This window comes from Netta rufina, assembly GCF_964035555.1.
Source record: "Netta rufina genome assembly, chromosome: 2".
In the NCBI taxonomy this organism is placed as follows: domain Eukaryota; kingdom Metazoa; phylum Chordata; class Aves; order Anseriformes; family Anatidae; genus Netta; species Netta rufina.
In genome coordinates this window covers 108,781,915-108,854,003 of record NC_140124.1, presented here as the reverse complement: position 1 = coordinate 108,854,003, position 72,089 = coordinate 108,781,915, and positions in this window count along the sequence as shown.

Below are 72,089 nucleotides of genomic sequence, written 5' to 3'. Positions count from 1 at the left end.
GAGAGCAACAGGTTTGGGAAGATCTAGATATGTTTGACATGCACAATGCCTCCAGGCTTTACTTAGAATTGATGTAAGCCACAGCAAATTAGATAGCCTCCAGGCTTACTTACATTCTGAATTTAGTCCTATAACATTTTTTTTTCCTCCAAAGCAGCAATCAAGTCATCCATCAGGCTGTCAGCAAATTGTCTGCGTGCCATATATTAATCTCACTTTTCATATCCCATATTCTTCTGTTTCAGTGGGAATTCAGTCACAAAGGAAGGTTTCTCAGTTGCAATGTTCTGTGAATAACATAGCCCGAGAAAGAGTTAATTATTAAGAAAAACATGGTATCTGAGTTGGGGCTCTGTGGGTTCACAGTTCTAAATGAGTGCAGTAGAGGGGACCATAGCTGGAATTTCTTACTGAAGAAAACAGCAGGCAGAATATGACTTGCTTCTTACTAGGTGATCAGCAGCAGGTTTTAAGTTAACAGCAATACCAAACAGTTTATTTAGCTGTCAGTTACAAAGGCAGAATTCATAGTGGAGACAAACAGGCAGCCTACAGCGACATCTTTAAGGGAAGTATGCTTTCATATAACCGTGAAAGCACAGTCTTGTCTCCACCAGCAAGCAACAGGAACAAGTCTTGTGGAATATTTTATTCAAGACCTCTGCTTTTGTTCTAAGTTTCCTGCAGAGAACAGGGGCTTCTGTTGCCACCAAAGACTGTGGATTATACACAAAAGTAAAGTAGGTTTGAAAAAGGAACCAGAATTTGCGCTAAGCCACCTTCCCTTATGTTTGTTTTCACACAACAATTCATCAATACAAAATAAACCTTTAATGATACTGTGCATCAGTACAGGCCAACGTCATAGAAATCTTTTTCCGTTTGTTTTCGTTGAAAAATAAGGTGAATGAAAATGTGTTTTGAAGCACCACCTTTTTATCTCCTGGAAATGGTCAGTGAGAATATAACAAGTTGTGGCAAAAGAGATAAGTTTCCTAGCTGATGTAGGGACAGATGAATGTTTCTGTTCTCTGTCTATATGGTAGGTCATGTAGCACATTGGGAGAGAAAGCTGAGAGGTGATAAGATTTTTTATTTGCTACATCTTTTACCAGATAGTCCTTCTCTGTAGATGTAGGAGTCCCTGGTGGGTTTAATAAGAATATGCACAAGTTCCCTGTGGCTGAATTTATGTGTGTGATGACACTTGCAGACACAATTATCTGAGGCACTTTTTTTTTTATTATTATTATTGTTATTATTTCATCCTAGGAAACATAGCACTGAGAGCAAAGAGAAAACTGTCTCAAACAGTACAAGAGGATTGTTTAGCTTGTGGTGGAAACTAAACCCACCCAATGGTACTGAAATAAGGTGAGATATGCTTTCATATTTCTGCACATGAAGCAAGGGGTCTGACAGGTGGTTCACTCAAGACACATCATGCCTCTGGACAGAGATGATCTCTCTTGATCCTGAAGCAGGCTCTGGTGGCTGTGTGAGCACTGATCTGTAGGAGGGAACTGCAGCTGCCCACCAGCTCAAGCTCTGCTGGTGGTCCACACTGGGGAGCTGGGTACAGCTCCTATCTCCCCTGCCCACTTTACTTCCACCATGTGCAAATATGGACATGGAAGGACGGGTACAGTGTATCCTGATACACAACTGGGTTTGAGCACAGAACTAGGATGAGGTGAGGGTTTGCACTGAAGCTTGGAATCTTCCAGGTTTGACATAGAAAAGTATATATATTTTAAGGATATTTGGGTATAAAATATATTTTAACAAGGTTGCCTAATTCTACACTTTACCATTATTATTATTATTGCTATTATTGTTATTATTATTATGGTAACAACTTTTAAAATAAAGAAAAATAAATTAATCTGAGGTTAGAGGAAATATATCAATAAAAGTATTTTTGTCTTATGTGTGAAAACATCACAATCCTAACTTTCAGCCTTCTCTCAGTTTTACAGTTTCAATTCACTTATGGAATTTTACATTGAACCTGGTTTTGTCCAGTCACCCTTTTTCTTGGCACAGTTTATGAAATCTGGCTTTGAAATCCACAGTCCAAATAGGGATGGGCTATGCGCACTCCAGGCACTGGCCACATCATTCACAAGTGAATGGTATATGTAGAGTGACTTCCCCAGTCAAACTTACACTTATAGGTTTGAACTATATATGCCCATTTCCTCGGTAAATATTGGGGAAGTGCAACTGAGTGGAGGTGAAGCAATGATAATTGTTATATATATCATAATGCATCTGCCATCCAAGATTTGAACTCCTGTCACAAGGGACAATTCCAGTAACATACATTTCATCCAGCATAGACATGAGTGACTCTACATGAGACTGAAACTTTAAAAAAAAATCTGAAGAAAATAGAAAACAAAAAGAGGACACAATAACTTCACAAGTTAGCTGGCTCAGTGCAGGTGTCGATGCACATACCTTTTAAACCTTATTACCTGTTATCAGCTCTTCAGCCATGGAATTACTTGAGACAGTGATTCTTAATTCAAATTGGACACATATCCAGTTATTTGCTCCTACCTTTATTACCTCCAGAGCTCTGCCACTTGCTGCTTTGCCATAGCAGCCCTGACAAACCGTATGACACTGCAATGCACATTGGAGTGTTCCAGGGACATAGATCACTACAACCAGAATAAACAAAACCTTGCAACCCCACAGCAGCTTCTCTCTCATTGAAATGGCCTCTCTGTCCAGCTCCTTCTCTTAACACATTTTTGTAGGCTGATGAGAGCAATGACTTTCATTTATTGACAGTGAATTTGTTCATTTGCCCAGACCATGTAATTTTAGCCTCTTGCGCTGTTGCAGACCTTGTTGAATGTGTCCAGGAGGATGCAAGCCTTCTCTGTAGGCAGCTTTTGGGACAGAAAGAACCACACAGCTCTACTTGTGGCAGCTCTGAAAACTCATTGGTGACCTGAGGATGTTCCAGAGAGTGAACATAGGAGCTGCTTGAGCATCCTGCCCAGCTCACCCGTTGCCAAAAATGAATGAGGAGCAGAAGCCCTCATAATTGGAACATCTTCCTCTAATCTCTCTGGGAGTTAAATATTTTTAGGGCTCAAACTTCTTTCCTTGTAACCTACAAAAACATTTATTTTCAGAGCATAAACATTCCATAAACAAATCTGAATCAGTTGGATGACAGACGTCTCCTACCCAAATGGAGAGGCCAGTTTACATTTGTCAGTAGATTCCCTGAAGGCAATTTCTGGAGGAAAAAAAAAAAAAAAAAAGAGAGAGAGAGAGGTTGAGAGAGAGAGAGAGAGAGAGAGAGAAACAGCTTCTCACTCAGTCTTTAAATGAAGGAGCGTCAGAGATAAGGAAAGCAACAGTACTGCTGCTTAAGAAACCAAGGGATTTATCTCTACTTTTATCTGCTTATCAAGAAAATAAATGAACCTAATAAGCATCATCACTAGCTCTATCAACACTCTCAAGCACTATCAAGATTCGCTGAAGGCAAGCAAAAGCGCGGAAACCCCTTTGACCCCCACTAAGCTAACTCATTTGTGGAGGAGTATTAAAACAACAAGCAGCCCCGGGAGAGTCCAACCCCGGTCTGCTCGTCCTTGCCTCCACGGCTCCTCTCCTCCCGTCACCACAAGGTGGGGCAGCGAGTCCCCCGCCTCGCCTCGCCTGGGCTGCTGGAAACCGGCTTTAAAACAGCGAAGGAACAAACTGCTTCTGCCTTTCTGCAAACGCCAGAAGCTGAAGTGCACACAGTTTCTTTTAGCCTGGCAATAGGAAGAGGAGAAATCAGCGCGAACCTCTCTGGAAGGGTGTGTTGGTGGAGCCGGTTCCTCACTGGTGTTCAGCATCAATGTTCCCTGCACCGGAGCCTTGCACGTTATCTTAGAGAGAGTTGTGATCACTCTTATGATACCTGCTTTTTCATAAATAAATAAATAAAAACCGCAGCCTATCCCCCTGATGTAATTGAAGCTGACCTATGTTGCAGAGGTCGGCAGACAACACAATTTTTCAAATACCACAGTGTGAAAGTAAACCTTAAATTAACACTCCCTGACTGGAATCACCAACACAAGGACCACAGAGTAGGAAAAGAGGGAGGAAAAATGAAAAGTATAATATGAAAGTCTTCTTTATAAAGCGAGCAAACTCTTGCCCACATCATTTTGCAGTTTGTTTACTTGTGGCTTCATTAAAATTGCATGCAGATCCAATGACTAGATTTTGTTAATGGCCCTCAGAGGGACAATCACTGCTGAAGCCTGAACACTGTGATCCATTTTCCCTAATTATTACTTTGTAACCATTTCTAATTTGACAGCTCCTGCTGAACAAGGGTTCATTTATTTTGTTTCATTGTTTTGTGTAAGGAAACATCAGATAAGCATAACAGCAGAGCATTAATAAGGACACCCACTAATTTGAAACATACATTAATTGCATGTTAAGAGCACGTAATGGCCTTCACTGGGGCTTCTGGAAAATTTTTTCATTGTACAATCCCTTTAAAGGGTACAAATCACAGTGTTGTGTTGCACAATTAAAAGGAAAAAGAAAAATATCTAATTCCTTGTGGCCTACAAGTCAAAAATGGAGGGGTGGGGGGCAGGCAAAGAGCTTCTTTTTCCTCAACTCTATTTCATAATTGTCAAAAGATTAAATAAGTGCATATATATTCTCACTATGAACTCATTTCTAAGTCAGCATGGTTACTACTTATTTGCCAGTGGTCTTTGGAGGATTTAACTGTTTTCCTCAGAAGAGAGACATCTGGGGTGGTCAGGTGTTTCTAAAATTTCAATATAATTCATCACTTTTTGAGGGATTTAACATAATGTTAAGTATTCCTAAAGTGGCGATGTGAGAATGTAGGACTACAAGGGTCAGCAGGTCCTGTCTCCTGCTAGCTCAATCCCATCAATCTTTTTTTACTGGGAACTCATGAAGTTCTATCTTAAACGTATTAAGGTTTTTAATTTTTTATCCTTTTCATTCCCATAACCTTTATGTTAGAAGACCATTCTAGAACTCTATTTTGTTGATTTGCCTCAAAATTTTTGTTATAAAGAAATTTCTTTATCTCACTCTCCATTACCCCCTTCCTTATTCATTTCATGATATGTCCCTCTCTGCAGCCAAAAAATATTTGACATGTTTCCATGCCCCTTTCTCTGTTTCTACAATGGGCATTATCTTTCTTTCAAGGTGTTTACCCCATTTTATGGAAATAAGTTCCATTTAAGTCTTCAGTTTTCCAAGCTAAACAAGGCAAGCTGTTTTGGTCTCCTTTAGTAAGACAGGCTTTTTCTTTTTCTGCATCTGTTCCAGTTTGACTTTGTCTTTTTTGAGTGTGAATAATTGGAATTATAAATTCTTCTCCAAACGGAATTGTTTGGAAATGTTTTGTCCAGTGGCCTTAGCTATCTTCCCTGGATATACTATAACTGATACGTCCTTGGATTTTTTTTTATTTTTTTTTCCTCTGTTGCAACACATTGGTAGATCATAGCTCTTCTAATAACATACTGGTTTGCCCAGACATTTTTATCATTTTTAGCTCTCAGCTGATGATGAGTCAGCTTGGAGCAGTCATTTTTGCTATCTTTCTGCTAAGGCATGATTTGCGCTTTTGCATGTGCTTTTGAATTTAAACTATTTCTAACTTTCCAAGCCTTATGATCATTCAATTATTCCCATAAAATATTCTGATCTTCTTCATATATTGGCAGTACCTCAAAACGCATGTCAACAGGAAGTTTGATCACCTGACAGTACTTCACTGTAGCCAGTTCCTTACTCATTTTGTGATTTAATTGTCTACTGTCTTCTCCTGCATGGTCTGCTTTGAATACCTCACTGAAGTTCACACAGATTAGGTTGTATTGTTCCTGCTTACTCTAAATCTTTAATTACTTTGTTTTATACAGGTAACAAATTGACCTTGTTTAGTCTGCTGCAGCTTATTCTACTTCTCCTTTCCTTTCTATGTCTTTATTTTTTCCTTCACAGTTTGATCCAGAGCCCTATGTAACACAAAGGTCAGACTAATGGGCTTGTGGTTGTATAAAGCACTCTATATTTTTAAATATAGCTACTGTATTTATTATCCTCTAGTTGCACAGTTATACCCATTCCCATCAATTCAATGCCCAGTGTATCACCTGCTCTGTAACATTTATGCCAGCAGAATGCTGCCAAAGCAGGTCCAAAGTTGTCCTTGGCTTGCAAGAACCATTTCCTGCACACAGTGGGAATGATATCAAGAAGGAGGAGGAGGTCATCAGGCTCTCCTTCCTGGTGCCACTGTACATGCGTTGTCCCATTATGTTTGATGATTTCTTGATGACACTTATTTCAGCCTTCAGCATGGATGGATGCACAGCGGGTCCATCTCAGTAGCATTCTACTAACAGCTTCCTACTTAGATTTAATAAATCATACTGAATGGTGCTTTCCTGAGTACCTTCATCTTTAAAGATGACCTGTTTTCAGGTAATACACACAAAACAGGTAGCTGATAACTGAGATAAGAAGAAAATTTTAGACCTAATTTTCTGTATTCCATTTAGATTTCTATTCTGTTCTTCACTTTACCACCTTCCTTGGTTATTATTATAAGTACAAAATTGCCACAGGGTAGGAATATATTTGTAGATTTACGGAGAAGTAAAGCAAGTTAAGCCATAAATATTCTCATCTCATTCTTGCCATTTGCTAGTTACTGTCTCTCCTGTAAATAAGAAGTTCAATACTTGCATTTGTTTCGTTTTTTATATATATTTATAGAGCAACTCTTGCCCTTCTTATGTCCTTCTAAGTGGTGACTCACTCTGATTTCCTGATTTATGTTGTTCTATCTTACAGACACTTTTCAAATTCACAAGAAAAAACTTTCTGCTAATGCAATTTATTAGCAGGTTTTGTGCCTAGAATATGTTTTTAGCTAACTTGAACACCATCTCAACCCTATTTATTTATGTATTTTTTTTATTAATGTCTTGGGGGAAAACACTTATGGAGCGTTCCAGTTGAAAAGAGTGCTGAATTTGTAGACCACCCATCCTGATCCACTAAAGCAGGTACTTTGAGGTGCAAATCATGTCTACATGTTTGAGTAACCCACTAATGAAAATGAGTCACCCATGAATGCATGAGCTCCACACACAAACAAACTCAGGCTCCAAGGCTGGCCTCTCTCTTTTCTTTATTCTTTTTTATGTCTCAACATAAAACAAAAACAAACAAACAAACAAACAAAAAAACAAACAACAAACATATGGCAACAACTTCCATACATTAATGTCTGTAAAAGCAAAGCTTTTTAGCCCACTAGTCAAAAGCTGCCTGAAAATCTATTCACAGCTTTCTGTCTTATGGTTGAAATCTCAATGTTGAAATTATCTCTGTTCCAAAAATGCTAGTGTTTATAAGCTTATGACTTTTTTTTTTTTTTTTTTTTTTTAATAAGCTTATGACTTTTCAAAGAGATAATTCGTAGTGTTTGTTTGTTTTGGTTGTTTATTAAAATCTTTCCAGAGACAGATCTCTTGCAATAGTAGAGAGTTTTACTAAGCTTAGTCTCTAACTCTTATACATAGACATGCATTACTTTCTCCATTAACTATTATGGTTCTTAAACTGCTATACCTTTCAATTTATGATGATTTCTATAAAAGTCTTCACTTTCTATTAATAATCTGCAGTTTATTTAAATGGTTATGGCCTCTAAAAAAGTCTTGTGAGAAGCACAATGGTGGGATGAAAATAAACATATTAGATGAGCAGGTTGACATCAATATCATAAGAACTCCACATTCATATTCCTGAAGTAAATGAGAAGGCAAAAATCCCAATCCATAGAAATTCATAGCAAAACAAAAGCAAAAACAGAAAACAAACAAACAAATAAACAAAAAATGAAAAACCTGAAGTGTGTTTACACATTCTAGAAACTCACAGCTTCCTTTTTCATTCTGGAAAGGGAAGAAAGAATTTTTAAAATTATATTTGTAATAACGATTTTCATCTGTTTAAGAGAGTAATAGGCCATTGTGCTAATGAGCTGGGCATAAATAAATCCCATAAAATAAACACTTTGAATGCATCTGGTATTTGAACATTTCCAGTGTGAATTTGCTCTTAGAAAATGAGACTTTCTAAGAAGTTCCTAGTGCAAGTGTAAATTATACCAAAAGAATATAGGGAAGAGTTGCCTGCTAGTGAATACCTTGAGTTCCTTCTTATGGTGCCTCCTATGTGCCAGAAACCCCTTAAGCAGCCTTTTGAGCACAATTGTTTAGTTGGGTCTCTTATTTTGCCCCAGACAATAAGTTCTGTTCTGTTCTTTGATGGTTAACAAGAAAGTTCAATTTATTTATTTTTTTTTTCAAGAAGGGTATATATTTCTATTTTTTATTTTGTACTAAAAAAAGATTCCTTCAAAAGAAAGATTCCTTCAATCAAATCTCTCTCTCTCTCTTTTTATTTTTTTTTTTTTTTTGAGAAATCAAAAGGACTTCAGGGGATTTACAAAACCAGATGCTATGATACTTTATATCATATTATAGACTCTTTTACTAAAAAGAAAAAAAAAAAGTAAATGAAAAAAAAAGTGTAGAAACATTGTGTTGGAAGGAATGGAAGATGATTCTTTATTCTGTGTGTTGGTTTGCCAACCATGACTGCAGTTTTTCTGATCTGTGTGCAGCCTCTTTCTATAAATTCTTTGGATAAGGAGAATTTGCAGCCTGTATAGTTTTCACATCCCAGTAGCTCACTGGAGATCCCCGCATGACTGGAAAGTTTTCTGCTTGTTCTTTGCCTCTTATTAAACAATTTTCTCTTCTTCTGTGTGCTCAGGGCACAGAACAATTAAGCACTCTCTTTTATAAGACAATCTTTTATTTCCTGGCAAGCTGTTATCATTGTGATGGTTTCACACTGGTGGGCAGCTGAACTCCTCCACAACAGCTCTCTCACTTCCCCTCCTCAAAGGAAAAGGGGAAGAAAACACGATGAAAAGGGGCTTAAGAGTTGAGATAAGGACAGAGCAATCATTCACCAATTGCCATCATGGGCAAAAGAGAGTCAGTGTAGGGAGATGTATATAACTTATTGCCTACCACTAGTGGACTATAACAGAGAGAAACTAAAAGCAAACTAAAACCACCTTTTCCACCACCCACCCTATTCTACCTCCTTTCCGCAAGCAGCGCAGGGTTATGAGGAATGGGGGCTGTGGTCAGTCCCTAACACTTCGTCTCCGCTGCTCCATCACAGTCACTCTCTGCCCCTGCTCCCCGTGGGGTCCCTCCCATGGGATGCCGTCCTTCACAAACTGAGCCTGTGGGGGCTGCCCACAGGCAGCAGTTCTTCAAGAACTGCTCCCACATGGCTCCATAGCATGGGGTCCATCCCCCAGGAGCAAACTGCTCCAGCACGGGTCCCCCACGGGTGGGCGGCAGCTCCCCCCAGACTCCCTGCTCCTGCGGGGGCTCCTCTCCACAGGTTGCAGCTCCGGCCCGGGGCCTGCTCCTGCGGTGGCTCTCCATGGGCCACAGCCTCCTCCAGGCCACATCCACCTGCTCCACCGGTGGCTCCTCCACGGGATGCAGCGTGGAGATCTTCTCCATGTGGGACCCATGGGCTGCAGGAGGACAGCCTGCTCCACCAGGGGCCTCTCCACAGGCCTCAGGGGAACTGCTGCTGCCTGCCTGGAACACCTCCTGCTCTCCTTCTGCCCTGCCCTTGGGGTCTGAAGGGCTGCTTCTCTCTCCTCTCTCCCAGCTGCTGTTGCTCAGCAGTTTTTTATTTGTTTGTTGTTTTGGTTTTGTTTTCCCTTTCTTCAGTCTGCTCTCCCTGAGGCCCAACAGTAGCTCACTGGCTCAGCTCTGGCCAGCAGCAGGTCCCTTTTGGAGCTGGCTGGAGCTGGCTCTGATCTGACATGGGGCAGCTCACAGAGGCCACCACTGCAGATGCCCTGCTACCAAAACCTTACCATGTAAACCCAGTGCAATCATGCTCTCTTCTTCATGCCTCTTTTCTTATCCTTTCTCATTTGTTTTCACTACCTGGGCTAAACCAATGCATTTCTTGTAATTTAAGGCATTTACACACTTTCCCATTCAATTATGAAGCACTGTCTGCACTCAGAGTACTTTTTGTAATTGCTATGCATTTTGCACTGTGGTGATTTTGTCTTGACTATAAATCTTTGCTGTGCTTAGCAGTGTATTACCTGAAACAAATGAAAAATCCCCTTGCTAAAGTGGAGTTTTATCACATCACCCTGTAGTCCAGTTGCTGTGTTAGGGCAAGGAGATTAGCTTGATTGCTTGATTTGACAAAATCTTTATGAGGTGAATCAGGGAAAAAAAAACAGTATTTTCTAGGTCTTTCTAAACTAATAGTTGTACTTTTTTTTTTTTTTTTTTTTTTTTTTTTTTAATGGCTTATTAGATTACTCTCTATCTCATTACTTAGACTAACTGTTTTGAAAGTCCCTAGCTCTTCCTTTCGTACACACACACATATATTTTTATTGAAAAAAATCCCCATAAACATCTCATTTATTTTTGCTTTTTGAGAAATTAAACATACTTTGAAATATCACATTAAAAAAAAAAAAAAAAAGTTAAAATTTTTCCCACAAATATCTGACACAGAAGTAAGAAGAATCTTTGGGATTCTAATCTTCACCCCTTAGCATTTTAAATAGCTTAATAATCTAATTATTAAATACATTTGGATTCATACTGGCTTCTGGTTCTAATACACATATTACATTCACCAACTGTTCTGAATCTTTTTTGAGATTTCTTATAGCTGAAAATTGTTTAAATACATTTTGAATTGAATTCTCAAGTTTTTCAGTTGTTTCAAATATGCATTTTGATTTAAAGTATTTTAGCTTTTACAATTTTGCCCATTTATTCTGACTACTACATTGAAATTTATTGACATCATCTAATCAGTGTTTGGAATAGAGAGTTTATAATTATCTGTAAACAATTACAAAAGAAAAAAAAATGGAAAATTACAAATTTTCATTTAAAAAACAAGCAGAGATGTAGACATTTGAAGTGGAGCTGGTAAGTAAAGATCTCCTCTGCCAAAAAAAAAGTGAAAATGAGATGCTTGGATGTCCTGGCTTGCACAACCTATTTTCTTCAGTAATGAGCATTCCATCTAAATGTGGCTAGCAAACCTTACTTGAGTGCTTTCTACTCTTTAGCTTAGACATAGAAAGGAAAAATTGAATTCCAGTGAATGGTTTATTTTAATATACAACCACATAATCTTTCCCATAGAAATCTCTTTCTTGTTCAGTGACATTCTGGTTATTTTCTCCAGAATGACTCAGACTGATTTAATGAATGAGATTCTTACTGGTAAGCCACCTACTCCATTTATCCAAAGAGATGGAGAGCGTAGTGAATGACAGCTAGGAAGAGAAGTGCAACCTTGTACCTAACACTATTGAATAGCATAGCACTCCAATGAAAACTGAGTTGTGTCCTTTTCCATAAAGTCACATTTTTTACAATAATTTCATCCTTTCTAGATGCCTCATTTGGGATGCCTGGGGTCTGAGAAGTGGAGATGTAGAAGAAGATTGGAAAAGAGACTGGAAGAGATGGAAACCTACTCAAAACCTCTACCCTCATATCCAATGTAACTTTAGGCACACCAGGTTTTCTCTCTCCGTTTTTATTTTAATTCTTATTTGGAATCAACGCAGGGTTGTCACCATAAAATTTCCTGTAAAGACAAAATTACCTTTGGAATTTCTTAACAGTCCTGGGACAGTCTTATTTGCACATAGTGTTTTCTTCAGGGAGTCAAATATATCTTCAATATTTGTTTGCTTTTGAATATATTTTAAATAGATGTTTGTACACAATGCTTTAATTAAATAAATTGCTGTCACTTCACAGTTATAAATTTTATCAGGTGTGATTTTAGACCAAAGAATAAATAACTTTTGATGATCCTATATAAAATACATATATATATGATTTCCATCAACGGGTCTTTCCTTGAGAAATCTTCACAGACTGAATTGAAGCTGTAAACCATCAGTTCAGCTAGATGGCTTTTATACTTCTTCGAGGCCTGTAGCTGAAGGAGTAGGTCATAACATTATGAAAACGTAAAGAAGAGCTTCACTTGATACAACAAAATAGGTACTGGATTCTTTTCCAACAATTTTAAAGAAAAATGTCTTCTGATAGAACGAGTAATTCTATTAAAAATCCCCACGCTATTTAAGATCAGTATGCTCTTGGTGTCTGGGGGCAAAATAATGTTTCTTATTTTTTTAATTTTTATTTATTTTTTTTATTTTTTTCTAAAATCCAGAATACTTTCAGAAACTTTAAAAATTTCTCATGGGAAATTATCCCTCCTCAGTGGAGGGATAATTCTAGTCTGCTCTCTTTAAAGGATGTATGGAGGGGAAAAGTAAATTTAAAGATATCAAAGTTTCTGCCCAAATGACTGAAAGAACCTTGGTGTTCAACATCATAGCAGGCAGCTGCCTGCCTATGTCTTGAAGGAATCAGACAAAATTATCAACTGTGCTATGGTTTCAGTCCTTGCCACCTAACTGTTGCACCTTCAGTTTTACTCTAATATGGAGTCTTCTGCCTTTTTCATCTGTGTTCCTTGGAAGAGGATAATTAATACATTTGCTTAAAGGAAGAAACCCATGCTAGGGAAAATGCTCCCCCAACCTCATTTTGGGGAAAAAAAAAAACAGTGGGAAACCAGGAAATTAGTATAAATGTACCAACTTATTTACTTATGTCTGTCAAAGAGGCACTGAGAGTAGAAAATATTCACAAGATAAGAGGAATTACCATTCATGGCGACCATCACCAATGTTTTAGACATAAGATAGACTGATAACAGAAATTCATATTCCCAGGCTATCTGCCTCTAGCCCTGAAGTTCACTCATGAAAAGCAGTAAGCTTTGTGTATGGAGCAGCTGATTCCTGGGGGCACACAGCTCCTCCTCAGTGACAGTAGCTTTCTGAAATACACGTGTTGATTACTTTATATTTAGTGAGAATGACATGTACTTGGAAGAGAAAAATCTTAATTCTGAAATACTAAGTGACAGTTTCCTTTCTTTTTAAGGGAGAAAAATCTACTTTCATGATGAAATATTTTTCTTTATGAGTGCAAAAATTGATTCTGTCTTCTTTGAATACAACGAAAAAAATAAAAACTAGATATATCTGTGATTTACTGCATAACTTTTCATATTATATTGCACTCTGTCATGTCACATTTTAATAGTGTGAAATAGAGTTTAATATGAACATTTTCTTATTTTTTCAACCCAATTCAGATGTACTGTCAAAGAGAACAGAAAGACTCAGAAAATGAAATGAATGAATGCATAAAAAGCAAGAGTATGTTCCATGAGCTACTGTAAACACAGAAAGACCCTTTCAGAGCAGCATGCCTTTTCACTCCTATAGAAAGTTATCACACTAAAGCACTGATGGATGATAATTCAGATTTAGACCAGTACATAATCAGTGTTTTCTTTTCCTCTCCCTGGAGCTCAGATGGCACATGAATGGGTGGGCTAATGTTTGTGAAGGTTTGTAAAATACTCAGAAAAGAACCCATAACCTTCAGATCCCAGCTGGGATTTAAACACAAAAGAGAGGAGCAAGGTCATGAGAGCTGGTGCTATTTACAGTATTATCACTTGATATCCAACAGAGAGAAAAACACAGCTGAACATAAAATTGTACTTACCCGTGTCTCATTCTTCATGCAGTGAGCTTTGCTTACTAAGAGAATAGGAAGACTGCAGGACACATGAATTGTCAAAAGATAATTTGTGTTTTCTTTGAAAGTTTCTGAACTCTTCACTTTTTGTGTGCAACCCACCTAGTTAATTTTAAGTGATATTGCTTATTTCCTTGCAAAATAAAAGTGAATTTGGACCTTGAATACTGCTGTCAGTTCTATACCCTCCACTACATTTTCAGTTGTCTTCTCTCTATTCCTCTTGTATCTTTCCCACCTATTTTAGTCTGCCTCCTCATTCTTCCAATTTCACCATCACCAAATATTGACTGTAAACAATTGTTCAAGTGCTTAATGTTCGTACAACTTATTTTAGTTTTGTTTGTTTGTTTTTGTGTTTTGTTAGAGAATGAACAGACTCATAAGACTTTATCTAGACCAGCAAGCAATCAGTGAATATTTCCTTTAATTTCTAAAAAAAAAAGTAATAATTTTAATTTCAAGAGTGTTTGTTTCACAGTCCACCATTTTTTCTGTCTGTTGAAGGTGAACAACAGGATCTCTTCCAACAAACAAACATAAAGGATCTTTTATTTTTTTGCAAGTGTTTTTTTTTGTTTGTTTGTTTGTTTTGTTTTCCTCTTCTTGTGCCTCTGTAATTATCTTCAAATTGTCCATAGGTTTTATTTCTCTTAACATCTGAACTCAGAAAAGTCCAGAAATACACGCAATTTGAGGAAGGTAACAAGAGTAGTATTGATTTTCATACTCACTGAGGAAGATTGCAACACATGCAAGTGGATTGTTGGAGCAGAGGAAAAGGACATATTTGTTAAAAAATATATTTGTTTAAAATTTCAATAGATTGAGTTTAGCTGGTTCTTATTTTGACTAGAAGAATCCTTGTCAAAGAGACATTTTTGAAACTAATAGGAACTGAGCCTTTTTCTTTTCTCTTGGCAGACATGAAGTCAAATACCCAAAACAAACTTTGAGTAATTGCAATGGTTTGCCTTATACACAATTTTCTTTGTACACAGAGAACAAAACTCAGAACTAATAAACTCATATCAGAATTTTTAACAGACTTAATCAAATGCAGTTTTGGACAAAATGCACTTTCTCATAGTTGTATTGACTTTTTACCATCCATATTGAACTTTGGCCTTTCCATTGACTTGCTTTATGGGACGTATTAATTATGCTAACAAGCTGCTCTTCCCATAATGTTGAAATGAAGTCAACATTTGTGAAACAGGAGGAAATGTGTCAATGTTTTTGTCACCATCATTTTTTAATTTTAATTTGATTTTTTTTTTTATTTTTTGTAAATGCCAGGAAAAAGGATTACATCTAGGTGGCTGCTCTCTGTTTATTTAATTTAAGATGACACAGACACCTTCTGCATAGCATCATCCTTCCATCATCCTAATCCAACATAAGGAAAGTAGAAAGGATCAGTGAAAAAAAGGAGAGCATTGTTAATCCATTACATAAATCCATGGGTACTTAATTTTCAAAAGCTGTGTAAAGTCCTGTTCTCCCACCTCAGAAAACATTGGGGATATCTGGGAGAAGTCTTGAAGTTGAACAGGAAGGATGGTAAAAGTTATGGGATGGCACTCAGGAAGAGTCAATAAAAAAGACTTTCCAGTCTGGAAAAAAAGACAAGTGAGAAGAAATGTTGTGCATATTTGAAAAAACCTGTAGCACAGAGGATGAGATGAGGAATAAAACTGTTCACTGGTTCTTTCAGTAAAGGAACCTGAGACAATCACATTTAGATTCATAGAAAGGCTTGGGTTGAAAGCAACCTTAAAGACCATCTAGTTCCAACCCCCTTGCTGGGGGTTGATTGCATGGGCTGATTGCACAGAGCCCCATCCAACCTGACACTGAACACTTCCAGAGATGGGGCATCTACAATTTTTCTGGGCAAGTGGTACATTCAGGACAAACAGAAGGATGTGATTTGTGGCACAGATCATAGAGAAGCTTGGGACTCTGCATTGCGATACAATTGTAAATTGTGTGCAGCTTCAAAAATTGAGCAAATAAACTGGTGGAAGAAAAGCCCTTTTGGGCTAATCCATAGAAATAACCACCTCTGGCTGACTTGTTGGAGTTCAACACTTGTTCAGTGACTTGTTGAAGTCACTGAAGGCTTGGAGAGCAAGCTGCCAACAAACTCCATTGCATTTTCTTCCTATGTATGCCATTCCTTCAACAATTTTAATTTTAATTCAGAGTGATAGCAATAATTCCATGTATTTCCACTGAAGTATTATTTTGTATTTCCACTGAAGTATTTAGAGCAATAACTAACCTGTTCCCCTCAGCATACTCCTGTATTTTTCAAGGGTTATGCAGGAGATGATGGCTGGGACTAATATGTCCATATTTCAAAGCGAGAATCCACATTTGGCGTCACACAATATTTGCTTTATAACAAGTTAGTTGACCTCAGTTACTATAAACAAGATGATATTAAGTAACAAGAAGATATTAGAAAATTCAAAGTAAGCCTCATATATTGTTTTGACTGTCTTTTAACCTTTATTTCTCAGCCAATTTTTCTCAAGACCAGGAAAGAAATATATTTTATTTTTATTTTTAATTAAGTCATTGAAAAAAATACAAATGCTTCTGAAAGACCTCTAGATTATTATTTTTTTTAAGTTGTTTTGTTTGTTTGTTTGTTTGTTTTTAATTCTGTGGACTCCGGAGCAGTAAAATAAAATTTTAAGATTTTTCACCCTCTTGATCCCTTCTTACAAAAATAGAATTGTTTGTGAAAATAACAGTAAGTCTAAAGAAGAATTTATGGGTACCTGAAAAGAAGAATTTACAGTAAAATTTCATTAACAGGATAAAATCTGGGGATATAGTCCAGAAATAGTCTGTAATTGCTGCTAGGGAAGTTGACTTATGGATATTCTCTGCTAAGGGCTCTGGTTATTTCTATCTCAATTTCTGTTTTCAGTCCCAAATGGGCAGATCTGAAACAAATGTGTCAATTAAAGTCTTAGACAAAAATTCAGCTTTGTCCTTATGCAAACATCTGCACTAGCTTTGTAAGAAGAAAGAAAATACAAGCGATGTTGGACCTCTCCTTGCCTTTGGAGAAGACAGAGGTTTCTAAATGTGCTATGGCTGAGACCTTAGCTGTGGTCTGTTGCTTCAGAACTTGTACTGAGCTGTTCAATGAAAGAAGTCTTCCAGCTTCCCAGTCTCCTTATGAATATGAGATTAGGTTTTAAATTGTCTTAGTTACAGTATGAAAAATGTAGCATGCCTCAGCATGCATAGTATGAAAACCATGGTATGTTTTAGCATGTTTCACTGGATCTAAGTTTTGAATCAATTTTACACAAATTGAAAACTTTATTTTCCTTCTAGTCACACTAGTTTTAATAGCTCAGTCAAACATATGTGTTGTCTACTCTTTGAAATGGGCAGCTGGATCATCTAGGGGTGTCAATTGCTTAATATTTAAGAAATTATAAACAGTGATTAATTGGGTCTGGACACACTATAGTATCAAACATTAAATTTAATGTGGTCTTCATTTTTTATTGTCTAGTTGCAATAGTAAAAAATATACTCATCATACTTCAAAAAAATAGAAGGGAGTTTGGGGAACATCTCTTTGATACATTACTGCTCACTTTTGTACAGGAAAAAAAAGAATAAAAGCAAAAAAGTGCTCCCTACTATGCATAATTCTGTATACATATTTGTGTGTATGTGTATTTACATATATGGAAAAACTCCCATGTTATCATGAGACTGAAATGGTCTGAATGTGAAGAAATGACCATAACCATAATGAATAAAGAGAGAAGGAATTTTAGAAGAAAAGTCTGTCCACCCATCATTACAAGCAAACATCTGGGGTAGCTAAGGAACCTTACTGCTGATTTGTGCAGCAAGGACTGGTGCCTAGGTCTGAGAGGAGAGCTTCCTGTAGCCCTAATGGGTCACTTACCCATCACTCATCCTTCACCTCCACTGCAAGCACTCATTTAGGATTAGCCGTCCACGTGAATATCTGTGTTGGTCTACAACTACACTTGTAAAGATTTAATACCAGCCCTGAGGATTGCTATCAATGTTTAGTGCAACTGCTATTGGCTGTCATAGATGACCTTTAGACTTAATAGCTTTATTATTAGTAGTAGAAGTAGTAGTAGTGTATTCCCAAAGTAGTAGTAGTAACAGTACTGTGCTTTTTTCTTTATTTTATCATGTACTGTGGTGGTTTTTTTTGGTCGATAATTTTCTTGTAACATCTAGAGGTTGCTTGCTAACAAATTGTAGATTCTTCATGCATTGTGGCAGAACAGTCCCTTAGGTCAGTGCTCAGGTATGGAAGAATAGGAAATAAGGTCAACCAGCTGCCAGGAGCAGAGGCCAACACTGCTATTTCCGCAGTACAGGAGGCGGCCTAGAGGCTGGGAGCTATTCCAGGAGGAGGAATTTATTTCTGCTCCTACATGCCATGGGTTCATGTGGCTCAGAGATCAAGTGCTGCCTGCTCTCTCCCCACGTGCAGAGCTTGGGTTTATTACTGTATTCTTATGCACCTCAGATGCCCTTTTTTCTTATGGCACATGGTAGGCTCCTATTACTGAGGGATGCACACACTTGCAGGCCCACCTCTCCTTACAGTGCTTTACAGCTTTCCTAACTTCCACTGAACAAAATATCTGTTCAGCTGTAAAAGTAGTGTGGATCCTTACATTAAGTATTATTTTTAAATGGAAATACCATGGTATTTATATACTTATTGTCAGCAAAATAATAACTGCAGGCATACACATTTGCTTTCAGCTCTAAAAGATATATGTGAGATGTGATAATTTTTGTTGATAGACAAGTGAGAAGAAACTTTTTTTTTTTTCTCTTCAGATTATCTTATCTTCCTAAATCCCATGGTCATGTGAGTTATTGTTAACATAGGTCATGGCAGCAACTGTCTTTATGTTAGCTTTTAAAAAAATACTGTTACCTTGGTAACTGCCATATCACCTCCTTGAAATAACATGCACAATATAGAATATGATCTTTTGCACTGTGAAGTATTCTAGGGAAAATGTTCAGTGTTAAGCACTTTTTTTTTTTTTTTTCAAATTTTAATGAGGTTTGAATGATGTTTTTAATATTTTTTTTACCTGCTTTCCCCATTTAAAATACTTTTATGGAGAAAACAAATGAGTGCACCAATGCATACTTCCATCCCTAATGACCCCTTCAGTTAGTGACAGAACTTACTGTATATGTCATTTTCCATAATACAGGTATTACAAAAGTTATATCAATTATTTGCTTCAATCATTGCATTCCACTTACTCCATTTCACTTAAATAGCTCAGAGAATAGAGTGGTTGAGGTAAGGCAAACAGAAAGGTTCAGAAACATATTCATCTGAATTATTTTATTCAAAAATGCATGGAATTTAAGACCAGAAGCAACCATTGTGATTATTTGTTTTGGAGTCTTATGTAGTACAAAGAACAGAATCTCACTGAGCAATCTCTCAGAAAGATGTGAATGGGTTGCTGAATTTTTAGGAACATATCCTTGCTAACCATCTTTGTACAGCAAATGCAAGCAAACATCCAGACTGGGATCAGCTTTTACTGTTGCCAGGTTGAATCCTATGTTTTATATGTTCTACCTTATCCTGGACTTTCTCAGGACTGACCTTTGGAACAACTGGTTGAGTTGTGGTTATATGTTTCAGCTTCATTATGTTTCGTCCTTTGCACATCAGCTTTCTGGCTTCTGAGTTTCAGAAAGAGGTTGGTAATGACTCAGACAAGAGAAGAAAAAAAAAAGGCAAAAGTTTGCATTCCAGTTTTTAAAATGCACTAAGTAAAAGTGAAATGTCAGGCAAAGCATTTTTTTCCGTCGTTTATGACCATCCCATTGCTGTTCCTGGAGTTCCCAGTAGTGCAACACCTTTCTCCTCCAGCATGCACTCCCTGTTCTTTGCCCAATTCTGTTTGCTCTTATACCTCATTGATTTCCTATCAGTTATTTAGCTGCCAGATACAGCTTTCAAAATCTCTGCAGACTGTACAAGCCATCTAGGAATTGACTTACTAAGCATATGTTGGTGAATTTTAAACTTTGTAAGATTCTTCAAGACACTAAAGAAATATTTCTTTAGTAGTATGTCTTTTTCTCTCAATTTAGACAGACAGCTACAATAATATTTGCTGAGCCTTCATAAAATAATGAGTAGTTTAAGTAGATTGTGGTCAGATTTCAAAGGAGAGATTGCTGGCATATCAAATAAAAAAAAAGTATTTCAGTGAAAACTTCTATCCTGATTTTTCTTTGAAAAGTGAAAATATACATTTTATTTTTTTTCCTTTGGAATTTCTTTTGGAATGTGTTTTTCCTATCTGTGAGAATTTTCTTTCTTTCCTCTCATGTCTACTGATGAATTTGGAAAAGAAATGGGATTTGGACTGACAAATTTGCATCGTTAGTATTATTTGCATGCTTCACGCAAGCAAATTGGTCTTGAATCTTTTCTCTCTGACAGGTAACATAAGTCTGCTGAATTCAGTGAAGCTGCACAGTTGGCGATCCAAGGTAAATGAGAAGAAATCCAGCTGTTTCTATGAAATCTGAGAACACTGTGGGGTTTTTGTGCATTTAAAAACATTGCTGCTATGGATTTTAATAGTTTTTATTTATTAGACCAGAGAATTAAAGAAAAGTGCCTGTTTGTTGGTCTGAGACTGGGTTTTTTAAACCTAACTAAACCAATTAAGGTTGATCTTAATGCCAGCAAGAAATAGACATCTTTCAGAAACATTTTACTTCATTGATAGTTCTGTTGTTTAAAATAAATAAATAAATAAATAAATCACTATATAAAAGATGCCAAAGATGGCTAATTCTTCAGCTAATCAGTTAATTCTTGCTTGGACAATGTGACTTTTCCATTTTTTTTCAAACGATAAAACAAGAATAAGAAAATGTGTTGTGCTATGTGTGGGAGGAGACAAACAAATAACCAGTAAATTAAAATATTAAAAGAAGCCAAATCACATTGCTTCTCCTCTCCCCACTGTTAGAGAAGGTATTGCATGCCTGACATTACAAACTCTCTCAGCTTCCCAGAAGGTAGGACTAGCTTTGTATTAATAAGTTAATAATACATTCGGAGATTGTCCATGTTTCTACGTTTTTTTTCTCGGGAGTCTCTTTTTGGGAGTAGAACCCTACAATGACCCAACTGAAATTCTCCTATTCCCCTATTTTCAAACTCCATAATAAAGAACAGATCTCAAAAAGACTGCTATAATCCTGAAAGAAGAGTATACTCGTATAGATTTTATTCTCCCAGCCCTCCGAATATAGAAATTTAAAATATGATAAATATATATATCAAGAATATAATATATACACTTAACCTCCACCCCCTTTCATTTTGAAGAAATAGTTTTTATTAATAAAAATGTTTCTTATTCTTCTGGGGGGAACGTGTTCTGAAACGGCACTTGCATTTTCAAAATGATGATATATTTTAAATAAACACCCTTTTTTTTTTTTTTTCACTTTCATCTATGATCCGTGTTGACTGTCCCTTCAGTCTGCCCAAACAGCAGCTGAATGCCACTTCACAGAAGCACAGAATCATCTAGGTTGGAAGAGACTTCCAAGATCACTGAGTCCAACTTCTAACCTAACACTAACAAGTCCTCCACTAAACCATACCGCTAAGTTCTACATCTAAACGTCTTTTAAAGACCTCCAGGGATGGTGACTCCACCACTTCCCTGGGCAGCCCGTTCCAACGCCTAACAACCTTTTCCTAATAAGTTTTTCCTAATATCCAACCTAAACCTCCCCTGGCACAACTTAAGCCCATTCCCCCTTGTCCCGTCACCAGGCACGTGGGAGAACAGACCAATCCCCACCTCACTACAGCCTCCTTTAAATTATCTATGGAGTGTGAGAAGGTTGCCCCTGAGCCTCCTCTTTTTCAGACTGAACAATCCCAGCTCCCTCAGCTGCTCCTCATAAGACTTGTTCTTCAGACCTCTCACAAGCTTAGTTGCCCTTCTCTGGACTCGCTCGAGCACCTCAGTGTTCTTCTTGTAGTGAGGGGCCCAAAACTGAACACAGGACTCGAGGTGCGGCCTCACCAGAGCCAAGTACAGGGGGACGATCACTTCCCTAGCCCTGCTGGCCACACTGCTTCTTATGCAAGCCAGGATGCTGTTGGCCTTCTTGGCCACCTGAGCACACTGCTGGCTCATATTCAGCCGACTATCAACCATCACTCCCAGGTCCTTCTCTGCCTGGCAGCTTTCCAACCACTCATCTCCCAGCCTGTAGCTCTGCTTGGGGTTGTTGCGCCCCAGGTGCAGGACCCAGCAATTGGCCTTGTTGAACCTCATACAGTTGGCCTCAGCCCATTGGTGCAGCCTATCCAGATCCTCCTGCAGAGCCTTCCTACACTCAAGCAGATCAACACACGCACCTAACTTGGTGTCGTCTGCAAGCTCACAGCATGTTTATGCTTATGATAGGTACAAAGCTAAACAAACCAGCATGATGCAGGTGAGCTGGATACTTAAAGTGAACCAACACTTGGATTTGAAATTTGTCATCTAACTGCTTCTATCTTAGATTTAGCTAATTTTGCAATCTGATGTGCCATTTTCTGTAGTGCAGCAAATGTTACTAACAGCTGTCAAATTTCTTCAGGTGTAAATACTGTAATAAAGGGTAAACATTTTAAATAAAATAAATAAATAAATAAATAAATATGTGCATTCATGGAAGGCACACAAGAAAAGAGATACAGTAGCATAAAGCATTACATATAGCTCAAACTGTCAAACCATATTTCCTAACAACCTTATTATTTCATAATAACCTTAACAGCTGCAGTCTTTTTTAATCTACTATTTAAAGCAGACTTTATTATAAGTCAAAAAAGATTATTTTTCTCATTAACATTAAAAATCAGTAAAGTAAGACATTTAGATATTTCCTGCTCATTTCTTGTATAAGCATCAGAAAGAACAATTTTCACTCAAATCCAGGAAGAGATTAAGGAGCCTAAAATGTCTGTCCTTGCTTCTTTGCCACAGCCACTACTTTTTTCTTTTTTTATTTTTTTGCATGTATTATGTCCATTTGGTTTTGGATCCTGGTTGCCCTGATTAAACCTAATTATTTTTCCTTTTTTGAGCTTTCCTAGTTATGCCAACCCAGAATTCCCAAGGAAGGAGGTGGTGCAAAGCTTTGCTCAAGTGGCAACTGTTGAAACTAAACCATCTGAAAAAGGCAGGGAATCTGGATTTGGGTGACACTTGAAAGGGAGAAAAGGGAATTGAAATGGCAGAGAAAGGTAAGAAGTCCTTAGACAGATTTTAGGAGATTCCAGATCCCTACCAAAAAAAAGAAAAATAATAATAAAAATGGTGGAGACAGATGCTGCTGGCAGTGATAACACAAAGACTGCAGTGTCAGGATGTTGCTGCTCTTAGGGAGCTTTTGTGAGGTTCCCATGCTGGGGTTGACTCTTGCTTCTGAGAGCGTGATTTTCCAAGTTTTTGGTAGCTGAATAATATGAATTTCTGTGTCTTGGAGAATAATCTTGAAAACACAGCCCAGGAAGATGAGGTCCAGTGTCCTGTGGAAAGGTACGGTGCTGCAGCCCTCTCTCCTCACTCCCTTGGCTCTCCAGGGAGTGTGTCCTATGGCTCAGCTGTTACGCTGCTCAGGAAGATTTACAAACTATGATCCCTGGCATGGGAATATTGAAAGTGTGTGTGTGTGTGTGTGTGTGCATGCAGGCGTGTATGGATGGGCTTGGAATACTTGTTTTAGTTGAACACAGTACTCGAGGTGCGGTCTCACCAGAGCTGAGTACAGGGGGACGATCACCTCCCTAGCCCTGCTGGTCACACTGTTCCTGATACAAGCCAGGATGCCATTGGCCTTCTTGGCCACCTGAGCACACTGCTGGCTCATATTCAGCCGACTATCAACCATCACTCCCAGGTCCTTCTCTGCCTGGCAGCTCTCCAACCACTCATCTCCCAGCCTGTAGCTCTGCTTGGGGTTATTGCGCCCCAGGTGCAGGACCCGGCACTTGGCCTTGTTGAACTTCATGCAGTTGACCTCAGCCCATTGGTGCAGCCTATCCAGATCCTCCTGCAGAGCTTTCCTACCCTCAAGCAGATCGACACACGCACCTAACTTGGTGTCATCTGCAAACTTACTGAGGGTGCACTCAATGCCCTCGTCCAGACCATCGATGAAGATATTAAAGTTCCAGAGGTTCAAAGAGAAAACCTTATTAATGATTAAGCTCATGGGATCCAGATCTTTTATAATGTCTTCATTTATGAAGGTGGCTCTGATTCAAGCATGGATTAAAAAAAAAAAAAAAAGTGTTGCATTGTTGTATGTAGGAAATGATATATAGGAAATGTTAGCATGGGCTTCCTGAAACAGTCTTGCTTCCTTCATTCAGCACTCCACACAGACTAATTTTCATTTCTCCTTAGGAAGCAAGTGATTTGAACAATAGTCAGATACTTGAAAGAAGCATAAGAAAAAGCATAACACATCATTATTAGATCCTCCAGTATAGTAGCCAAGCATTTCAAATGTAGATGATGTTTTGTTAAACAGAGGTGGATATTTTGGAAATGCAGAATACCTAGGGTGTATAGAAAGCCATTATCAAAACAAATTTATATCAACAAGATAGATGTCAGACAAAATCAAAGGTGGCTCTGTTTGAGATGAAGGTTCTTCTACCAGAGTGTTACACAACAAGTGGAGCTAAATGACACTGAAATCAAAAAAAATGGCTGAAACTTGTTTCCTTTTAAAACAACCGCAGAACTTCTCTTGAATGCACTGGTAAAAGATCAGTTACAAAAGAAAATAAGCTGATTTGTCCAGCCAGGGGAGACTATATAGACTTGGATACTGCATTCAGAGCAACACCAACCTTAGATGACTAATAAAGAAAATATTTGGTGCAGGGAATAATAGAAATAGGAGTCTGGATAAGGCCTGAAACCAGAAACCCCATAGTGGATAGAAATATCATATAAAGAATGGTGATAGATAAGAGTGTGGGTTTGCTTGTGTTTTTTGTTTTGTTTTGTTTTGTTTGTTTATTTTTTGGTTTTGTTTTTCAGAAACACTTTTTCTGTGAAAGGCTCTGAAATGAAAAAGAGAAAGAAAAGATCATTCAATGCAAAACTGGAGGATCAAGACAAAAGGAGGAAAATTAACTTTAAATTGAGACTTCAGGGCCTGGAAGGCTTTTCTATCTCTCTTTAAACTAATCTTACAGAAAAACACTGTATACAGTGTTACAGCTATTATATTCCCACCACCAGTCTGAAAACCACACTAACAGCAAGCCATCAAATATCCTTATCGCAAAAGAAATAATAAACACTTCCTCCTTATTGCACTGCTGTTCCAAAGGGCTATGAAGACAGACACTATTAGATAAAATTACATTTACTGCTATTCCTCAATCTGTACTAGTCCAAAGCCACATGTAGTATCTCCTGCCATGAAGTAGAGGGACAAGAGAAATGCAGTATGAGTCCTTATGAAACGCCATTGAGAAAATTACTAGAAAAGTTCATTCTTTCCAAAATTTTGTATGCCTTCTTTGTCTTAGCAAGGATTTTTTTTTTATTTTTTTTTTCTTCTCTGAGACCATATTGCCAGCCAGCATTGGTTTCTAAGGCCAAATCTTTTCCTAAGTTATTACAGGAACTCTGTTATAGTCTCAGGAATGTTTTTTCTCTTAGAAAGAGAGTGAATCTACTGAAACCTTAGAAAGCTCCATTACAATCAGATAAATAACTGGGAATGTCAAATGATGTAACCAAGTATAACACAGGACATTACTGACAGAAGCATCTCTGATGCTTCTGAACATGTCCTTTGGGACATATACTTGGAAACAGAATGTTTTTCTCTCACCTAAGTGGAAGTATAACAGCTCTTCTGTTTCCAGAAGGGTGGAACAAGCTACAATTAGGAATCACTTAATAAATACTAACACTGATCTTAGCATTTAGAGTATTTTTGAAGGAAAAAGCCTCTGAAGGCCAGATTCTGTCCTGTCTTCTCACATTCAATAATACCTTATTTACCAACATTTCAAAACAGAGCTATTAGTTCATTATTAAAAAAAATAAAACTAGCTTTACTTGTCCCTGACTATATGTATATAAAAAATATGAAAGATGTATATATATATATATAAAAACAGAGATGAAGTATTATCATAATGATAATTTTTCTCATTTATATTTTATTTATTTATTTATTTATTTATTTATTTATTTTTGTTCTTTTGTTTTGTTTAGGGAGCTGTAAGATTTTCATGATCAGCTATTAATACAATTCTTAAGAGTTAAGTAAACATTATATTTCACTTTTACATAGCGAATTAAGACATGGAGAGTGAAAATAACTATTCAAAATCCTAACAGGCAGCTACTGGCAGCGCTGGAATAAATATTTTAATAATCCTACCTCCTCAAGTATCCCTAAAATATCATGTTTCTATACAGCCATCATTCAGTTGAACTGTCATTTTCTGGATGGCTATAATATATATGTAGAAAGAAAGTAAATAAGTAAATAAGTGATTTGTCTTTTTTAGTCTGGGAGAGTGCAAAGTTAGTCTACAACAGACAGCTAAAGGTGTGATGCTATTATACTTAGTGCATAATTTGGGAAGAACCTGTAGACTTAGTTTCTGTCTGAGTGTTAGTGTCTGGTTTATGCTGTTAATGTGATATAACTAACTCCTGATGAAATCCTGTGGCAGGCATTTGAAATTCCCAAGATCATTTCCCATCTACCTAGAGGAATCCCATTTTGGAGTCATGAATATAGCTTGTCTCTGAAGAGGAGCCTTGGTGTGGTTGCTTAGAAACCAGACAAAGGGATTCAAGGGAGAAAGAAGGTGTAATGGTAATGAATGAAAATATAATCTGTGGCAACATCTGACTCATATGGGTAACTGGAAGAGGCTTGGTGACTGTATAGTTGATAAAATTATATTTTCATTTCTGTCAATTCATTCTTGTCAGAGGAGTCTTAACTCCCTTAATTGTCATTTAGCTGTAAATTACGTCTTTATTCACAAAATCTGGTCAGAGTATGTATATATTATCCAAGGGGACCAGAAATTAAGAAATTCTTTCTGAAAAAAACTGCTTTAACAAGCTAATGAAAATTAAAGCTTTATTTGTAACTTTGTTTATAGAACAGCACTTGGGCAGCATGTGTCTTGGGATCTCTGATGACAGTCAGGTACGGTAGATTAACACTGATGATGATCTCAAAATCACATAAATAAGCTTCTGTCATAAGTGCTGCACTGAGCTACCCATGGCTGGAGGATGCTTATGATTCAGCTCTCCATTACCTCCTCAGTCAATTCACATGTGGCAGCTGGGTGGCAAATGTCGGCATATGGTGAGACAATAGCATAATCTGAAGGTACCTCAGACCTTTAGAACCGCATAAAAATAGGCTGGTGGCACAATGCAGTGTTGATGTAGGGCAGATGTAACCTGCAAAAAAAGGTGGGTGCTGGTGGGCTGCTGAGCTGGCCATCTGCCTGCAGCCTCTGGCTATGATGCCAGCATGTCCACCCACCTCTAAACATAGTACGCTGTGCATCGCACTTGTGTTGGAGATGTGCTTCTGATGGTGAACTTCTGCAAGGCCAAAATGTGAAATAAAGTGTGTAGCTACAACTCCCACTGTTTTGAGAACAAAGGTTTTTTTTTCCTGTTGTGTGACACTGACCATATACTCATGTTATATTGGTAATAAAGACCAGGTTTTTTACATGGTGGTAAATAATCTAATAAATTCATTATTATGGATGATTACATTATATATTCATTTATACATATTATTTATTCCTTTTTAAGGTTGTTAAATGCATTCAGAAGGAAAGAAATGTGCATGCAACCTCAATCCAGAGATGATGACAGAGCTTATAACAGCTAGTTTAAAGCAATGATTGCTTCATCATGTTGTCACAGATTATGTGGGAAAAGTTATATTTTCATGAGTTAAAAAATAAGGAAAGTTGCTAATAATAAAACAAATATCCCTACTCACACAGGAGTGTATGATGTCCCAGTCACACTGAGACTTGAACCTCAAGACACAAGCATCCAAATAGCAAAATAAGTTCAGAAAATTGTGACGGTTTCAGTAGGATGCCAGTCATGAGGGCTCAGAAAGCCTCAGGTTAGATTTGAAAACCTGTTCAGGGCAGAGTGGACATGAGTGTTAAATTAAAATAATAGCAAATAGAGGTATTGTGTTGCCTTCTTAACTCAGTCTTTCTCTTTTCCAGAAGTTGTTTCTTACGCAAACATCATTGTCTTAGCAAGTCTACAGAAGCAGCCAAGAAAACAGAATCAATTTGGTGAGCTGTTCTCTGCTGGTAATTCTCTTTGTCTCATGTGCTATTCCTTCCAACGCTTCAGGTTTGAATGTGATGTTCACACTAATTTGCTTGCTATTTTGTCACTGAGGTGCAACCATTGGGTTAACTTCTAATTTGTCATCTGAAATTTTGACAAAGATGTCTAGCATTAATGCCTGACCATTTGATATGAGGGGAAAGAAGAAAGGAACAGTTCTTCGTTGCACAATTGTCAAATATGAAGGGCTTGTGGGCAGGGTCAAGCGGGGAAAAGGGAGAAAATATGGTGTGGAGAGGAAAAAAAGGGGACTGGGTTGAGGACATAGGTTTTTGGTCGTGCTGCTGTGAGGGACTGGTGTGGATGTAAGGGCTGTTGCTGAGGGAGGGGTGGCAGGAAAGCAGCAGAGCTACACTAGGCAGGGAAGGGCTGATCTTCCCAGGCCAGGGCAGCTGAACTTTTCCCTGGAGGTAAGCAGACCAGGCAGTCTTTGAAAACTATTTAATAGTTAAATCCTCTGTCAATTCTTCTGTTACTTTATCTGATGGTACCTACCATGAGACAGATAACCTTATAGCTATTTTCACAGTCCAGCTCATTTTTTTTTAAGAATATGGGGCAATGTTAACTTTTTTTTCCCAATCTACTTTAATGTCTGCTGAGCCCTAGGACCTGTTAAAATCATATTCTAGTGATCCAGAGTATCCAGCTCTGATAACTTTTATAGAAACAAACTGTATTGACATGATAATTTCAAAATGTCTAAATTATATTTAACATCTTCCCTAGCTGCTGTTGGAAGGGAGACCACTCTATAATCTGTATCATCTGGATTTTTCATGAAATACTCAAAAAAAAAAAAAATTATAAGAGAATTTGAGTTTACCACGCTATTATGGACAGCAGTTAATTTCCATTTAGTCCTGGGAAAATTTCCTTGAAAAGACTCCTTGACTATGTATAACATACATGTCTCTTGCTTTTTCAAAATGAGTTTATATATTCACTCAAATGTATTTATCTACACAAATCTAAGCTTATCCATATAATATTTTTTATTCACTCAAATACATTTCACACACAGAAAATGGTAGAGAAAGCTGCATATTAATATCTTTTCTAACTCTTGGTCTCCATTTGCAAGTTTTGGCCCATTCTCATCAGCCAGGTTTGCTTTTTTTTTTTCCAGGCTTGCAGACAAAGCCATTGTCTTTTGTATTTTCTATCTTCAACTCCCTTCTGAGTTCCTTTCTGTTTTCATCTGCTGACAGTCACTTCATCTCACCTCCTTTTCTGAGGCTCCCATATTCAATGATATGTAGCATTGCCTTTGATCATAGGGTCTCCTGTCAGCTTGAATAAAGATAGGCAAAAAAGAACCATGAATTTATGCTCCCTCCCTGTGTTCTCTTATGGAGTCTTGACTCTATTTCCTTTCTCTTAACTTCATCCTCTCATTTAATTCTGAGAACCAAACAAAGATAATATCAAACACATAAAGTGAGGAACACAGAAAGTCATAAAATAATAGCATCTTTCATTCAAAATTCCGGGTAATTGTAGAAAAGATCTCTGCATTACTGAAAAGTACCTTTAAGTATATAAGTGTTCTTGAATGCCATTGTTGCTAATCATACAGATAAACCTATTCATCTACACAAGGACACTTAATGACGCCCAAGCAGATGTTTCGTGTCTTAGTATAAAATACAACAATTTCAGTTACTAATGCATAAATATGGAGACAAATCCATAAACATGAATTCTGAGATTTGCTGAGATTAGGATTTTCCATAGGGTTGAAGGGTGCATGTACAATTCCATTGATTTAACGGAGGCACTAAGCAGCTGTTAAAGCCTTGAATTTCATCCTCTAACAAGGCCCAGGTCCTAAGAAATAAAATCACCAGGTAAAAGATACACTTTTTTTTTTTTTTTTTTCATTCTGCTGTGTGATTTAATTTCTTAGATCAATTTATTTTGTAAGAAGTAAGCATTAATACATGGATTTTCTCTGAGAACTTTGAAATCTCTATCCTCCCAGGAGATAAAAGTTTATAGCATTATTTGTCACATTATGTGTTTACTACAAACAGTTTAAGATTAAAGGCATATTTATTGTAAGAACTGAAGCAATGAATTAGATGTTGCATGTTTCATCTATACTTGTCACAATTCTATAAAGCTTGTTAGCAGTCTAGGATATACAATGATTTAAGGCTGGGTTCACATTCAGCTTTCCTCAGGCTGAGGATCTACAGTTATCTTGCCACTGTATTTCAAAAGAGCAGAATCTTGACTGCTTACAAAAAAAAATATCCACTTAATGACTTAATAAGTATGTCTGTAAGAAGCAGTATTGGTTATTAAAGAAAAAGTATTTTCTTTCATGTTGTCCTGCTCAGGTGTCTTCCTTATAAAACAAGCATCATGTTCATTACCTGAACAAATAACTGAGTCACAAGATATGAATTTGGTCCTTTAATTGTATACTGATTATACACAAAGTTTATGTAATTGCAAGTAAAATATTCTGGCCTATTTTGGTGAGTAGTTCCACTACCTATGCACTGTAGGGAAAATAGAAGCTAAAGGTTATTATTTTTTTGCACTTGCAAGTTGGTTTACTTATTATGTTCTCAAAATTTTATAGCACAGATGGGAACATGCAAATCATTCTTCTGCTGTAAATTAAAACTATACATTTCTATGACTGTAGATTCATAACACGGCCACTGGTAGCTGGCGTTATCATTTTAGCAATTATGATCCATAAAAATAAATTATCCCAACACTGAGCAACAAAACTCCAAACATGCAAATCATCATGGGATATGAACAATTCCTGCAGTGATTGTCTTTGAATAGTTGCACAAATTTTAAAATAACTTTTCTAGCAGAACAAAACACTGACATCTAGTAAGGTTTACATTGGGCATGTGAATTTCATGACTCATCAATATATGAATATATAAATAATGATTAAAAGGAGAAAAAAAACACAAACCAAACCAAACCAAAACAACAACAACAAAAAAAACTTTACCATGCATTCATGGAGAGCAGGTTTTAATTTTCCACCAGACCAACTGTCCTGAAACCTTTGTGTAAGTGGTGAAGTGATGTGAGATCATGAAGGAAGGAAGAAGCAAAAGGCATGGCTAGGAAATTCACTCAGGGTATGTTATTAGAACCTGGGAATTATGCTAGTTGTACAAAGGGCAGTCTAGCATGGTGCCATTTGTACCAGACACGTACAACTGAGATTGATAGCAGTCTGTCAGGCTCCAGCTTCCACAGTTCACCTCTGACCCTAGTTTTAAGAAATATGAATAACCACAGAAAGAAAGAAAGGGAAAGAACCATGTCTGGGGTGGAAAAGAAGGATGTGGAGTTGATAGCAGGAATAGCAATAGGAAACTGTAGCTAAAATTATCTATGTACGGTCTTTTTGATTCCAAAGCGGACAGCAATCCCACTGCCTTTGTGTGTGACTTGGTGAAAAACAGTGGCTTGCCTGGGCTGAACATGAAATTACTTATGTGAGAACAATGCTAGGAGTGTGAGAGGAAGAAAAAACACTGAAAAAGGACCTGTGGCCTTTGTACTAATGTCTGTGCTGTAATTTACAAATATGTTTGAACCTCAAGCAATCACCATTGACTTGTACTCAGGTTTCCACCTGTATTCATATATCTTGTAATTTGACACAATATATACTGGTGTCATATGTGATGGGAAGATGAAAGGATGATTTATTAAGCACAAGATAACTCTGATGTAATCAGTTGTTATAGAGTGGTGCTATCTGCCATTTTTTAATAGGAGATAATGATAAGGCTTTTTCTTCAATGGATGTTCTTTCAATTAATTTTACATGAAGAAAGCTTCAGGCTCTTTCTTTCTCACACATCTTATATCCTCTATGAAAACACTGTGGGGGAAAGAGGAGAATGTTATATAAGTTCTGGTGCCATTTTTTAATATTGCAAAAGCTATTCCAGTTCCCCTTTAACACTCACAATTAAGACAACAATGATGATAACATTGGTGGAAAACATAAGAGCACAGACAAGGGTTGCAGTGGAGAGGTTAGCTTTCAGTTATAGTCGCCAATCAGTTCCTTTATGTTTTTACATAACTTTCTCTCTGAGGGACTCTTCATCTGCCCCAGTGCTTGTGTTTTTGCATGGTAAAAAAGAAAACCCAAACATAAATATGAAAGAGATGGAATTTCTTTCTGTTTGTAAAGTTGCCATAAAGTTGCTTTTTTTTGCCCTTAAAGTATGTTGTCTGTATTTGCTCCATATCATTGAGATAAGGTATTAATAAGACTATCTGAAAAAAGGAAAAGAAAAAGGAAAAGGAAAAGGAAACACTTTAAATGTAATTATAGTCAGATGTCAAGACATATCAATAGGTTTAGATATTCACAACATGCTTAAGCAATGAAATGCACTTTCTTAGTATTAAATACTGAAAAATGAAAAAAAAATATGGAGAAACACTTGAAATACTTAAAATTGAAATACACTTTTAATTTGAACATATTTCTCAGTTTTCTTAAACAATGTTTAGGATGAAATATCTAGTGCAAAGTCTCATTAAACTGTTTTAATGTTGGAATAATAAAGCCAAACCCTGCCTCAGGTTTCTGAAGAGGTATGAAATGTAAATGTGGTATTTTTATCCCCCATGATGTGACTGTGTGAAATGCACTGGGAAGAGTATGCTCCTTCAATGACTACTGAAAGTGTTTGTGCACATAGTCTCATTTCTCATGGTCTTATCTGCCAACACACTTGTATATGTGAGGAAGAGAAAGATGGGATACTTTCACCCTGGAGGACTTCTGGACTCCTGGGAATGGTATGTGTACTGGCCACTAACCCACTCTTTGATGGAGCAGAACCTGAGCAGAATCAACCTACCCTTCCCTGGGCAAACTTCTAAGTTTGCCCAAGAAAAGGATGAGAGAAGCGAGCCTGTCCAAGAACCACACTAGCTAACCAGGTCTGATAGCATGTTCTAGATAAGGTAGCAACATCCTTCAGCCCTCTGCAAGCTCCTCATACAGCTCTGTTGGCACAGGGCATCTTCCCCTTCAGGGAACTGACGTTGCTGCTGTGGTGAGTATCACTAATGATGCAGCTCATAGGTTGCACTGGTTGAGTTGGTTGCTATGAAGGATTATGGTTTACACAAGCTAGGTCTTCCTTAAGTGAAGGCACCAGAACACACACACACAAAAAAAAAAAAAAAAAAAAAAAAAGAATAGAATACAGTGGGAAAGAAAACAAGAAGCAGAGAAATCTTGTGTACTCTTGGAAAACACAGGGAAAATGCATTCTTTAATCTTCTTCATAATCTTAGATTTACTTTTAATGTTAGTGCAGAAGACCAGGATGATTTTTCAAGTTAAATCTCTTTGGTCTGTTTGGTTCTGAATCAGCATTATATTGAGTTATACCACTGAAAGCCTGGTTACTGTATCTGTACATACAGTATGACTGCAGAAAATACTACAGAAATATATGTTCAACTGGAGAGGAATTAGTCAAGGTACTAAAACACTGAAAACCATACTAAACCATACTAAAACCATACTAAAACACTGAAAACAGGATTGAACTGTGAATGACTGCATTAGCTGTCTAAATACTGAGCTATAGATAGCCTATTTCCAGGAAGGACTCTCCAATCTTAAGTTTCATTATTTTTTTTTTATTTATTTATTTTTTACTTTTTTTTTTTTTTAAAGGAAAACTCAGGCAATTTTTGCTGGGCAATTAGCCTGGAGACTGAGGGAAAGGAAGAATGATGGGAATTAGTCTAATGGTTACTGTAGGGCTAGGTGGGTGAGAGTCAGCTTCCTTTAATTTGTAAATATGAGGAATTAAGGTTACTTCTAGGTTGCAGTGGGTAAAAGGAATAATTGGGTAGGGCTGCAGGGAAAAGTAGAAGAGTATGGTATTTTGTCTGTGTTGCACTTTTTATTCTGATTATATTTGTAAAACATATTTGCAGGTGATCTCTCCCTGTTCAGAATGTGATGAAAATAGCAGTCACCGTAACTCTCAAAGTGGAGGTCTTGGTCTCAAAGGAACTTTTATGTGTTATGGGAATATACTTAATTTTCAAATCTGTTTTATCTATAACATACTTTTTAATATCTTAAACTGACAGTTAATTTATTTATTTGTTTATTTATTTATTTTTAATTAAGGGTGCAATTAAGTGTATTAGGACATGGGGTGAATCTTTTATCAAGTCTACATACAAACTTCAAAAGTAGATGACTGAGTATACTTAAAGTAAACATAAAGATATAAGCAGAACATGTAGTTACAGTGTAAAATAAAAACATGATGTTTGGATTCAAACATCTGGAGTACATGGACAAACTTTAATTTGAACCACTTTGGGGATGTGTTTCAACTAACACACACACACACACACACAAAAAAAAAAAAAAAAAAAAAAAAAAACAACACCCCAACCTGTTCACTACTGAGTTTAGAGAAAATATATTTGATTCATCCTACTCTGCTAACAATTCAGTTCCTGTCAAATATGAAATATGAATATTGGCCTTGGGTCAAATATGACTAACTCATATTTACAATATTATATAACTGTAGATATATTTAATATTCTGAATGTATTCAGCTGCTTGAGTAAGAATTGCAACAAGTCAGGATCAGTAGAAGGAAAATTCCTGAACTGTCCTTGACTGTGATAGCAAATATCAGCAAGCTTTACTTTCTGCTACTTATGATTGTACACTACAGAAGCACGTAAATTACTTTGTTGAAGGTCTAATCCTCTTGGATCTTGTATTAAGTAATTTAATACAGAGCAATTATTTTAAATTTTTAATTGGGAAGGGATAGATTTCTATTATTGTCCTAATTAAAACCTTTTAATTTGAAAAATAAAATTCTTGTTCTCACACATATTAATCTTGAAATAGCAAACTGTGGCCTGATCATAAAATGTCTGTTTTAATTGTAGATTATCTGGCAATGAAGAAGCTAAATTGGAATCAGTTTTTAAATAAGTGCATAATGTTTCTTTGACCAATTTTCAACAGAGGTATAATATAGACTAGATTCTGATTTTGTTTTCAAGAGCTCAAAATGTCTTCAGAATGGGACATTCTGAAATAAAATGTCAAAAAAAAAAAAAAAGCAAACATAAAAAAACTCTTTTATGTCACTGATTCTGTGATTCACATAAATATGGAGGTGCTTTTATGAGTGTGAGAAGGGCCAGAATCTTGGATGGCCTATATCAATTTAACTCTGTGTGAAACAATGCAATCAGCCTGTTTAACAATAGCAAAAATGTCAGGCAATGCTAGTTCAGACTAGGAGCTTACATTTCCTTCCCCAAGAAACAAGAAGGCCAATTATTCCTTAAACAAGTGCTTAACTCTTAACTTAAAACTCTGGAATAGTTTCATACACTGTAAAAACTATAAATATAGGTAGGGTAGATGGGAAACACTACAGACAGTTTTCTCTAAGGACCATCTTTAGAGAAAGTGAGGAAGTAGGAAAAAAATGCACACACACAAAAAAAATGATTTTATTCTAATTTAATAAAAAGTATTAGCACACAAGGAACAGAAAATCATTTGGGGTTTTATTTTCATGAAATATGTTCACCTGGAGATAGCAGATTATTGAAACCATTTTTTTTCCTAAGGACACATTACTTATGCTACTTTATTCCAAAAAGTCAGATTTTGAGTATAGCAATAGGGAGTACTTGGATGTTTAAAGAGATGTTTTGTTTGCTTGTTTCTTTCTTTCTTTCTTTAAACCAGCTCTTGGTTTTGAAGCTCATGTTCAAGTGAGGCTAAAATTTAAGATTTTAACTTCTAAAATTCTCTACTATCTGTCAGAGATAGTACTGGAACTCTAAAGGATGGGAACTCCAAAGGATTGGCTTTAGAATTAGCACTGAAATAAAGATATATTTTATTTATGCTACTGTAATAAAATTAAAAAAAAAAAAATACAGTTTGAAATACATCAATGAGACAAAAAAGAATGGGTGAAATGAGAAATCATTCCTCATTGGATGTCAAATATTCAATTCCAGTCTCCTTAACTCATATATTTAGTATCCTGTGAAAGCCTTAAATAGTAATTAATAACATACAGTTATTTCTGGATTTGACAAGAGGTTTGAAAGGTTGAACCTTAAATGTTGAGGACTCTGCTGCTTAACATTCATCTTATTAGAGCTGCAAGATGCTAATTAGACATGATAGTCTCTCCCAGGCTCTTCATATACATGGAAAGGATACATGAGACAAGGGATATTGGAAGATTTCTATGTTCAGTTTTTGCTGTTTAAAGTTGACCTTGGAAAGTTAGGCAATCATTTCTGAGGGTGTTTAGGAAGTAAATTCTCCTTTTTTATTCTTTTTTGGGGTTATAATTTTTGTCCTGCTTCATGTGCATTGTTGTATTGTTACATCATTTTTGTTACATCCTTATTCTGAAGTGAAGCTGGAAAATTTCCCTGAGATATTACTTTTTAAAGTGGAATGGATTCTTATTATTTCTTGTTATTGATAAAAGTGGGCTTTTTCTTTGACTTTCTCTTTTTGATAATAAAAGACAAGATCCTGAAGATGTCTTCTATCCCTGTACAATATTTAAATGACTCTAAAATTATTAAAACTATGACTGCCATTTTTTTTTGTTGGTTTAAATTGGCTGTTTTCACTTCTCTGGGGTTCTCATTATTTGGATGTTGCATTATCCTTTATTTTCTTAATTTGCCATTTGTGGCAGGCTGAGCATTTGAGTCTAATTTGGAGGATTCAGAAGTTCTCTTTGCAGAGGATTTTTCCAGACCTGCACAGCATCACACTAGCACAGCCCATCTGTGTAGAACAATGATCCCATGATAAAACTGAACCATTTCTAAACTAAAAGTGTATTTCTCAGGAATGATGAATTCATAGCTTTCCTTTTCCTTCCCTAATGTTTCCTGCCTACTTATTGCAGAAATAAAAGGATATGAGATATCTGAGTGAACAGAACACAAAGAGTAAGCACTTCCCAGTTGCAAGAAAATATAAGGGAATATCCTCAGGAAAACCCTGTTGAAGTGCCTCTGGATTTTTACTCATATGACCAAAATCAGAGTTGAGTCCTATGCAGAAGTCCTATTCAATGCATGCTCCTCACCTGCCAACCCACAGCCCTTTGTGTATTTGAAAGTCTCAAGATACAGATGAATTCCTTATAACAATTGGAGAACAGTTCAGATGGTTTCATAAGCATGAGCAGTCCACAGGTGTGATGAGGGGAAACCAGTTCTTTCACATCTAATTTCCTAAAGAAAGAGATGCCTTCATACCTGTGTTACATCTGCTACATAGATCTCATACATCTGTTGTATTAGACTTGGAAGCAAGTACTGTTTGACATACAGGACGATTAAAGCCATTTTATTCTAAAATCAGTATCATCTATCATTGTGCTGTTGACATTCTGATGAGGTAGCTTAATAAAATTAAGCTTCCCACTTGAAGGTAAAGGTGGGATGAAGAACCCACTATCTTGCTGTTTGAGTACAGGTAGCCCTGCTATAACGTATTTGGCCCAACAGGCATGCAATTTGTGAAAAAAGCTGAGATGAAGGTGAAAAGGAGAAGGAGGTGAGATGAGAACGTGAGCAAAAACCATGTTCACTTGGTGATATTACCTCAGTAAACCACATCCAGTGAGAATTCATATTGTATGGTATTAAGATAGCTATAGAAAATTTATCTGCAATAAAGCCCTTTTAGATACTAACATAACTATACTGTGCTTTCCATGTCCTTCTGCAAGTAAACTGACCTTGTAGGAGGCAATTCCAGTTCTGGTTGCCTTCTTGCATTCATGAGCATGAGCGTATCTACTGATTTAGGACCTATCCTTTGCAGCAGTGAACGCTCAAATTGGGTTGATTCACAAGTAGAAGGGTTGATGACTTTAGGTACATAGACACTGAAGCTGGCTTTGTGTGTCCCATATCAGAAGAGCTATGTTTGAAGAACATAAGCACTGTTTGAGGCAGTAAGCACTGAAAAACAGGGTTTACTATACGCAGCACTGTTCTGCTTGGAGGCAGGTGTTCTGCTTCAAGTTTTGACATATTATGTCCCTGTAGCACTGTAACATAATGTAATTCTAAAATTATATTAGCTTCCTGATGGAGGAAAATGAAGCATAAAGATCATGTAATTTTCCCAAGGCAAGCCAGTGCCAGAGCTAGGAACAGAATAATAATAGGCAACAGTATTGTTGGAATTGTAGGGATATCACAATTTGAATTGCCCACTGTATTGCAGGATGACAAAATGATTAGACTCCAACACTGTGCATTGCAATACACAACAATTTTAGCCCCACACCTGTCATGCTCTTGTCCTAAAGCTCCTGGAGCTGAGCAGTGCCCTGTCCAAGTAGCAGTAAGGGAGGATGGCTGAAACTGTAGCCCTCCGTGCAATTGGTAGTGTTTACCTCTCACCTTCTCTGCTAGAGCAGAGCCCAGGCATTTGCATTTGTAGGTGATAATAGCTCACACAGGTAGATGGGAAAAGGAGCTGAACTGGGCAGTGGATGCTAACAGTGAAGGAGATCCCTGCTCTGTTTTGCACTCTGTTTTCACCCCAAAGCCAGTCCCTCAGGGGTTGGTCGCGGTGCTCAACAAGATCAGAGCATCTGTGGAGCAGGAGAAGAACAGACTGAGCTAACACAACTTTGCCCATTGCCAGTCCTCTTCTGCCCACTGATCCCTTGTAAAGGTGACTGCGAGCCCTCAGACTGTGAGCTTGCTGAGAAGAACTGGTCTGGTGAAAGGTTCACTCGTCGCTTCTCATTTGAACCAAGCTCAGGCAGGCCAGTTCTGTCACCCTTGTGGACACTGTCGTTTGATAAAGAAAAAGATTAAGAAAGCTATGATCTGTGCAGGACTAAAGTGCCTGCTAGAGATATGTTTCCCTTAATATGCAAGCTCTGACCCCCTAGTCTCCTACTCAACAGGAAAGGACTGAATCAAATAATTAGAGAGTGGGGAAGGGGGGAAAAATGTGGGGATTTTTAAGAGCATTTGGGGGATTTCCTGTCTCAGTTTCAGTCTCAGATTAACTCTTCATATATCCCTGAGACTGTTTGAGCCAGTCCCAGCACATCTCGATGCCTCTTCCACTTCCTACCTTCCTCAGTGATAATGAAAGTGCTATAATGTTACCACTAGGTTTCATGTACTGAAAAGATACTTGAAGTTGTGCTTGCCAAACAACCATGTTCAGTCAGATCAAGGGAAATGAGTTTCTAAATGAAAAACCTTTCTGAAGAAATTCTTTTTCCCTCATTTTTTGCTGTCTCTCTGTATGAAAACCAGAAAAAAATACTTTTTGAGTCATCTGTAGAACCCTTGGACAGTAATTGCAAGAAGCAAAATAAAGAACCTGGATTTCTGATGCCATCTTATACTATTCTTGTGTATACAAGCCTGGTTTGGAAAACAAAACACGATTTTCAACTGACCATTGCAGTTTTGATGGTCATTGCTTCAGATGTGTGTTATTAACTGACATCCTGTAATCTTCCCCTGATGAAAGGTCAGGGGATAGCACCCTATACACATGGCTAAGCAGTTGGCTTTCATTATTCCCACACACGAAACTAGGTACCAAACTTGGCTGGTGATTTAACAATACATTTTGAAAAGAGAACTCTTTGTCATGTGTAATAATGAATGTTTCTGCTGCCTGCACAAAGTCAGAGGTTTTAAAGTACTATACCAGAAAGGAAGGAATAATCATTCCCCAGCCCTGAGGTCTAAAATACTAGATGCTGTCTCGTTGTCTGTTAGAAATACCTTTATATATGTTCCCTTTAGCAATTCAAGAGTTTAATTACCATTGTAGCATTGCCACCTTTCCTTACATCATCTTAAAATTACATTTATTGTAAATGAATATTCTAGCTAAATTAAGGCCTCATTCTATACTCTTTTCTTGTGTTAATAATCTCTTAAGCTATAACTGATTTCATGTAAATCAAAAACCCAATTCTTATAATAAAGAAGCAAATAGTGGGAGAAAGGATGAATGGCACTTAATCCTTTCAGTCCAGGTTTTACAATGAAAAATTCCTTAAAGTGATTTACTTTTGCTGGATGTGCCCTACATGTCACAGTATATCATTTTCAAACAGGAAGGAAGACCCTTGATTGCAAAATTTGGGATAGAAATGTGGTGACATACCCATCGACTTCCGGTAGAAGATCCGAGTTTCCTATGTAAAAATATAATCATCAAAGTGAGAGAATACTCTGAGACCATCCTTCACCATGTCCAGGGAATTTCAGGTACAGACAGATTTGCCAAATCTGGATCACAAAAAAATATCAAAATAATGTTACCCAAATTAACTTATAAAGCAAAGATTTTGAAGTGAGGGGTAAACGGAGAAACTGTTGAACAAGTAATTTTTATGGGCATCTGGAACAAGAGACTGTAAGACTGAAGTGATGAAAAAGAATTCAAGGATAGAAAATTTTCATGAAAATAAAAGGAGTTTTGTAATTTAAAATACTTATATCTGTTTGTAGGACACAACTTTGCAGATTAATTTGCATTCCCCAACTGTTCCTACAGGTGAGATTTTCAGCACTGCAGAGCAATTGAAAGAACAAAATTCAAGCTATGCATTTTATACATCTTTTTGCGATTGTATAACATTAACAGTGATTAGTTTCAAGATAGACCTTTAGCATATTATCTGTCCTGAACAAAATTACAGTGTGCTGTTACTTTGATTTTTACATATGTTGTTTCAACATCTAGAATACATTAGCCTCAGTTTTCATTTAGCTTTGTGTTCAGCAGTGACACAATAGCAAGGAATGCAGTCAGTTCCTCACTAATTACCAAATATTTATATTACTCAATTAATCTAACCATTTACATTTTGTTTAGCACCAGCTGTTGCTGTTTTCTCAGAGCTTTTCTTTAAGCTAAATGCACAAGCCATGAGCATGAGTACTGCAGGAAACATTTGAGAGACAAGCTCGTTGAGAAGCTGCTGATTCAAAAACATGCTGTAAGTGAATTTGCATAGACGAATTAAATGACCCATATCAACTTCTAGTGCTAACAAATACTATCGTGAAAGTGACAAGAAACATATTTCTACCCCTTAACCATTAATGAAGCTACACGAGTAAATTAGGTTATGCCACTCTATCTTCATAAATTGCTGATTCAATATATCACACTAGAGAAACAGCTGAGTAATTACAGGATGATGCTTGAAGCAATAGAGGCCTCATTTGCATATTAACAGACACTTGTTGTAATAATTTCTGTCATGGACTGGTAAACACTAGACATGATTAATTCTGTGAGCACTGCAGTTTGACTTCTTCCATGCACGGGAAGAACCAACATACCAAAGGCTGCAAACGTGATGTGTGTATGCTTCTCTGCAACACTGAGGCAACCAGTTCTAATTAGCACCAGGAACTTGCCCAGGTACAGTCTCCTTGGAGATATTTTTCCTCAGTGTCTTATGCAAAAGGTTTTGTAAAGCAGTCTCAAAAGGTTGGAAGAAAGGGAAAAGCAAAACCATGAAATATTCTAAGCACCAACTGAAGCAGAGTTCCTTTCAAATGTCTAAATAGATCTGGAAAGAAGATGAAACAGCTTTCCATACATGGTTTCAGCTAATTTTATTTTATTTGCAAACTTCTTTACCTGGAAGGCATAACGGCATATATCATGTAAAATTTCTAATGAGCTTTTTACCTGAGGGGTTTATTTGTTCACATTGGTGGTGTCAGAGATTGTATTGGTGGCATTTATACCACTCTGCTTGGTTAATCTGTGACTATAAGATAGGCATTTAGTTCACATTAGTGAAAGTCAGTTTGCTGTCTAACAATTACCTGTTCTTCCTGTGTACTTTGAATTGCTTAGAAGGAAAATTCAATAGTTCCCTAACCAATGTAGCTTTGTACTCTTTTGTGCCAATAAATAGTTACTTAGGGGACTGTAAGATACAGGAGGTAAAAATGTGTATCAATTTAAAGAGGAGGATAACTTGCCTCACAAGCAAAAACAATGAAATATTACCCAACTTCTCCATAAAAGCGTTGCAGCTGAACTGAAATATATGTTTCTGAGAAGTGGTTGCAAAGCCACATTCTCTTTCAGTTCCAGTGTAGGAATTGTCTTCTGCATTGGTCAAAACCAACCTAATAGAATTATCTGAGCAACACAATCTGGTGGGCAAAGCTGCTTACAGGATAATGTTAGCCTATTGATTTTCTTACACCAACTTTATGATAGTCAAAAAATTTCCACCTTTCATTCTGGGACTTTGTAGGTTTGTTTATTTATTTATTCCTCCTCCTTTCCAGCTTACAATGCCATTTAGTTTGGGAGTGTCCTCTCTAAGGGCACTAAGTCTCTCTATGGCTCAGTTGTGACTGGGATGTGTGGAAAATCCAGAAACCCCCAGGATGACATCTCTTCCTCTCCTTTCATACAAAGGAAGTGTACTGACGTTAATCACTACAGTGAATTTTCTAAAGACCTATTATTTGAATCCACACCAGGACCATACTTTGCTTTGTGGTCATAAAACTCTTTGGGGTAATGCAGAGCAAAGGAATCCCATTTTCATTGGGTTACCTGCTTTTCTTTCTGTTCATCAACAGGGTATTTACTTGGCAACTACAGCCTGGGAAATCAAGGTGACTCAGAGAATCTGGAAGAGGTCCTCAGCCTCTTCCTCTCATCAGCAGGGAGAGTTTGATGCCACTGAAGTGCAATGTACAAACTGGTTAAGGGCTGCCTTGAGCTAGGCAATAGGAATGGAATTAGCAAGGGCATGTCTAATCTCCCTCCTTTCTCTGAAGCATGCATCAAAGTCACAGGTAAGAGGCCTTTGCCCCTCTGAGATGAAAACAATCACGCTGCTTGTACTGAATTTGGTTGCGACGAGCAATCCCTGTCTAAAGAGTGTCTGGAGACATCTTCTTGAATAAGTCTGTTATGTTGTTTCTGTGTTGTTCAGTGCTCCCTTGTTCTGATGGACAGACATTGCTTCACAAGTAAAAAATAAGGCTTTAGAAGCAGAGATTGTCTTCATGAAGGTAAAAAGTTTTGTCCTATCAATTCCTAGGCAATGAGGTGCTCTGTGGTACTGTCAGAGAAACCTCTGTTCAGCGGCTCCATCCAGAAAAAATGCAAGCATTTCCATTTGCTTAGAGAACTCTGTCCATAGTGCAGGCCTTTGCTGTCTTCCAAGTGGTAATAATGCAATATATTCTGCAAAACAGAATGGTGTGAATCATCTTGGGACCTAATTACTGAAAAAAGGGACAATTCCCTTTCAAACCAAAGAATTTTACTAGGACACCAAACACAAACATATCAAAAATTAGCTGTGCCTGTTTTTGTTTGTTTGTTTGTCTGTTTTTTTTTTGGGGGGAGGGGGATGAGTTTAACATCTTGGCCTTGATAAGCAAACCTAAGTCAAGGTCTAAATGATTAGGGACCTCTGTGTTTTACGGAACATTACCACAGTTGCAGTCATCATAGGCAGATGAGTTGAGAATATCTTGAAGAGAGGAAAAACAAAATAAAACAAACCTAAGCAAACGAACAAACAAAACAAACCACAGAAGAGCAGAAGAATTAAAGAGCATTGCATTTTGAGGCAATCCCTCACATTTCGCCAAGGGTCTGACTCTGCTCACAGGGATGCTCTTCTGAAGACACCAGAGATATTAGCAGCAGGAGGATCAGAAGTCAAGCTTTTTCCACTATGGATAGTAACAAAGATGTTCTTTTTCTAATGGCTAAAGTGACTCCTGTGATTCTCAATATTTATATTTCATTTTAATCCATTTGTTGGCTTATGGACTCAGAGTCACAAATCACAGAGTCCCTGAGCTCTGAGGTTCATATTTAGCTTTTGGAATTAGCTGAAAATGGATAAAAACTCATTTGGTGAGACAGCTTCATTTTCACTCAAATCATTCGTTTTACATTAGAACAGTCTAGACAAATGATAGGATCCTTTTTTTTTTTTTTTTTTTTTTTTTTTTTTATCTCTTCGCTAAGACATAAGTACAACTTCAAAAGTAGGCACTTAATAGCACTGGGAAGATTTCTGATGGCTCTTAAAGGAGCACAGACTGATGAGTAAAATATAGTGAACCAGAAATATTGTATAAATAACGAGAATCCATCATTAATCGAACTGTTTTGGATTACTGCTCTTACTGGATTACTTCTCCTAACAGAACTGACTCTACAGATGATGGCAAAGGGAAAAACATGTATTCTGTTAATCTTCCTACTTTTGAGAGATCCAGGTTCCCAAACCCATGGACACACAAAGATAATCAGGGATAAAGACCATTCCCTTCTGGAAATAAGCAGCAGATAATAGCCTTGTTAGTCTAACTTACATTTGCTTTTGTTTTACAAAATATTTATTTTATTCATGATTTTTAATATAAGTAATGAAGCTCCATTTGGGGAATTTGGTTCTATTAAAAAAAAAAAAAAATGAAAAGAGGGGGGATCTTAAACATGAACATAGTTCTTTTTGTTCCTCTCATTGGCAAGACTTCAAAAAATACAGTGAAGAGGGGAGACTAACCTTTGAAAATTTTCAAGCTCCATTTTCTTTGCTTCCTTATTTTTTTGCCATTTTCCAAGATAATTAGGTAGAAACAATCCTATCAAAGAAGTAAACAAAGCAGCAGATTAAGCGTTTGAAACAATTGCATGGAGCTAAAGTCATGATAAACATATGAACAGTGTGAACAGCACAACTTCTTGTAATTCTAATAGCTTTAGAAGACAATAGATAATAAGGGACTAATACAATAAATTGGTTTTGATGTATATAACTCTTTTTTAGTCAAATTATATTTTACTCAACAGATAATTATACATTACACAGCAATAAATTAGTATTTCATTGCAGGTACACTCATATTTTTGAGGACTTTGAACTGGATTTTGCTGTTACATTAATGTGATAACAGAGCTTAACACTATGTTTCTTTTTAAAAAGATGTATCCTATGAGATCCATACCTGAACATTTGTCAGGGTTGAGATTAACTAAAAACTTCTGTAAAAAAACAGCTCCCTCAAAATACAAACAAGAAAAATGTTTACTTCATACATTCTTAAGCTAAAATAATAATAAAGCCATGTTGCTGCTATCTGCATCAATTCTAGTTTATATCAGGAACTTTATGCCAAAAAAAAAAAAAAAAAAAAAATTCCAAAGACAGACTTATATGCATGTATAAGAAACAAACCCAAGCAAGAAAAGGGAGGAAGATAATACATCAGAATAGATGTAAAACAGATCAGTTACAGTTTTTTAGCTTTTGTTCAGAGCAGTACCTGTGTCATCATAATGAACAAAATATGTGATTCCCTTGTATCAGAGGAGAGCACATCTTTGCCCATTACCATTTTTCCCGTGAACTGCCAGGAGCCTTGCAGGGTGCTGGTAGGGTTCATAGCAGCATGGACCAGCTGCCACCAATTGTTCTCCAAGCCTGTGTTGAGCAGCTGGAGCTTTGGTGCAACTGTGTGCAAGTCTGAGCAAAAATGTAAGGATACCATAAGAAAATCAGCAGGAAAGTTCCTCACAGACTCTCCACTGCTATGTTATTTTTCACAGTTTGATCTTGTTTAGGTTAGGCAGAAAGGACAGCAGTACTGCTGTTTTGGGATTATTCATTCTGGGAATGCAAAGCAAATTGTTCTGTATTACAGTAACTTTAGTCATCGTAAAGTTACCATCACATGCTTCCCATTGCCTCCACATTCTATCATTTAGCAATATTCTTTAGTCTCCAAGCATGTACTGCTGAGGACATTAGTGATTCTCCCAGATATTAATTTCCTTTTTGAACCTAAATTTCATTTCTTTATCTACCTGGACTGAAACATTCAGTTCTTCTGTCTTCATTCTTATCCTAATTCTGATTAACTTAAAGAATGTCAAGTCAATGGCAAATTATGCTATCATGCAGTCCTCTTACTTTCTCCCAACTTTCACAAAAATGCAGTCAGCGCCATTAATCAGAGGATTTTGGACACTCCCAGCTTACTGACTACTGCTGCACCACTTTCAGCCTAACAGATGGGCACTCACCATGTCAGAGAGGTCCATTTGCCAGATACCTCCTGGGGGGAAGTCCTTCTCTTTGCAGCAGTATTACATCTCTACTTCTACTTCTGAAAAAAAAAAAAAAAAAAAAAAAAAAAAAAAAAAAAAGGCACTATCAAGTCCTCCAGAAGACTGATTTGATTTTTATCAATTTAACAGCATCAGAAGTATTTTGAAGAAGACATTTAAGAAGGAATATCACCCTGAGATCTTTGGTTTAGTTCCTATTTTAGACTCCCAGCTTTTGGCAAACAGATTCTAGAGTTCAGACGGAGACATTAGTATGATTAAGATCTATACCCACATACATTTACCTGAATTTATCACCTTACATTTTATCTCTGGTAATGCATAAATTAATTGCCATTCATGTAGCTCTTAAATTTTTAATAAGATATTAAACTAGATAAATTATCATTTAAAGCCATCATTAAACAACAAATGAACATTTTAATAAGTGCTGCCCGTAATTTATGTTGGTATGAATTGGTCCAGAGCCTTTATTGAGCAGAGAACTCCAGCTATTAACAATAACAAACTACTTCATACAGCCTGAATTTTTCTGATGGCAGAGGTCTCATGCTTGAAATTTTATGTTTCATTCTGCATACATTAAAATTTTGAAATAATTTAAACAAAGCAAAATTATGTGCTTGAGTATGTAGATGAGAAGTTTTGTGTTTTTTGTTGTTGTTGGTTTGCTTGATTTTTAAAATGTGTCAAATTTAACAAGAAAAGTCATGAAGACAAGCACTTTAGAAAGATAACTCTGAAGTGGTGAGAGGGAAAAGTTCACTTTTTATTCTTTTTTTTTTTTTAAACCAGACTTCAATAGATTAATACTTAAGTGCAATACCTCACTCACTACACTAATTATTTCATATGATGTTGTGAAAATGAAAATCATGTAAGTTTATAGGTATGTTTTGGTTGTTTTGTGGCATTCCAGCCATAAGTCTACCTTAATGTTTAGAAATTGCTGGTGAATATGGCCCAGTTACTCTCCTTAAAATGGAACTGTTTTACTACATAGTTCGTTTAAAGATATGTCACAAAAATTAAGTAACTTGAAAGTGATTTAGCAGCAATCAGTTCGCTACCCCCCCCCCCCCAGATTATGCACAGAAAAGTTAAAGTGAAAAATGGGTCTTCACAGCAGAGAAACCAGCTGGTCTTAGTAGGTATCTTTGCTGAGTTGGAGCTCCCTCTGTGAGCTTATGCAGACCTTTAAAAAAAGAGACTGAAGTGCATCTAGTTGTAAGCTGTAGTGATAAATTTGTGCTGTTAAAGATGACCACAATACTGCAAATTAAATCTTGGTAGTGAAGAACATTGCTTCCTACCTTACAAGGCAGAAATTAAAGGTTTTTATGAAATCTCTGTCCAAGCAAAAGGAAATAGAATGATCCTGTAAGTCCCAAGGGTTCTCTACCTATCTCTGTTTGAATGGAGAAGAACAAAAGACAAATACATGATATTTCTTAAAATTGAGTGATAAATGTGAAAATGAAGTTTGAGTGGCTTGAAAATAATGGAAAGAAAGCCTTAATTTGAGAAGAGTTAGAGGCCTTAGGGAGGCATATAAAAAGGTTTAAATTTCCTGATCCATGCAACTCAGTCTTTCAAGCATGAAGGATTTTAAAGAGTTTCAGGTGTAACTATAATAAAGTTTATGCAGAACTAATGATCTCCTGTAGAAATTAGCTCTGTATGGAGCAAGGTACACAAAACAGCAAATCATACAGCTTTACTCCACTGGGAAATCAAAAACCATAACTGTATAATGTGAATAGTTTATCAGCATACCAAAATGCTTTCATGCTGATATCAGGTGGAATATATGCAATGTTGAGTTTTTTATTTTATCCTTGGATTCATTTACTTCCAATGCTGGTGACTTTTTTTGCAACTTTGCTTTCCCCTTCTTTAAACCAGTGAGATTTCAGAATACTGGAAACTGATTGTAGTTCCCAAACTTTGTGATCTTATAGGTTTTTTATACAATGGAACTCAGTTTGTTCATGTTTTAGGCACTGCCGATACATAAATGTAATACATTAATAACAATCTGGTGCTGTTTCTTTCCTTCACATACACTAGTATATTTCTGTTCATTCTGCTTGGCTCAACTCATAAATTTTAATAGAAGATGTGATGGCAAGAAGTAGAGATTTATATGAAATAACTAAGTGCTTTCAGTCCATTTCCAGTGGCACACTTTGTGACTTAGGCACACTGTTGATGGACAAGAAGAAAATGTGTGTTTTTCAGTGCTCTTCCTTGAGAAAACAGTGGCCTGCAACGTAAAAGCGGCTGGTGAAGGTAGTACAGAGAGGGCAAGAAAAACCACACAGCAACAACATAACGAACCAAATTAACCTTTGCTAGCTTATTGAAAAAACTTTTTTTTCATTGAAAAAGTTGGAGGTAACTCTAGAGTTATTCACAATGGACCCAGTTCTGCATTTCATTAGTGAGCTAGGAATAAAATAGATTAGAATAGTTTCAGTTAGAAGGAAGCTAAAAAGATCATCAAGTCTAACTGTCAGACTACTTTGGGACTGATCCAAAGTTAAAACATATAATTAAGAGTATTATTCAAATGCCTCTTAAACATGGACAGATATAGGGCATCAACCACCTCTCTAGGAAGCCTGTTCCAGTGTCTAACTACACTCTCGGTGAAGAGATTTTTCCTAAAGAATGTCTGAACCTTCCCTTGTGTAATTTTGAGCCATTCCCACACATCTTGTCACTAGATACCAGGGAGAGAAGATGAGCACCTCCATCTCCAATTCCCCTCCTCAGGAAGTTGTAGTATTTAGGTCACCCCTCAACCTCCTTTTCTCCAATCCTAACTAACATATTGTCCTAAGCCAATCTTCATAGGACAAATTGAATACATAATCCATGTAAAAGCCTGTAATTTGGTTTACAAACCTGGCTATATCTCCAGTCAATGGAGGATGAAGGCTCCAGTGCTGTAAAATGCCTAGATTATTTTTTTTCTGTCCAGCCAGATTCTTAGATTCTTTACTGCTTGAATCGTTCTGTTTTGTCTGGTGCTTGTCACAGTTACAAAGCTTTTTTTTTTTTTTTCTGCCTCACTTTTTTTTTTTTTTTTTGGGGGGGGGGAGGGGAGAGGGAACAGAATCTTCTTTTAAACTATTTATGAGTTCTTTTTACGCTGCAGTCTGCCGAGAAACAGATCAGACACATATAAATTTTAAAGAATATTTCACAAATATCTCACAACATTTTAAAACTATATTGTAAAAGCTTGACATTTTTAGCTTTTGAGTTTAACCATTGTTCTTCATGATGGTGGAAAATATCCTAATTAAGAAGTTCATTCCAAGAACAGATAGAGAATTGCTTGCTAGTATTTGCATATTTGATTCCTAAGTATTTTCAAAGAAAAGTGTGGAGTATTAGAATATGATAAGCATATCTCACCTTTATTTACTCTACAGGATATTCTGGATTTCTGCATGATAACTTATCTTTGCAGAAAAGAACAGTGAGGTAGTCATGGTAGATGTTATTGGTATGACATTCAGCGCTGTGGAAATTTAGTGTTACCACTGTATGTATGACAAAAATTCATGACAAAAATTCATCTATCTTCAAATAACAATATCATAATACTAAATGTTTAAAGTAACTTTTGAAAAGGGGTATAAGTCTGAATTTGTGAGAAAATAAGGAAATACAAAGGGAAAGATAGCAACAACTAAAACATCCACAGAGGTTTGGGTAATGTTTTGGAGGTGTGTATAATAGTAACAAAGAACCTGCTAAAATTTGGATTTTGTTTAAGCAAATCTCAAAACTCAATAGTATGATCTTTTTCTTTTGGAGGGTATCCGAACTCTATTTTTCCTTCAACAAGCTGCTTACTTCTTTTTCCTGACAGAGCTCCATTCAGCTACTATATTTTAGGCAGTGAGTAGGTGACACTATCACTTTAAAGCTGTTCTGGGGGATTGGACTAGATGATCTCTCAAGGTCCTTTCCAATCCCTAACATTCAGTGATTCTGTGGTTCTTTGGGATGATAACAGCCTGTTATTACAGACAAGAGCCATTAATCCCTTAGTTCCTTTCAGCTAAATGACCAGGCCCAGTGTGTGGTGAACAGTGGTGCAAAGTCTAGTTGGAGCCAGTAACTAGTGGACCCTACGGGTATGATCCTGGAAAGCAGCTTTGCAGAAAGGGACCTTGGTGGACACCAAGTTGAACATGAGTCAACAGTATGTCTATAATGTTAAGAAGGTTAATTATTGGCTGCTTTAGGCAAAGTATGACCAGCAGGTTGAGGGAGGTGATCTTTCCCCTCTGCTTACCGTTGATGATGCCACACCTGGAGTGCTGGGTCCAGTTCTGTGTCCCCCAGTACAAAACAGGCATGGGCACACTAGAAAGAATCCAGAGGAGAACCACAATTTGATTAAGGGGTTGGAGCACCTGTTCTCTGAGAAGCTAAGGGAGTTCAGCCTGGAGGAGACTCAGGAAGGAGCTTATTAATGTGCATAAACATCAGAAGGAAGGTGCAAAGAGGATGGGCCCAGGCTTTTTTCAGTGGTGCCCAGTGCCAAGACAAGAGTCAATAGACAAAAAATGGATCACAAGAGATTCCTTCTGAACATCAGAAATAACTTCTGTATCATGCAGGTGACAGAGCACTGGCACAGGTTGCCCAGAGAGACTGCAGAATCTCCCTCCTTGTAAATCTTTAAAAGCATCTTGGACATGATCCTGGGAAACCTTCTTTCACTGCTTGAGCAAGGATGACCTCCCAAGGTCCTTTTCAATGTCAACCATTCTGTGATTCTAAGATGGCACTGGATCAAGTACTATTCCTGAGCCCATTTTCTGCATGAGGAGGCCACTCCTCTAGAATCAGAAAGCAGAACACTTTCCCCATCTGTCCCCAGCATTACATGTCCCATCTCTGAGATATTTCTGGTGCAATGTGTCAAATTTGAGGAATCCGAATCCATTCATAGTCAGTTTAGCATTACAAGCTTCCACAGAACAGCGAAGTCCAAGACTACAGGGAAAATTGCATCTTCTTCTTGATGCCCATTTATCCTGATTTGTAAAAAAAAAAAAAAGCAGTCTTGTTCCCTGAGACAGAGGAATTACCAGCATGTTTGATTCTCAGTGTGTGCAAAAAGATCTTAAATACAGGTTATGGCAGATGTCTTTACTGTTTTTCTGTAACAGCTTTTGCAAGCCTGAGGAAGCTGAACAAGACAGACTTACATTTAGCAGGAATTTGTCAATGTTGGTATGCCACCTAACCTAGACTGCTGAGTGTAAGTGTGCTGAAAAATAATAGTACAGCAGTTTGCAATAATACATCTACCTCCCTATAATGTTTTATGCAATGCCTGCATATACTTTGGACGGAGAGACATTAAAGGTGTAAATACTTTAGGGCCCACTTTAGGAACACTGCAATGTCAGAATCTCATTTTGGTTTTAAAATAAAGAATATACAGCTGTTTTATACTGCTAAAAGCTCTTATTTGTGCAAACTAGTGGAGGGCCTGAGGATGAAGAAGAACTTTTCCAGTCACGGAGATGAGGAAGTTACTATCTTGCAGGTGCTTTCCATCACCATGCTCCCAGATGCCTCCCAGGACACCAGGAGCCAAAATGGTCCTGTTACTGGGAATGGACATGTAGGAGATGACAGCACAGATGGGTGAGCAGGTGATCTGTTTGAAACCTGAAGCCCCAGCCATGTGGGGCAATTCTGTATGCAGAGAGCCCCGCAAAGTGCTGCTGTACAAGCTGCATGCACACCCTGTGCAGTGCATCATAGGGAGTGGGCTGATGGCAGCCCCACTTCAGTACTCTGGCCTGCTCCAGATCTGCCTGTCTCTTCCTGAAATATTTAAAAGGTCATGCTGTGTTTAGGTTATCAGTTCTGGAGAAATCAGATCTCAGATCAGTGTCATAGTTTACCCAGATATTGAGGGCTTTGACAGGATTAAGTAGGACATGGTTTATGTATCTGAGTGATTTTTGGTTTTGTATTTGCTCCTCTTTTTTTTTTATTATTATTATTATTATTTTTGGTGGGTCAATACAGGACTGGAAAATTTGTAAATGTCTTTATAAATTAATCCTTTTGATTTGGCCTTTTATACTGCTATTATAAAAAATAAGGTCCCATAAGTGAGTCAGTAAATCACTAATGAAATTGAATAAGTTAGTGCATGATGAATTGGTAAAATAGCTCCACCAATTAATTTATCCTTGGCTTTTCCATTAACATCAGCCAACACAGTAAATGCCATCTGAGTTAAAGCTTAGAATAATATTGGTCTTTCATGCAAAATGAAGTTGCCAGCAATGTTAAGTGATTTTTATATAAGGCAGATGTGGAAGCTACAAACAAGTAAATAGCTTCTTCACCACACTGCTGGTATGTTTGCATCATGTATTATTATTTTCTGATTGCAGAAAGAAATAGGAAAAGAGCAACTCTGAGGAAATGAGTTATATAGCATTTGAAGACTATAACATTAGTCTGCTAACCAAAACATGCAATTACTCAATTAAAGGACAAAATCAAAGGACTCCTTCTCCACTTGATTGCAGGTGAGGAGATGTTGTGTTATTCACAGGGTTACAAGTCTGGTCCTGTTGCTAGGACGGTAATTTCCATATACAAATCATTCATGAAAATGAGTCCTGAGCAAGATAACTGATTTCTAACCTCAACTTAATTTCAAGTGAATATGTTTCATTCAGCACTAAGTTCATTCTGGGCACTAAGTGCAGGCCAAATCTGCCTCTTAGAGGAAAAGGTGTCATTGGATTGCAAAGGGAAAGCTTGTGTAACAGCAGGGCACTCTCACCTGATATCACTGAAAGCTGTCACAGAGCTTGTTATGGTCTCTTCATTTCAGAAAAAAATATTACCCTGATCAACCAAGGTACATTCTCTGTTTTGTACTTTGCTCTGTATTGAATTTTACTACTTCCAGACTAAAATTCATAGCCAATTTACAGTCATCTATTTTTTGCCAACAATGACTTATCCTCTCTCCTTAATATTTGCCTACTGATATATTTATAGATGGCAATAGAATCTCCTCTCAGCTTCATTTTATTAGGTGAAAAAAGCTAAGCTTTTTTATTCTCTTGTGTAAGACAATCTTTTTATTCCCCTTTCTATCTTTGCAGTCACTCCATGCACCTGTTCCAGCTCTAGAAAGTGTTTCTTGAAGGTGAATGAAGTCTGGCATGAATGAGTTTTTTCCAAAAACTTGCACAAAAACATTAATACTTCTCTATTGCTCTGGAAAATACTTTACCTCTCAGTCTTGGCCTCCAATGTTTTGCTTGTTTTCTTCTTTCCAGAGCTACAGAACACTGCTCAAAATTATTCTATCGTCCAAAATCATGCTTAAGTTTCTTTTTTTTTTTTTTTTTTTTTTTTCCTCTTTTACTTCCAATTGGTCTTTGCTCAACTTACAGTAAAATTTCCCAGTTTGCAAATGCAAATATCTACACCTAAAACAAATTTGAAGCAGCACTAAAGGAAGTTGAGATGCCTATGGTTCATGGCTATGAATAATTTTCTCAAATTCTTTCTAACATTGGTAACATGCAGTCCAGTTGAGTATCTTCTTCCTCAGTGCATTTTAATGACCTTCAAAATCGAATTCACCATCTGTCCCCCTAGGGAACTGGGCAGTGAACTCTCAAGCACAACATGCAGAAACTCTCCAGAGCTGGCAGGTTTCACTGCAGGAGTTGCTGGCAGCTGTTAGTACCGTAATAGCTAATTCTGACTCAGAGAGGAGTTCCTGTCTGGGTTTCCATAGGCTCTCCTGAAGATATTTTGGCACTTATATTACATTGCTGGTAAATCCCAGGAAGGAGGTAAATCTGAGAGTACGCTTTCCCTAGGACCATCCTTCAGAAGTAATTTATTTGTAACTGTTAAAGTCCTGTTTGTGTTTGCCACTGAGAGTGGGTTTTGGATGAGGTATGAGTACTGTGAGCAGCCACTTTCCATCCTCACGTCAAAGGAGCAGCTCTCAAGATGCTGTTGACAGCAGTGATTAAGCAAGGAATTTACCTCACCCATTTGTACACTGGGGACATCTGAAGTTCTTGATGTTCTGTACTTCATGCCCCAAATGCCAGAATCAGAAAATCTGTCTCCTGATTAAGCCCCCCAGAATTCAAAAATCAAATCTTTCTCTGGCCCCCAAACTGATCAAAACCCCAAAGGCATTGATACAGTTGTGTACCAAACACACAGCAACAGGACCAAAATACTAGATACAGTGATCTTTTTCAAGACAAAGATGATGATAGTGTTCATTCTGGGAATTTAAATCTAAATATTGTCCTCAGATGTTCAATAGGTAGGAAACCCTCCATGTTTCCTATCAACTCAAACAAAATTAAGAAACACCACAGGAATTTTCAGTTTCAGATAATGAGCCTTTTTCTGTAAAATGCAAATGAAAAATCTCCATTATTTTTCTCCATTATTATTTATATTATGTCTGTATTTGGCCATTTCCTACCATCATTTGCCATGGTTTATAGTTTTATACCATAGCACCTATGCTATGCATTACGGTTAGCACATTATTCACAGTGAATCATTCTTTCAATTCTGATAATCTTGTCTTTGTGCATAACTCCAAATTAACTCATTTGGTATGGTTCTTTGAAATATCACACACATAACAATGTGCATATAAATTATAGAAAAGAAAGGGAGATTAAAGATAATAAGGAGGGAGATAACAGAGCTATCAAGCCACTGCTGATATAATTTAGTGAGCATTACATGAGCATTACATAAAAATAAATGTGTACTAGACTAAGTTTCACTAACCATATACAAGCAATGATACTACAATATTTTGCTTTAGCTAGCAAAATATTGCAGCAGCAGCTTTTGGTTAACTGCAGCATTGTTATCTAAATACACAAGAGTACTTAGATTTTCAATGTAATTTTCTTTTGCTGCTGTTCATGCCACTTAATGTCATCCTATTTTGCAACTTTTGAAAGTGCTGGGTATCATTACAAGCCTGAAATGATCAAAAATCTGATAATAGTATGACTTAAAATAGCGGTATATTGAGAAAATGATAGAAGGATTTTTTTTATTTTTTTTTTTCCATGTGGAGCCTAGAAACAGCCAGGGTGTGTTAAAGGTATCTTTTTGCCTTCTGTGCCTAAATCCAGAATCCTGGTTGTAAAAGACTTTTATGACTGTTGCATTGACATGGAGCAACTCAGTGACCACTTACTGGCACTGCAGAATGAAGAACAAGAGCAAAGTTTGCAATCACTATGGAAACCACCTCTCCTGTTGTTGTGCTGTGCTTTGCTGGCACATCTGTTAGGGACAGCAGCTGTTCAGGAGAATGCCTTCCAATGAAGCTCTTCCTGAGACTTGTATCTGGGTGGGGCTAGAGGGTTTGTTTCAACAAAAATCCAACAGTCTAAAACAAGCACAATTTTATTTTTCACTCTGTTTGTGTAAGACAACTCTAGGCTTTCTTTTCAGTGTTTGAAGAACTACAGAGTAAAACACCTGGAGAGGTAACACACAAATCTATGTGGTCCCTAGACTTGCCATTACAGAAAAGGAAGGGTCCAGCAAGTACAAAATGGAGAGCTTTGTGCTCCTTTGGCCTGGCATGTGGCCTGTTTAAAATTTATTACTACTGATAAATTTTTAGAGAAAGTTATTTGTCCAGTATTTTTGTTTTGTTTTGTTTTGTTTGTTTGCTTGTTTGTTTGGATGTGTTTTTTCTTTGTTTGTTTGTTTTAAAGCTGCTTTATGCATGAAATGCCACTTTGTTTTCTTCATAGAATCATAGAGTGGTTTGGTTTGGAAGGGACCCTAAATATCATATAGTTACAACCCCCTTGCCATGAGCAGGGACACCTTCCAGTGGACCACGTTGCTCAAAGCCTCATCCAGCCTGGCCTTGAACATCTCCAGGGATGGGGCATCCACAGCTTCTCTGGGCAAATTGGGCCTCACCATCCTCTGAGTGAAGAATTTCCTCCTAACATCTAATCTAAATCTCCCCTCTTTTAGTTTAAAGCCACTACCCCTTGTCCTATCACTACACCCCCTAACAAAGAGTCCCTCCCCAGCTTTTCTGTACCTTTCGGTACTGGAAGGTCACTATAGGGTCTCCCCAGAACCTTCTTTTCTCCAGGCTGAGCAACCCCAACACCCTCAGACTGTCTTCATAGGACAGGTGCTCCAGGCACTTGATCAACCTTTTGGCCCTCATCTGGACTTGTTCTAATACATCCACATCCTTCTTGTGTTAGTTGTCCCAAAGCTGAACACAGTGTTCTAGGTGGGGTCTCACAAGGGCAGAGTAGAAGGGGGAGAATCACCTCCCTCAACCTGCTGGCCATGCTGCTTTTGATATAGTGAATCAGCACTCCAACTGAGATCCACCACTGTAGTATACCTAAAACAGTATTTCAAATTACTTGCTGTCATCAGCTGCAGCAGCACTATTCTGCGTAAAGGTGGAGGCAAGGTGTCTGAGGACAGCTCTACTGTAAGGGAAAAGATCCACTAGCAAGGGCATAGATACTTTTATTGTTTGCACATCAAGATGTTTTTATGAACCAGAGACTCTTATTAAGGTAGTATTTATCTTTCAATATGCAGATCAAATTGTAGTTTATTTTGTTTCATTTGAAATATATTTCCTTATATAAATTTAAAAACTTCACTGTGAAACATTAGGTCATGCCCCCCTCAAAAAAGTAGTCTTTAGTGTATTACACAGCCATATTGAGAGGAAAGCACATTCTCAGGTATAATTTTCCAGTGCCATCAATATCCTTGGGGCTATTGAAATAGAACAGTGAAGTCTTGAATCCCTGCTTACTCTGCAGGTAGTAGCTCAATCTTTTTTTTTCTGTGAAGCCTTTCAAAATATGTCCATGATCTTTGCTTCCTGTGATAACGGGCCATGGTATGTTTTATATTGTACAAACTCTTCAATGTTTGTATTACTTTTTAAAATAAGACTTTTTAAAAGAGGATATTTGGGGTGAAGGAAGGGTGCATAACATTCTGGTGGCAAATGCAGCAATACTTGTGAAAGCCTGTCATACTACCAAAGAGTTTATATTTAACTGTTGTAAATCAACCCAGTGTGACTGTCATGACTAGCATGTACTAATTGTACTCTGATATAATAATATAGCAATATCTGACTGGGAAAAAAATAAAAAATAAAAAAATAAACTTCTAAGGCTTTGCTTTTTTAATTTATATTGCATTTGAATCCCTCCTGTGCTATAATAAACAGCTACTTGTTACTTTTGTTTATATATAATTGACCTCAGAGATAAGGCATTATTAATTCTTCAGCTAACAGTTTATGTAATTAATGGTGCATTTATATCAACGTACATACAAACAGTAGTGTTCTCATATTTAATGCTTGAAAGCTACTAGGGTGGTACCTTTAGCAGTGGTTAGAAGAATTTAGCCATGAATTATTGCTTGACAGCTAAATCTTTTTAAATGCTTTATCACATTTATTAGTGCTGGGAATCCAAATGGAAAGCCTCCTTCTTTGGCTTTCAGAATCACTGTGAAGGAAAACTGGATGGAAAGAGATATCTTCCTGTCTGTCACAATTTTATTTTTGTTGTAGAAAACAGGGAAAATTAATAAAGCATGTTGTGTTTTGCTGAAGGTTGTAATTGTATATAGGTTTGTTGAACAAAATAAGTCATTTTTGATGGTATTTTGCCATTGCTTTTCTGGGCTATTCAGATAACAAACTTAATGGAGGAAGACTGAATCTGTTAAATGGAGTTAGACTGAAAAGGTCTTACCAAGTTTAATAACCATGCTCTCTATCTGCAGGGGTTGCCCTAGCATAAGTGGAATCACTAGGTCACCAAGACCTTCATGTTTAAATTTCTTTTCTTGGTAGTTCTGGCTTTTATATTCCAAACACAAAGGGATGCACTGAGACACTTGGCAAACATAGTGTTGGGGGAGGATCACAGGCACTCACGCAGGTAGTTTTGATGAGTTTATTTAGTAGTGGAATGACATCTGGATCCAAACTGCTGCAGGACATGGTCACGCTTCACTCTCAGGAGCAAGCACTGCCAAAGGTTCAAAGAGCCATGTTTACAACCATGAAATAAGCTCCCTGCTGATTTCAATACCTGACATTGCACAGATATACAGACTCAGTGCAAATTGTCCCATCTGTCCCTCCTTCTTGCTACCAGTAATGGCAACACAGCAAGTACCGTGCTTCCTTCTCCTAACATGCTAGCAGTCCTACTGCATGATGGCAGTGAGGATGATGCAGAAAATAGGGTAGGACAGAATAAAAGACGTATTTTAAACTTTCCTACTTACTACAGTATCTTGTAGCATTCAGTACTGAAATATGTAATTGTTTCTGGATGCAAATTGCCTCAGGTAGATTCAGAAGTGAGACACAGAGTACTTTGTCTTACCAAGGCTGCATAAACAAGTCAGTGTCACAGGTATGAGCTTAACTCAGGAGATCCTGGACCTCTCATGTCTTGCAGACAGTCTCATGCTCTGATGTATGCCAGTAGGTACAGAAGTTTCACTTGTTATTTTATTATTCTGCAAAGAATTTGTTTTACTGTAGTGCACTATTGCAAACAGTCAAAATGTTTGGAATGGATTTCCAGCTCAGTAGGCTTTTTTTCAGACGGTGAAATTAGCCACTGGAGTTAGATCTCCATAAACACTCACTGCTGGAGAACTGAAGCGTCATAAAGGGTGTTTCATTCTTTCTGAAACCAGCATTTTCTGGAAGTGTTACTCACAGGAATGAAAATGTCCCAAAGCACAGAAGTACATTTCTTCAGAAAGACGGGAAGTGATTTTATTGCAGAATTTCAGAGATGCTGCAGGAATTAGGCCCACAGAAGGAACTGATTTATCAAATTTTGCATACCCTTGGGAAAACAACTTTCACCCAATTGAATTACTAGGTTATACCATCCTGTTTCCTTTATTCAGTTTACCTTTAGGACTGCTCAGAATTGTTATAATATTCATTTTCTGATTGTTTTGATTATAGTCTAAAACAAATCATTACTACAGAAATAGCCCCCCAAAAACATCTTTTTGTTTAGATTTTTCATAATTTTTCCATTTCTGAACCTATGTGAAACTATAGCAAGTATTTCCAACATATTATTACACCGTGCATCTATATCCTTCATGTCATATTTCACATTTGGCATTCTGGTTTTACTCCATCAATAGACATCTTTTCCCAAAAATGACTTGGTTTTCTGGCCCCTTTTTATGGCATCTTTATTATACACTTGTTTGTCAGGCTAACTGCTTTTGTTATTAACATATGAACAGTGAGCTGCATTTCCCTCTCTCCATCTTTTTCCCTCACCACTAAACACACTGGTGTTTCCTGTTTTCTGGTTGGTAAGATTGTTCCTGACAGGTAGGTCTATGCTCTTATTTTCTCCCTGTTCTTTCCCTTCAAGTTTACTATTTCTCCACACATCTCTTTGGGCAGCAATGTAGAGTGCTTTCTCCCTGCTGAAAGTTATATTAACTTTCCCCCTTATGGCATCTGCCAGTCAGAAAAAGTTTAATGGAATTTTGCTTTCAATAACATCTAGACTGTAAACCACCAGTAAAGACATTAGCTTACAGTTACTGATAACAGTGAAAACACTAAAAGAATAATGTCCCCAGTTTGGTGTTAACAATTCTCAGAAACTTTTATTGGAATCTTCTGTAGCTTATTTTTGAAGGCTGAAACCATGAATTATACAAAGTTGTGTGAGATGAGAAGTTCAACTTGCAAGGATCAGGAAGAAAGTGGGAGGTATACACTGAATTTGGAACCAGTGACAACAATTAAGTCTTGATGTTAGATATATCAAAATATATTGAAAACACTGTTCTGTTTCCATAAACCAAGCCCAAATATTTTTTCCTAGTTAAGCCAGAAATTTCAGTCTTCAAAAGATGTGTGTTATGGGCAATGAAGAGTCCAGTTTGTGAACAATGCCTCTGCAATAGTAAGGAAATTATCAGATCAGGTGAACCTAAATAATTCCAATAGCTTGGAAGCCATCTCTTCTGGTTTATCAGAAGGCCAAGAAATATACCAAATAAACCTCAAGCTCCACCACCATGAAAAGGAGACAAAGTGCTGTCCAACTGATTAGACTCGTTTGTGAGTAGACACACCAATGACACAAATTTCCCTCAGAGTAAATTGGCCTAATTGGCCTAAATGCTCTGTATCATGATCTAGATGTTGCAAGCTACTGATGACATGCAAGAACAAGATGAGAAAACAAATAAACAAAAGCAGCAGGAAATTTCTCTTGAGCCCCTGGAAGTAAGTAATTGAATACTTTAAGCGCTGATTAACAAAATCCAGTTAAAGTGTAAGCATTATGAGAATGCTGAGATAATAGAAGGTATCCTGAAGCCAAGTCAGAAAAAAGGAGATGGATCAAGATGCTGAAATAGGATGAGTTTCTTGGTTCATAACAAAGAGGATGACATTTGGATTTATTGACAGTTAGAAAGTTACACAGGCAGATTGTCATGAAGCCAAGAATAAAATAAACTATTTCAACATCACTGTGATTGTTGTTGCTTTCATAGGCTACAAAGCTGATTTTCAAATTTTCTGATTATGTTCATAGTTTCTGCTTTTAATCATCTCTTTATCTGTCTACTGCTTCCAAGCTGTAGATAGCATAGCTGGAAGTAATAAACTGAAAGTGGTGATGTAATGAAAGGCTGCATTTGCCCACATACAAATGAGAAAGTTTTTATCAGCTACTGCCAGTATACTACATGACAGTAGAATGAAGATCAGATGGCTATACAATTAGGAAAAGTCAGACTAGATGTTTGCAAAGAATGAAAGAATTTAAGCACTGCAACAATTTAACTGGTGTTAAAGCAATTTCTCCATCAGCAGAAATATTGCAGTCAAGGCTGAATGTTTTTCTCAATACTGCACTCTAGTTCCAAATGTACTTCGGAGGGTGTCAACCTAGTGCAGTTAGCAGTGGACGTTTTTTGGCTTTATAATCTGTGAGGCAAAAGCTACAGGACCCTGTACTACTCTGTGCAGAAAAAAGCCCTGTGGCACAGAAAAATGAACCCCTCTGCCTGTGGCTCTGCCTGAGTCTAATGCATTCTGTTGATGAATGTAGTGGGTTTACGTGGCAAGGTTTTGGTAGCAGGGGGCCATAGGTTCTTCTCTTCTGTGAGAAGAATCTAGAAGCTGCCCCATGTTAGGTAACAGCCCCACTGCTGATCAGAGCCGAGCCAATAAGCGATGTTGTTTTGTACCTCTGCGAGAGCATATTTAAGACAGGGAAAAAAAAAAAGCTGCACCACACAGCAGCTGGGAGAGTGAGAGGAGTGAGGAACAGCCTTGCAGGTGCCAAGGTCAGTGAAGGAGGGGGAGAGGTGCTTCAGGCACCAGAGCAGAAGTCCCCTGCAACCTGTGGTAATGACCACGGTGAAGCAGGCTGTCCCCCTGCAGCCCATGGGTACCACAGCGGAGCAGGGTTCCATGATGCAGCCCATGGAGGAGACCACAGTGGAGCAGGTAGACCTGCACCAACAGAGGCTACGGCCTGTGGAAGACTCCTGCCAGAGCGATTCCGGGCCAGACCTGTAGCCCGTGGAGAGGAGCACATGCAGGAGCAGGTGAACCAGCAGGAGCTGCTGCCCATGGGGGATCCAGGTTGGAACAGTTTGCTCCTGAGGGATGGACCCCATGGTACGGACCCATATCTGGAGCAGTTCTTGAAGAGCTGCTGCCTGTGGAAGCCCACGTCAGATCAGCCCGGGAAGGACAGCATCCTGTGGGAGGGACCCCACAGTACAGGGGACAAGAGTGACCGAGAAGGAGCAGCAGCGAAGAAGCACTGTAGACTGACCATAAGCCCCATTGCCCTGTTCCCCTGCGGCACTTGGGGGGAGGAGGTGATGTGTATGTAATTTGTCCACCTCATCGATGTTTTGAAGATGTTATGTTTATTTTGGTGTGGTGGAGCTCGGCCACCCACCCGAGTAAAACCACCACAATGAAGTGCCATCCCTCTCTACTTCTGCTTCTTGTAGACACGTTTGCAGCATTAGTATCTGTGGGTTTTTCAAATTCTGTAAAAGTGGATCATACTTGTGATGTGAGTGATCAGTGGATCATACCCTGTGCAAGTGAGACACAGACCTTTCTGGTTTTTATGAAGGTATCCTGATTGATTTATCATCACCATAAACACTGCAGATGAAGAATCAAATGAGGGGATATTAAGAAATAAAAAGGAAACTAGAAGACAGACTAGTTAACGTTTCACAGAAAGTTTGTTGTAATGAATACAAATGAAAGCTATTAGCTTTAGAGCAAATTATATTCCAGCTGTAATTTATAAACTTTGTTTTCACATCACTATAGCCAGAGCAGTCAGCTGACCTAGCTGGTAGATAGGATGATTTGAAAGGTTTTTGTTTCATCGAGAATCTTATCTGTGCAGGGGAGACAAAGAGATGACTTGTTAAGAAATGCTGTAGTGAGACATTCATTTCCCATGGACAACAGGGGCATGTAAACCTTGAGAAGTTACATACTTCAAAGAGGCCCAGAAATTTGGACAACTTTTTTTTTTTTTTTAATCTTCTTGAAGACATACAATGGGCATACTTCCCTCTATAACAGTTCTCTTCTATTTCCAAAAAAAAAAAAAAAATTTCCTGTGCAATTTTTCCTCATACTCCTTTCTCCTTTGAGAACAAGGCAAATGAGACTCTCTTTCTTGTGTGTTAGATTTTTATTTTCTTTTTTGGCCAGCATGTACCCTATGGCATTCTCTTTTTTGCTTCTCCTTGCCTGGCACACACCTTCTTCTCTGTTCTGCACAGAATAAAACTCCTTAGGCAGCCACTTGCTCACAAGCAGCTTTGCAGTTCCTCTTCCCTTCTCTGTGCCTTTTGAGCGTTGACAGTGCTGACACTCCGGTTCACCCCAGGGCTACAAGCTGGAGCATACCTTCTTGCAAGACAACAGGCGATCAGGGGGAGAGGGTCTTTCACTTCTGAGGACTTGTCTTGCAGGCAAGAGACAACAGCACTTGTATCCTTCACTCAGGAGAATCCTTTACTGATTTCTGATTTATTTGGCAAAATCAGTGTCCATTGTTTGTTGCATTTTTTGTTTGTTTTCATTATTGTTGTTGTTGTTGTTATTGTTACTATTGTTATTATTTTGCTCCAAGGCATGTCTATACCCCCACTTAGCAGATTTTCCTTAGAGTACTGTAATAGGACTTCTAAAGCTTATTTCTTCTTCAGCCCACAGAGGACACAGAGACAGAGAAGGGGACTGTGAAATAATCAAAAGAGGGTGAACAGCATTCTATTTTGAAATTAATACTTATACAAAAGTTGCTTTACTCTCTTCTGTCAATGTAAAGGGGACTACAATTTTTATTGACTTCCCTTTTCACCACCAAAATGGAGCTGTGGAGGCCTGGTGTAACTAAGAGCTGGGCTTTCCAAGTATGTTAAAACAGTTAGTTGAGAAGATTTGCAACTGTAGGAAAGGAGACAGAGATGTGTGTGGGTTACATTGTTACAAAGTTGAATATTACATATTTTGACTTATTCAAATTTAATGAACCCCAGAAAGCACTTTGAGTGTTTACTTTTTCCTCGTTTGATTCTAATTAACCTTTCCCATGATTCAGATGTCTAACAAATGTGGAGGGCTGCAGGGCTAAGTGCTTTTTTCCCATGATTGACTTTAATTAAGCTTGCTCTAGGCTTGAAACCCTTGTAAACTTAGAGAACTTTATTTTAATTGCCTTCTGCCAGATTTACTTATGCTAGACAAATATTATAAATCAAATAGTAACACTATTAGAAGGACGACACACTGACTTACAAAGTAGTAATCTGAAATGGTGAAACACATTACAATCTAAATCTGAATAGAAAGTACTATGTTAGAAGAAAGATGATGGGTTTCATGAAGGCAACTTCTGGAACATTAACAGCTTTTCCTTTTCTGCACAGCAGGTACATTAAGACACCAAGACTCAAACTACTGTTATTCATCTCCAGTTTCAGTAGTAAGAAGTCTTATTCACTGAAACTCAAAATTATTAAGTGGATACTTCAAGAACTTATTTCACACTTTGGACTGCTCACCAACTCTCTGTTGCAGCTGTTGGTATGAGTCAGTTCAATCTTAATTAGGTAACTTTGTCACCTAAATCACGTGGCTTTTCTGCTCCCTGAGTCTGTCCTAGGAGAACCAGACAAAGAGTTAGGCACCAATACTTGTACAAATATATACCAATATTATTATTCAAAACAATGCAAACAGAAATGTGCTCCAGAAGATATTTGGAGAAATAAATGAAAGATCACCCATAATTTTTAAACAAATATGAACATTTTATCTAAATAAATGTTTTGGTTGTTTCTTTTAGTGCTTCTATTGAATGACAGAGTTCTAATATAAAATTCCATCTGGCTTACAGGCAGGGAACATCCCCACTACGAAAATAAGCAACAAATCTTATTTTCATTCCATTGCTACAAACTGAACTGTTACTCTTAGAGAGGCATCCTGAGTTGCACAATTTTTGCTCCTTTACCATCATACCATAGGTTTTGAAGGATTGACTGAGCTATATTTACTAATTCAGGTTTCTCCTATGAAATCTCTTTATTCTTGACAGGACTGGTATGGCTGTCATGCTAGGATGCCACCCTAAGAAAACCTCTTGCATTTGCTGTGGCTGAAAGTGCTTATCCTTAATAGAAAAGGTTTTAGGAGCTTTTGCTGGAAAGAAGCCTAACAAAACTGCCTCTGTGCTTAATTACAGTATAGAAGTAGTCTTGAAATAAGAGCTAACCTTTTGCTTCTGTAACCAAAATCCTGAAAATAGTTGACAACAAGGATTAACCACAGTGTCTCAATCTTGATGGCTCTGTTTCCCTCCATTTTTTTCTCCCTTTTCTAACACAATACAGAATACTCTAAATTATAATCAAGATTATTACAAACATTGTTAAGATCAAGTCCAAAAACAGAATCTTTGCTTATGCTCCCACAAACAGTGCAAAGAAATGCCTCAATATTTCATTAATCAGTGAAGGCATTATAGCATACTTAAATGTGCATACGCATCTATGTATTTTTATATACAACTATTTAAGAAAATAATTTCCTCTGAAAACAGATCTTGCACAAGGTAGCAGACTGACAGCTCTGTTAGCTCTGTTTATCCAGCTAATGTGTACAGCTGAAGCCATTGCAGCAAAAGGATCTCCATAGGGACCACCTTTGGCTTAGACAGGATAATTACGTTCCTGTTGATACTTAGCTTCCAATAGTGCTCATAGTGCAACACTGTACCAAGGTGGCAGCTCTAAGACCCCATCCCAGGACTACAGGATACCCCAAACCAACCTAAGAACTGGTTCCAGAGACTGCACAGAGCTGGAGGAGAACTTTTAGCCTTCCTAGAGCCTGCAATGATGCTGGTTTAATTCCTGAGTTTTACATGTTTAGGAGTCCTATTGGAGGACTCTAGAGCATTTTCAAGGTAAGCTAAACTATGTAGTGGGATATGTACAATGTGGAAATCTACAGTTGGTGCACAAAGATGGTTGTTTTAGAAGTACTCTGAGACCTCTGTATAACAGAGTATTATATATATATATATATACATAAAGGAGATATAAACTATCTGATGTACTGTGGCTTTTTTATGCTTGTGTGTCTTTGCTTAATCAGACTCACAGTTATTCATGGGAAAAAAATCTACAGCCATTTCCTGGTTTTAATTAATTCTATTTTACATCCTGACACTTTTACTTGCTCTTGATCAGCTTCTAAGTGATCTGTTTGACATGTCTATCTTTAATTCAGAGTAATTGCCAAATCGGTCTGCAATTTATCAGAAATGTGAAGAATAACTCTAGCCAGAAAGGGCTATTTTTCTTTGAGAGTGAAAGCAAGCCATTATAAAGGGCCTGGGAGATTTAAGAAAAATGGTAATGTCATCTGAAATTTCTGAGTGGGAGACCCCCTTCAGATTTCTAGCAAGAATATTAAGTAATTTCTGCATTCCATAAACATTTCAATGATCTGACTTGAATGAAAAATAGTGCCTACATTCTATTGCCTTATTTAGACTAAATTGAAAGCCCTGCAATCTTTTACAATCCATCGTATGAGCTCAAATAGTGTAGATGTTTTCAATGCCTGTTTTTAATGGGCGAGAATATTGACAATTGGAATCAGTCTTCAATAGCACTTGTAATTACAAACTAGACTGTAAATTTCTGTCAGAAAATGTCCTTGTTATATATTTTTAGAACTCTGCATAACAATTACAATAACTGAAAAAAAGAGCTTCTGTTTTTTTCAGGTTGTTCATTGCATACAAAATCCCAGGTATAGACAGTCACACTTGCTCCCTATTGAGTCATTGTTGTTTGGGGAAAGTTCTTTTGCCAGCTGCCAGCAGTGGGAACAAGGACCTTACACAGAAGGGTCCTTTTCTAAAACTGATTAGACTATGACCTATGCACATTTATGTTTCTTCTTCTGTCTCTGAGAAATTAAACCACAACTACAGCTGGACCAAATGTTTTAATGAATTTAAAAAAAAAAAAAAAAAAAAGAGAGAGAGAGAAAGAGGCCAATTTTGCAACTTAGTGAAGTTGGGAAAACTGGCATGAAGTTTTGATGCAGAAGAAGGAATAGAGAAAAAAATTCTAAAAGCCTTTTTTTTTTCTAAAATGAACACCATGTAGCATTGAGATTTTCACTGGAACTAAAAGTTTCAACTTGAAATTCACTAATTTAATATTATATATGAAAAAAAAAAAAAAAAACAACAAAAACAAAAACAAAGAAACAACAAACAAACAAAAAAAAGAGATCTAAACAAAACCTCCGTGGTATGAAAATGAAATACTTTAGATTTCTCTAAAATATGTTTTCTTTCAAATTTTGGTTGGGAGACTGAGCAGAAAATTGATTATTCACACAGAAGCTCTCTTGTGGGCAGGATTTGGTTATTTTCAGGGTCATGAGCATTGCTCAAACCATGCAACCATAAATTCTGCCCACTGAGAACACGGGAGGGATGAAGCTATGTGTACTGATATTTTTAAAGACAGAACAGAGCAAAGTGTGTAGTGACTATGACCAATGGCACAGCTGCAATGTATTTATTTTACAGCTGATAGAAGATAAGGATATGGACAGAGATTCCCTGTGGTACTCACAGTTTGACTAACTGATAAATAAAGGTGAGGGAGACAGGTGACAGTCCCTTCACTCCAGCAAAGAACACACTTCTGCCTCTAATTTGAAGCTATCCTTTCCCATTTTCTATAATGTCAGTACAATCTCTTTTTCATCTTTACTGCAAAGTCAGCTATACCCTGCTATACCTTCTGCCAACTCCCCACTCCTCATCAGAGCACAACACATTTCAGCCTACATCATGTGCTCTGAGACTGTGGCAAAACTACTCAGGACAGCTTGTGTAAAGGCAGCTCTACACAGTCACCCACTCAACACAGCCCCAGCTGGTGGTTAAATGCTTTGGGGTGGTTGTTAAATGTCTCCTCAATGGGAGTGCTTCCTTCCAAAATGTCCTGCTTTCAGTCCTGGACCCACTGCCTGAATAATCCAGGGAGCACAGCAGGTTTCATCCCTGTGGGGTTTCTAGATTTGGCATTTACACCAGGTCACGGCAGCATAAGGGCCCCTTTGTGCTAGCATGCCATGAATAGGTCATGTCTATTTTAAATATATTTTTTTCATATATATATGGTATGTATACACACACACACATATATATGTTTAGCTATTTGTTAGTTGTACTCATAGTCTAAATATTGACACAGCAAGACCACTTTCCTCCTGCCAGAGAACTGGTAATTGAAAAAACACATTAGCTAAAGAAATGAATGTGGGAAAGCGTTACTGTCAATAAAAAAGATGGGAATGGATTCCCCATGTTCTGAGACCACATGATTGCCTTCCATCCATGTTACTCACAGCTAGTTTATTTAATTATTTCCAGAGAAAAACAAGCAAACAAACAAACAAAAAACTACCCCTCATAAAAAAGGGGGTAGAGGGGGGAGGAGAAAAACAGACCAAAAAAAAAGGACAGTAGAAAGCACACTTAAAATAATAAAGACATATGCAAGAATACTACTGACGGAGAACACAATGGACACTCTGTTTTCAGTTAGGTGTAGTGGTATTTTGTGAATTTCTTCCTGAAAGCAGTGATTATCTGGCTAAACACAAGACGATTTTAAATTACTTCCTTCTCTCCATATTTGTGGGTTGAAAGAATACTTGTTTAATTATTATGATTTGTCCCACATCAAACTTACCTTCATAAAATATCTTGCCATATTGCTGCAGCTGGCTTGATAATATCTGTTACTGTGATTGTTATTGCCAAGCAAAGAGACCTGCCAAATTATTCAAAAGTGTATTGCAGTACCAGCAACTCTTATTATTCCTTGTGCTCTTTGCTCCCATTCCTTTCATGTTGCTCTGATATGCAGTGATGTAATGAAGAAGTTACATAACTAATTAAAGCAGACATATTTTTAATAAAGATTTTAGGATTGATTTTTTTGAGAACTAACAAAATAAATTCTCAAGTGTATCTCAATACTTTTTTTTTTTTTTAATGTTAGATTTATTTGTTTTGGCTTTCAAGAGTGCTGTTTTCATATGGAATTTCCCAAAGAGGTACTTTCTTGGCTTGCTAACATACAATGTAGACAACCCACAACTATTTATATATGTTGTCCATTCAGAAGCTAAGGTGTAACTAACATAAAAATTAAAGGATCTCTAAAACTAGGAGACTGTCTGTGCAGGATTTTATTACATTTCATTCATATCATTGTTATGATGTAAATATAGTTTCATTTTTATCACAGATTAGTTTTAGGATTCTTGCAGAATTTGCACTCGCCACACTGGGGGATGTACAGAGGGATAACGGTATCCCCTGTCTTTACTTTTGTTACTCCTTCCCCAACGCTCTCCACAATTCCTGCTCCCTCACGACCCAAAATCACAGGGAAGCATCCTTCAGGATCAGCACTGCTCAGTGTATAGGCATCAGTGTGACAGACAGCAGTGGCAACTGTCTTGATGCGGACTTCATGAGCTTTTGGTGGAGCAACCTCCACCTCCTCAAGAGAGAGAGGTTTACCTGCCTCCCAGGCAACAGCAGCCCAGCATTTAATAACCCCACTTGCCATCGCTCCGGACGGAAGGGGAGCGATGTCACAAAGCATATAAATGAGGCAGTTGTTAGCAAAACGTGAGGTGCTAAAGGAAGGCTCATTGAAATCATTGAAAATTCACACTGGTTGCATTAATCATGGGCAAATATTATGGACCCCATGGACACTTTATTGTAATTAGTTGTTTAAATTAAGAAGCTCCCCATTTTAAATTAGCATCCAAAGACTTACAATACATACAAAGAAAAAGAGTAACAAAAGTTATGAAAAAATATTCGTAATATCGCTCAGAGGTTTTGCAAGTCTGGGACAGGAAGACCAAAAAGGAAAGATTTGAAAATTTTCATCTTTTTATCATAGACCTTGAACAAGAAAACACTTGATTTTATTTTTACGATTGGATGACTGGTGGTTTCTTTTCCTACTTTTATACTTTTAGGTTTCCTTCCGTTATTAACAATTTCTTTTCTCTGTTTCCTTTGTCAGAAGAAGTTGGGAGGGGACAAATGAAGAAGAGAAAAGGAGTTACATTTTGGTACCTGATTTCAAAACCAAAGAGAAAGCTCAATACATTTTTCTTCCCCGTGGAAACATTTGTGAAAAAAAGAAATTTTAAAATAAATAAATAAATAAATAAATAAATATTACGACAATCATTACCTACATGAACACACATGATGGGAATTGGCACAAAGGGCGTGGACATGAGTCTGTGGAACAATTGTTCGATCTGAGCTTGCTTTAAGCAACCAGGAGTAGGCCTTAGCAAATCCTATGGCTTGCTGTAGCTGAGCAAACCAAGCTATCAGGGCAACTATGAGAAGTTCCCACGACTGTTCCCACGTCGCCCAATTGAGGAATTCAGAAAAATATTGTTACCAGCAGCTGGCTTCAAGGACAAGGTCTACGTGACTGCTAATCACAAGGGGGTTGTTTTCTTGCAGGTGGGGTTGTTTTCTTGTAGTTGTTTGTCTGAGTGCTTTTGACCAATAATCTTGTGTGAAACACTGTCCGCCCCTGTTAAGTTCACTATAAAAGTTAGGCTATTCGGGCAATAAAGGGGAGCATGATCTGACTCTACTGGTGTCTGTCGTGCTTTCGGCCATGCTTTCTCTAACACACACACACACAAAATAATTATTAATATACCTGGAAACATTGATAATTGAAGAAAAATATCTTTCTTGTATCACTTGTTAGAAGGCAAATCTATAAAGTATCAAAAGCCAAATTCACAGGCAGTAGTATGTAATGTACTACATACACTAATTTTGGAGATATCATGTTCACTTTCTCTTTATATGTTCAAAATATTCATCTGCATTGGAAAGCATGGTCTCATATAGCTACTTTGACATAAAATGTACAGTTTAGATCGTATATTTTCAGGTTTGGCAGACTGAATCTGGGATCAATTTTTTCTCCTATCTTTTAAGTTCATAAATACTGCTCTGCATCCATACCTCTGCTCTGTCCTGTTTCTCTGAAGCATTGAATCTCTTGCTCAAAAATGACTGGTCATGTGGAAAAAGATGGGGTGAGACTAAACATTGTAGGGATCAGCTTCATAACCTTGGGCTCTTCAATGGTGGTATATTTTTGTTTTGTCTATGAAAGGTGTTGTCTGTACAGAGCAAAGATTTCCATATTTATATCTTGGAGTTGCCTTTCCTGTGATCTGTAGTTTTCTAAACTTGGAAATACCAAGTAACCAAGTGATAAGCAATGGGGGTGCTGTAGTCTCTGTGCACACATTTATGTGGGTAGCTCCCACACACAGATATAGTAGAAGAAACACCGAAGTTTCAGGTACCTTTTTTTTTTTTTTTTTTTTTTTTTTTCTGAAATAGCTGCAGGGTGAATGAGAAGAATTAAATGGTTTGAAAGAACAAAAGTTCAGGGAAATAGGTGTAGCAATAAACCCAATGATTTATGAGCAATGTGAAGAATTTACCACACTCTTGCATCAGTTCACATGATAAATTTGCTTTGGTCACTGCCTTCTGACTCACCATAAGAATTAATTTGCAATCCTGAGATATCTGAGTGGTAAGTTATTATGTTTATTATTCATGATGAACAGCAAATCATTGTAGTAACATTTCTAATTATTTTCATTTAATATTTGAGGTTGATACAAAATAAAAAGTCATTAAGGTAAAGTTGTGCAAAATTTGACATATACAATTTTATTCTATTAACTATTTCTGACACTGTCTTTCACCCTTCCCTCATCTGAACTGTTCT